At 39.9% G+C, this 72089-nt stretch overlaps 1 protein-coding gene across 6 annotated transcripts; it reads left to right on the forward strand.

Annotated features, from left to right (window-relative positions):
- The first annotated feature begins 21502 nt into the window (after window positions 1–21502).
- On the forward strand, window positions 21503–33503 carry PTHLH (parathyroid hormone like hormone). 6 transcript variants are annotated; one of them, XM_035255959.3, is made up of 6 exons: window positions 21503–21758; window positions 22063–22095; window positions 22245–22367; window positions 28083–28505; window positions 31813–31856; window positions 33023–33503. In XM_035255959.3, exons 3-5 carry the CDS (start codon window positions 22267–22269, stop codon window positions 31826–31828), a joined length of 540 nt encoding a protein of 179 aa, XP_035111850.1. In that variant the 5' UTR covers window positions 21503–21758; window positions 22063–22095; window positions 22245–22266; the 3' UTR covers window positions 31829–31856; window positions 33023–33503. The 6 variants fall into 6 exon arrangements, with proteins under 6 accessions (XP_035111850.1, XP_078194154.1, XP_078194156.1 ...); XM_078338028.1 differs by having other exon boundaries at window positions 22067–22095; XM_078338030.1 differs by lacking the exon at window positions 31813–31856 and having other exon boundaries at window positions 22067–22095.
- Window positions 33504–72089: the final 38586 nt, after the last annotated feature.

Consider the following 72089-nt stretch of genomic DNA (forward strand, 5'->3'; position numbering starts at 1 on the left):
TTTGAAGCTATTGCAAATGAGATTTTTAAAAATTTTCTTTTCAGTTGTTGTTAGTGTATAGAAACACAACTGATTTTTGTATGTTGGTTTTGTATCCTGCAGCTTTGCTAAATGTGTTTATTAGTTCTAAAAGGGTTGTTTTGTGGAGTCTTTTTCTACTTGTAAGATCATGTCCTCTGCAGACATATAATTTTACATCTTTTGTTCTGATTTGGATGCCTTTCATTTATTTTTCCTGCCTAGTTGCTCCGGCTAGGAGTCCCAGTTGCAGGTTGAATAGAAGTTGCAAAAGTGGGCATCCTTGCCTAGTTCCTGATCTTAGCAGAAAAGCTTTCAGTTTTTCATCCTTGAGTATAATGCTAGCTGTGAATTTTCACCTATGGCCTTTAATATCATAAAGGCCATAGGTGAAATAAATTATATTTATTTTTATAATTTATAAGAAAGAAATTTAACTCATAATATAAATTATGAGTTAAATTTCTTCTATACTTAGTTTGTTAAAAATAAATAATTTTTTTTGAGACAGCATCTGCCTCTGTCACCCAGGCTGGGGTGCAGTGGAATGATCTCTGCTCACTGTCTCCTGGGTTCAAGCAAATCTCTTGCCTCAGCCTCCTGAGTAGCTGGGATTACAGATGCCCACCACCACACTTGGGCAATTTTTCTGTATTTTTAATAGAAACGGGGTTTCACCATGTTGCCCAGGCTGGTCTAGAACTTCTGACCTCAAGTGATCTGCCCGCCTCTGCCTCCCAAAGTGCTGGGATTACAGGCGTGAACCACTGTGCCTAGCTGAAGATTTTTATCATGAAAAGATTTTGAATTAAAAGATTTTTTTTCCTCTCAGTTTTCAATCTATGAAATTTGAACTCTCTCAATGCTTCTTTATATGTCAAAATAAAACCAAAACTTTAGTGCTCTTTTAACTACCCAAACTAGCTGGGCCACTGAGCATTTAAAGAGAAAGAAAGAGAGCAAAATTTTCAATCTATAACCAGAGAGAATCTGCCATAAACAAGGTGAATTGAGGAGAAACAACTTTGCATAGCATAGATTTTTGCAACTGGGAAACTATAGAGAAAAGCATACCAGTCAGTCACTCTGCCTTGAGAGAAAGTGATTGTGATTGATTGAGAAAACAGCCGCAATACTTTGCAGCTCCTCCATCAAGAGGTGGAGTCTATTTCCTTCCCTCTTGAATGTGGGCTGGTCATATGACTTACAGAGACCAACAGCATGTAGAGAAGGTTACAGCATGAGAGTTCTGTACCTGGGCCTTCACGAGCCTGATAGCTTTCAAATTGTTGGATGGCAAGAGACATGTGGCCCAGTCACCTCCATCTTCCCGGTGAACAGTGAGACAACCCCCAGACTTATCCTCGTTCACACACAGTCCACAGCTAAGTCACCAGCTGATCACAGGCACATGAGTGAGCCTAGCTACTTGTGTGTCTGCCTTAGATCAGCAGAAGCACCGAACTACAAGTCAGTTTAATACTACAACCGTAAGTGGTTGTAGTATTAAACTCCTGTTTTTTGGATGCTTTGTCTACTGAGAAAGCTAACTGATGCAATAAGTGACTTTGGAAGCAAAAGAATCAGGTAGATCATAAAGCTAAGATGCAATTTACAAATAGCAACAGCCATTTTAAGTAGCAGCAACACTAAAGAACAAAAAGACACTGTACATGGCATAGAGACTGCTAATCACACCAGCTTTTTATGTCATAGGCTCAGAGTTGGTAATTGCTATCAACAGTATGCTTTAAAAAGAAGAAAATGCACATAATAAGTTTTATGTACAGTGGCTTGTGTTTTGAAAGTACTAACAGAAAAAAAAATCACAACGCTATAGCAACATGAACCACTTGATTTATTGATAACAAAACCTCATGCTTCACTCCCTCTCCCGGTGCAGCCTTTGTAGAAAGCTAAGCTGGGAAAGAGTAGATGAGGCAGCTCTTCTGCCTTATTGAAGTAACTGGATTTAGCTCTTTCAAGTTTAGATATAACCCTTTGCCTATATCCATTTCCCATAACAGTGGAACTTCACTTACAGATTTTACACTTATAAAATAAGAATTATGGTTTGAAGGCAAAGAGGAAAAAAGAACAAAAGGAAAAGGAAGAAATTGTTATGTCAGCACTCACTCAATTAGTGAAGACTGACATGTGTGAGCATGTGCCTTCCAACCTTTCTTCCAAACCTCAAACCACCTCAAATTCTCTTGCTAGAGGGTGGAAGAAAGGGAAGGGAAATGCATAAAGGATACAGCCCACATCCATACCAAATCCTACAATGACTGTTTTAGAAAAGAATCACACAGTGTGAGCATTTCATTAAAAAGGAGCTGAGGTATCTAATTAAGTATATAACTTTTAGTACCTTACAAAATATATTTGCAAAGAAAAACTCAGTTTAAAGGCAGATCCCTTCAAGTTCCCAAGAGTATCATCGAACCAATCCTGTCAATGGTATGCTGGAGTCCATGGATTATCTAAGACTAAAGCAACCACAAAATCTTCTACTCCCCGTGCCTAATGGTTCCATATGGCCCCTGGAATACACAGATTCCTAAGCCTGAAACCCTGCCATCATCATCTGGCTCCAGCAAACCTTTCCTACAGTTCCCATTAGCATGTCACACTCCTTTCTTATCCTCAAATGTAGGCAATATTTCCCTGACTTCATGCTATTCTTTCCTACTCGTCTCTACTATTAAAAATGGCACCTAATCTTTGAAACCCATGTCACATGTTATTTCTTTATTCAAGCATGCCTCATCTCCCCACCACAGAAATTACAAATCATATCTCCAGATTCCTTTATAGCTAGGAAGCAGTCACATGACTGAGTCTAGTTAATCAGGAGTAGCCACTTAAGATATTGATTCAAAAAAGAGGGAGAGAGAGTTGACTATGCTCAGAGGAAAGAATCTCCTGGCAAGGATGGCATAAGAAGCATCTGGTTGCCGGCCATGGTGGCTCATGCCTGTAATCCCAACACTTTGGGAGACAGACAGGTGGATCACTTGAGATCAGGAGTTCAAGACCAGCCTGGCCAACATGGTGAAACTCTGTCTCTACCAAAAATACAAAAAATTAGCCAGGCACGGTGGTAGGCACCTGTAATCCCAGCTACTCTCAGGCAGGAGAAGTGCTTGAACCTAGGAGGCAGAGTAAGTTACGGCGAGCCAAGATCATGCCATTGCACTACAACTGGTCAACAAGGGCAAAACTCACTCTCAAAAAAGAAAGAAGAATCTAGTTCTTGCTTGACAATGGGGTCTGAGCTTCTAGTCACCATCTTTCATTGAATCTAAGATGTTAGAAACTATAGATGCACCATTATTATTTATTTATTTATTTATTTATTTATTTTGAGATGGAGTCTTGCTCTGCTACCAGGCTGGAGTGCAGTGGCACAATCTCGGCTCACTGCAACCTCTACCTCCTGGATGCAAGCAATTCTCCTGCCTCAGCTTCCTGAGTATCTGGGACTACAGGCGCCCACCCCCATGCCCAGCTAATTTTTGTATTTTTAGTAGAGATGAGGTTTCACCATGATGGCTAGGATGATCTCAATCTCTTGACCTCATGACCTCCCTGTCTTGACCTCCCAAAATACTGGGATTACAGACATGAGCCATCGTGCCCGGCCGAGAAGCACGTGCCTCTAAAATAATTTTTTAATGATGCCAATAGAGCTATGATGCAATGTGTATTTTTTTCATTTGCTTGGTTTTTTTGTTTGTTTTGTTTGAGACAAAGTCTTGCTCTGCCACCTAGGCTAGAGTGCAGTGACATAATCATAGCTCATTGCAGCCTCGACCTCTTAGACTCAAGGGATCCTCTGGCCTCAGCCTTAAGCAGCTGAGACTACAGGCATGCACAATCACACTTGGCTAAGTTTAAAGTTTTTTGTAGATGTGGAGTTTTGCTGTGTTGCCCAGGATGGTCTCAAACTTTTGGGCTCAAGCAATCCTCCTGCCTCAGCCTCCCACAGTCCTGAGATTACAGGCGTGAGCAACCACACCTGGCCCAGTGTGTTCTTATAACTTAGAATTTTGATTTTTTTACTTATGGAAAAATGCTATTAAACATATAGACATAAGTTTTCATCTTAAAATGTATTGGTTAAGTCAGTCACATTCAGAGTCTGGCTTTTCTGAATGACTTTCAGATTTAGAATCAACCATGTCCGTGTTTCCACATGCAATATCATCCATTGGGCCATAGAGACAGTTAGTGATACAGCATTTCTTATGATTGCTCCAGTGTAATCTCCAGGAATTTCTTCCAAGCCGCTAGAGCCAATTTTATGAGTTTTGGTGCACGTGAATAGGCAATTATAGCTCCCTTGTGACTGCCACTTGGCCAACAGCAATTGTGAGACAAGGCCTAATTTTAGAGAGCTAAATATACTAGGGGGGAAAAGGTGTCCTAGAAAAAAATGAAATATGCTCTGTCTTTCCCGGTGACTCCAAGGTTGTGGGTCACTTTCATTGCTATAATATGGCATAGTCCATCCCATGAAAAAAATGGTTAATAGTGCCTACAAGACTATGAAACTGAGGAAAAACCTCGACTCCGAGCCCACTGTCCTACAATTTTTACCAGCTTAACACACAAGACTAGAACATATATTCAAAGTACTTTACTCAGGCATTATAACAAGCATTATCAGAGAGGAGGATTAAAAAACAAAATTTTGGCCAATTTGGGCTTTCACTGTATCACAGTAAGGAAGGCATTTTAAAATGTGAATTTCTGCATACATCAGCCTTCTCAAGCCTCCCAGACCAACCAACTCCAAGTCTTTCTCCAGGAAAATGTCACTACTTCCATGGGATAAAGTGTGATATTTGGATAAAGTATGATAGTTGAAGTTCTCCAACTCAAGACATATCCTAGATTTCAATTAGATCACCTTTGACATGTACCTCTGCCCAATCTCATGACCTCTGGGTGAAAGATGGGCTTCAGGTATGAGCAAGGATGAAGATGGGTTCTTCAACTAAACTCCAACTACAGAACACCAGTGACAGCTACGGATTCTCTAGTGCCCTCACTAGCAACTATCTGTTAGAAATTTTTTAGCCACAAATAACAAAACGCAACTCGAAGTGGCTTAATAGTCATAATATTTATTATCTCTCATGACAAAATTTCATAGGTAGGTCAATCACCAGGTGTCATGCAAGTTAAGTCAAAACTCTGCTTCTCTAAGACCTTCCAGGGTCATCCCTCCTCTGAGGGTGAGTTTCATACTCAGGCAGAGAGCAAGATGGCCACCCAGGTGTCATATCTGGTACAACAGTGACTACAGAAGGAAGAAAGGATGCTCCATCTCTCTCTGAGGAGCAAAGAAACTCTTCCCAGAATCTCCCAGCACGTCTCCTGGCAAGACTTTATTGAACAGAGTTAGATCACTTACCTATGCTTAACCAATCACTGGTAAGGGGATAGATCACCATAATTGCATTAGACAAGCCAGGACTTGGAAATTGCCAGGGCTGAAAGTTGGAGCTGGGGCCTGCCCAACCCAAAGAATATGGTCACTTGGAGAAGTGGGGAATGCCTGAGCAAAATCAGGGTCCTATTACAAAAGAAGAACGATATGTGAGAAAAGATGTGAGGTAACCAATGGTATCTGCTAAGTAAGTAATCCCTCTAAAATATGAACTTCTCTTAGGGATGGTACATTCTAATCATCATTGATAAAAGAATATTCATATTAACATAGCTATGCCCCTCTGTAGAAATAAGCATTACCGTGCTGTGGCACATTAGCTCTTTGCTTCTCTTTTGGAAGCCCAGTGCCATTAAAAGGAGCTAAAGGTTTTACATGTGTTCTCTTTTTTATTGGAGATACAACATTGAATATGATTACATTTTGTATTCAGTTTAGTCCTCCCATAAATATTTTATTTCACTCTGAGGAGTAAAAATGGAGGGCGTCATTATTTTCTATAAGCCTAATCTGTAAACCCCTCAAGGGAAAGAAGAGACTGTGTCTTTTTCATATTTATATAATCTATAGAATTCATTTCAATAAATAAATGATAAGCTTAATTATTAATCTCATTAATTCTTTCCAAGCCAAACATAAATCTTCACGACAGTGAGAATCAAGGCTCCAAGCTAAGTGCGGCTCACATCCAGCCTGCATGCATTAGCAAAGATCCTTAGACTTTAAGATACTCTCCTCTCCACAATTCTAATTCCAAATGTCACCCAGATGCAAGGACTTTCAGGATGGAATTTATGCTGTTTAGCCATGCAGTTGGCTAGAGTGGGAAAAAAATTACAGTCCCTAAGTCAGACAAGCATTATTTGGAAGATCAGACCTTGATCAGATCTTACCAATCCATGTCCTTTCAGCTTTTCCCATCTAGACGGGACCTCATTTCTAAGAATTAGTGGGCTGAAAAATCCCTTGGTAGGGTATATCAAAACTTCAATATGTTCAGACAGATGTACACAAATAGTAACCTTAAATGAAAATCTCTATATGATTTCATATTTCCCCTCTTTCTTTTTGCTATCCTGATACCTTAATCTCCCCAGTTAAGAGCTTTGAATTTTTCCCCCCTTTCCTATGGTATAGTGTATTTGCTGAATATCCTGACTCATGCCCTTTGGTTCTCCACTGCTAATTCTTGTCTCTCTATTATGATCCCACCCTCGAAGTTTGTTGTTATGTCTGAGAAGTCCTTAGATACCATGATTATCCAAAGGGTCAAACTGACTTGCCCCAAAACTGAATATTGCTGACTAATGGGATGCCACAGGGATTGTAATAGCCACAGCTAAAATTGCTTTTCAAACAAAGATGCTTAGATAATAGCAGCTATTTTCAAAGCCCTGTTAGCTACCCTTTATTAAAAGATATTCAATATGGTTCTCATACTGGGAATCAGGTGGGATGGTATTTCCTGAACTGATTTACACAATACCAACAGTTTTCAGGTAAAAGAAGGAAAACATTGAGAGAGTAAAAGCCAGACAAAAATCTTCAGTCTTATGGTCATTTTCATTGTCTAATTGTCCCAGTGTGTTATGAAGTGCTAATCTGAATGTCTAAAAAGTGAGTAATTTCTTAAATTTCCATAATGTGGGGGTATAGGTGGTTTTTTGTTACATCCATATGTTCTTTACCGGTGATTTCTCAGATTTGAGTGCACCTGTCACCCAAGCAGTATAAACTGTACCCAACATGTAGTCTTTTATCCCCCATCCCTCTCCCATCCTTTCCTCCCAAGTCCCCAAAGTCCATTATATCTTTCTTTGCCTTTATGTCCTCGTAGCTTAGCTCCCACTTATAAGTGAAAACCTACGATATTTGGTTTTGCATTCCTGAGTTACTTCACTTAGAATAATGGCCTCCAGCTCCATCCAAGTTGCTGCAAAAAACATGATTTCATCTTTTTTATGGCTGAGTAATATCCCATGTTTTATATATAACACATTTTCTTTATTCACCTGTTGGTCAATGGGCACTTAGGTTGATTTCATATCTTGGCAACTGAGAATAATGCTGCTACAAACATGTGTATGCATATGTCTTTTTCATATAGTGATTTCTTTATCCACTTGTTGGTCAATTGGCACTTAGGTTGACTTCATATCTTGGCATCTGAGAATAATGCTGCTACAAACATGTGCATGCCTATGTCTTTTTCTTTCTTTTTTGTCTTTTTTTTTTTTTTTTTTGAGATGGAGTCTTCACTCTGTAGCCCAGGCTGGAATGCAGTGGCACCATCTCGGCTCACTGCAACCTCCGCCTCCCTGGTGTCAAGCAATTCTCCTATCTCAGCCTCCCAAGTAGCTAGGATTACAGGCATGAGCCCCCATGCCCAGCTAATTTTTGTAATTTTTAGTAGAGACAGGGTTTCACCATGTTTGCCAGTCTGGTCTTGAAATCCTGACCTCGTGATCTGCCTGCCTTGGCCTCCCAAAGTGCTGGGATTACAGGCGTGAGCCATTGCGCCCAGCGGCATGTGTCTTTTTCATATAATGATATCTTTTCATTTGGGTAGATACCCAGTAGCAAGATTGCTGAATTGAATGATAGATCTACTTTGAGTTCTTTAAGGCATCTCCATACTATTTTTCATAGTGGTTGTACTAATTTACATTTCCAGCAGGATAAAAGTGTTTGAGAAAGGAGTAATTTAGATTAATATTTATGTATTTCTACATAGAATAATGGTTAAATATAATGTATGCATTGAACTAAATGTTTCAATAGGGTTTTCTAGCTTATAAAGCAACTTCACCTGTATTACTTCATTTGATTATTATGACAGCCCTATCGAGTATACAGTAATTTGTTCCCATTTTACAGGTGAATAAAGTCAGACTCTAAGAAGTTTTGTGCCTTTGCTAAGTTTATAAAACCAGCTGGTAAAAGAAAGAGCCAAGACTAAAATCTAACTTCTTGACTCACTCTTTCCACAGCCTACCTTGCCAATATATATTCAAGACAAAGGATAAATATAGTCCTCAGTTCCTAAACAAACAGCAAAAAATGGAAGCCAGCAGGTTGCAATTCAGGTGCTTCTTCCTTTATATAAAGCCTGCGGCTTTGCCTTACAATCTGTTTCTCTTTGGTTCAGTATAAGATAATGGTAACGTCTCTTTGAGGAACATCTGGAAGAACCTAATGAATGAGCAATATTCCCAAGGGGACTTGGAATGTAAAATGTGCTGATGGTTGGCTGAGTGACAACAAGAAATAGTCTCCCGTTGAAGTTGTTAAAACATTCAATTTCCCCAATTTACATTATTTATACATGCACTGAAGCCCTAATTATTTGAATCATCGTCTAAATCGAGAGGATGACACCTCATGGTCTGATGTCCCTTTTAAAAGCAACCCTTAAGGTCATTCTGCTCTATTATTTCCAGTTTATAAGATGAAAGTAGTTTCCACTACCCTTGGCATGCTGCCAAAATTGTTGACGACTTTTATTCTTCCAGCAGCTTCTATTAGAGATTGAGATAGGTTCCATTCAAACATTCTTCCTGCCAAGAACTCTGGGCCAAGATCTCTTATGACTAAACAAGGCAGCAAGTATGATTTCCAAGTCCTATCCAATGATGTGTTTCTAATAAGCAATGCAATGTTGCTTGCATTTGAGGTTTTTACCTATTGGGGTATGTACATAACCCTTCTTGATAAAATACGACAAAACTCAACCATAAGATCTCACATATTCACAGATATCTGAACCCCCAATGAAAATGTAATATGTAGAATTATGAAAGACGGTATTTGTAAATCTGATTTCTTTTAGCTATTTCACACAATTCTGCATTCTTCTGAACCAACATAGCAAATATATGAAGCTCATAACTTCATGGTGAAGTGGAAGGGAATTGTTCAGAGTGATTTTAAGGAAAATGTAGCACTTAATCACAGCTATCATAGGTCATTTGAGGGGAAAATGTGGTTTTAAAAAATTACTGAAAATGCATTCTTAGGCTTTATTATAGAGTTGAATGTGGCAGTCAGGAAAGGGAGTGGGGAACTGACTCAGGTAAGATACTATTCTGCCCAACTCATCTGCTGTGACAAGAAAATGTATTTCACTTAGTGTAGGAAAAAAATACAAATTCAACATACAAAAACTTTGGTTGATTAATGATTCAGCTATGATGATACCACCTACAGGACAATAACCAGTCTTTCCTATTAGCAGGAATCTTTACTTGGGTGTGGTAAAATAACATTCTTCCCTTTGGCTACATGATCTGATCTTAGAGACTATTTTAATTGTGTTATAGTTTGGGAGGTAAAATAAATGAACACAGGAATGAAAATAAGACTTGCCTTTATAGTAAAAATATTATTATGGTTAAAAACAATTTATTTCTGGGCAAGTCTAGCTTATCACATGGGATTTTTAAAAGGTAATCATGTTTGACCCGACATTAGTTTCATATACCAGTAATCCTTTAGTGTATTGATATAAAATAAGAATGTAGAATCATGAAGAAAATTGCCAATTGAGGGTATAAATCTGTCTTATCAAAGAAATATGTATATATGTTAATGCACCAAGATATGTATGTAGAGGAAAAGTATTTGTACTGTTTAACCTTCATTCATTCTTTTATTCTTTGAAATATTTCCTACCATGTGCCAAGCATTGTTCTAAATGCTGGAGATAAAAAAGACAAAAGTCTTAACCTGCATAAAATTAGCATTTATTCCAATGGGAAGAGACAGACAACAAAGTGAAATACTTAGTATGACAAAATTCCAAGATTTCTAATTTAAAAAATGGTCACGTATTTAGTAAATAATAATTTAAAAATTCACAGTTCTGAATAGACCGCAAATTTTGTATCAGTGTAACCCCAGAACCTCATACAGTGCTGGGCTCATATGCATTCAAATATTTCAAAGAAATAGTTATCAAATGACTGAATGAACTAATGAACACAATTTATGGTCTCTGTAAACAGTCCTGATAGTGTATCTAAATTCCATGCCACATTTTCTTTTTGTACTTGCTTACTTTCAAAACAGATTTGAAGTAATTTACAAATAAAAGGTAAAGAATGTGGCCCAAGCAATAAAAGAAGAAATATAGTCCTGGCCTATGGCTTTTCTTTTGTATTTTAATACAGGGCTTGAACATAGTAGGTAATCAATAGCTTAAGTGAAAGTTTATTTGATAACAGTTTATCAAAAGATGTGTACATACACATGACTTTTTAACAAGTATGCTATATCCCTTAACCATATCCCTCAGCTGTTGCTGAAGTGGGCAGTTCCAAATGAGATTTTAAAAGAAAAGCGAAAAAAAAACTGACCCAATAAAGTACTTCTATGAGCACTAGAGTAATAATAGTCCAATGCATGTGGCTTTCTTTAAAGTTCCAAGAATAGAACTTAGTATAAAGTAGACTTTAAATAAATTTGACATAATACCCTTAGATAAATTTGATTCTTAGACTATTTCTATAGCATGGTAGTAAGACCGTGTAATTAGCAAAAGAAAGGACATAATTTTTATTTTGCTCTGTAGAGTTAAAGCATTCCATGGTATGCTTTCCAGCAGAGGAATTCAACATCTCAATAGCCCTTGATGAAATAATGGCCCTTCTCAATCTCTTCAGCTGAGTGGATAGCTTTCAGGAATCCACATGGGTGGGTGAGAGAAGATAACCGTTGCCTAGCCAGTCACATCAGCCATCAGCCAAATCAAGGTTAACAAATCCATGGATGTGCATCATACTTAAAGAGGCAATGTAGTGTCAGGCAAAACTGAATCCCAGTCTCCAGTTCTAGTAATTATTTAATCTGGTTAGAAATGATCAAGGCAGCAGTGTGTTGTAAATGAAATAATACTATTTTTGAGTCATCACAGTGCCAGGTACATGAGCTCAATAATATTTGGAATTATTGCTACTGAATGTAGATTACATCTGGGATAACTTGGACACTTGGTTTCTGAGCTATCGGCAGGAAGGAAATACAGGTAAATCATATGATGAGGTGAAAAACAGGCTGCATGAGACTTGAAGTACCATCTAGGTAGACTAGTTATCTCAAAAGGGTACCCCCTTTTGTTACTTACACAGCAGGTAACTTACACAGAGGAGAACAATTGAGAAGTTCTAGATGGTGAAAAATGATGTTACATAGGATGGCTTATAAGCTAGCCACACTGGTCTATATAAGCCCAGATCAGCAGGGACTAAGTAAGGCTTGTATGACATTCTGCACCTTCAACCCTAAGTATCTGAAGAAGTTCAAGAGATTGTTTTCAACCAGCAGCCAATACAACTCGATTTCTTTTTTGAGAAAAGTGTTAACGTTATCATGGTAAGAAAGAACATTTGCCCATGTCTTATGGATAATGGGAAATATGATGGGGCAAATATAGGGGTTCTTGTTAGCAAGAAGCCCTTCCTTTAATTCATTCCTTCTTCCATTCTTTCCCTTCCCTCCCTTCCTTCCATCTTCCCTTCCTCTACTTCTTTCTATTTTCTCTTTTCTTTCCTACTTCATTTTATAAGGGTCTAATGTGGAGTGATTTCTTCATTGTTATTTGCCACTGGAGTCTAAATAAGCTAGGTGCTGGAATGTTGTTCAGGTTTTAGTTTGGTTGGATTAGACCTGATGTATTTTTCATTCTCCCTTTCCACATCTCCTAATGTAAAAACGTGCAGCATTCAGATGAAAAAATATATGGGTCATCAAGATAAGCTCTCCCATTGGAGAACAGGAAACTTGACCTGTGATGACTGTGAATGAACTCTCTGAGAACCAGATGAAACTCACAGAAATAGGAACCAGATGTAAGCAATCATGAATCCAGGGCACTACTCTGCCTCCAGTTTATTTTTAGCAGAAATGTTATTGAAGTCTTTTCAGTACATAATTAATTTTCAAGGATTGCCATTAACTTCATAATATGAGATGGGACAAGAAAGTGTTTGCATGTAAGGTTTGAGTGGGAAATAATGACTTTTAAGTAGTTTGCTGTGTTTGGTGGGGTAGGGTGTTTTATGGTTTTTAGTTTTCCCAGTTTGACCTAGGAGTAATGACTCTCCCAGCCGAACATAATCCATCTTTAGATAATGGTGGCTGTTTATATATTTAGGATGTGTCAGCCTCCTCAAGGCTGGGAAGTATCAAGGCCTAATATAATATTTGGCTTTCATGTTCTGGGTGTGCAACAAGAGGACCAACAGTCTTTTTAGCTAAAATCAACCCAAGGTATTAGAGTTTGGACATGAACTTGGCCTGCCCTTGCCAGAGGGAATACAAGTACCTTCTTTCAGGCTCCGAATGAAATCATTAATTATGTCAGCAGTTCCAGCGATAGACCTGGAGACACTTTGCACTACTTAGCAAACAAGCTACCTTCTCAACTGTTTAGAAGTCTGGGGAAGATCTTAAAAATTTGTACTCACTGTACTTACACAGCCCTTTCCCTGAAAATCCTCAAACTTTCCTTGATCCTGTGTCTCTTTGGTTTTACCACACCAGGGTTGGAATGAGATGAGGGAAATAATGCGGTTGTGACGGGCAGACTGTGTATTATAGACCTGAAAGTACACCCTGGTGCACCTCGACAATGAAACTCTTTTTAAGACGTGGGTTTTTTGGAACCATATCAACCACACTGGAGTTCCTGCTCCATTTAAGGCCATCATAGGTCTTTTTAAGAGTAATTTAACTGTTACAGACATGTACATTTTTGCCTATTAAGAACAGCTTTACAAAGAATGTGACCTGTGTTTACAGGACAAAAGCCTTTTTTTTTATCCTATCCACAAAAAGCGGATTCCTGTTTTTAACCATTAAAAGTACCTTGGCAATTCTCTGTGTAATTAACAGCTTAGCAGAATGGAAAGTAAAAGAGCAAAGTGCAACAGGATTGTGCTAAGGTCAGTTCAAATTTTTTAAAGCATAAGTACTCCCACAGAATAACTGATCTCAATATATCACGATGCAGCAAGAGTCCACATTCATTCCCGCCATCCCCTTATTTACCAGTCCCTGGGAAGAGAAGCACAAATGAAGTGAAGGGAGAAATGGCTTCAGGAGAGATTATAATACCATGCATTCAGCACAGGGAGACATTTTTGAGACTGAAAGGGACCCGGGATGCCCCCCAAATCTACCATGTTTTTTTTTCTTAAGTATGCTTTAGAAAAGTTTTCCAGCAACAGATCAAAAAGCTTTGTATATGGATTTTGGAAAAGACATCCAAAATAATTAAAAATATACTTTTGTCTTTCAAAAGTGAGGAGAACTGCAATTCAATTTGATTCTACAGATCTCTTCAGAGGACCTACTCTAGGCTCACAGCAGCGTTGGGCACATTGAGAAAGTGATCAAAACACAAGCAAGAGACTAATAAGGTGCCTATTTGTTTGTTTTTTAGCTCATGATCAATTCTACCAATTGAATGCTTTCCTCTTAAAAGCAAGGGTAAGAAAAGGTCTAGCAACTTTGACAGAGTTACTGGTAGAATACATTCTCCCTAACAATGTGATGAATTTAATGGATCACATAATGAGATCTTTAAAATCTAATAAGAAGCTGTGGGAGAAAACTTTCCTTAGAAAAATAAGAAAACTGAAGGAAATTAGATTGAACTATAAAGGGAAAACTCTCAATCAGTATCACTATGGGAGACAGGAAAATGTGAAGCTACAGAGAGGGTAAAACCAAAACAAAAAGCACCCTAAGTTGTATAAGCAGATAAAGTATAAGAGAATGAAATCTATTTATATTTTTTCTTTGATAGAAAGAAAATAAATATATCTATTTATTTTTTCTTTCATAGAAAGGAGGTCGAAGAGATGCAGAGGAGAAGGCTACCAAAGATTTACAGAACAAAACTGAACTTCCACGTTTCAAAATAATAATAAAAAATATGATGATGATGGTTTATTTCTCTTCAAAAGCTGGGTACACATTCAAGTCTAATTTCCTTAATTTTTGTAAATAGAGAGAAGAAAAGTAAAATACTTTATATCAATTTTATTGACTTGGGAAAATATTCAGAAGAATTTATTGAAATATTTCATTTTCCCCACTGGCTATTTTTATAGTTAGCCCCAAAAACTAAGAGAGAAAAAAAGCTATTAAAAATTATTGAATCATAATACTTTCTATTGAATATCAAATATTCTGAGTTGTTTATAAGTATGCCCCCACACACCCTTTTGTTAATTTGCCACACCACAATTAGAAAGAAGAGTAAAAGCAGCAATCTGATATCTCGTACAGAAATAAGTGATTCTCTTATGTATTGGATGTTAATTAAATATATTCCAATAAATAAAGGCATGTAATACAAATGAGTTATAAATGTGTATAATATTTTGCAGTCTTCTGTAGTATTTGAGGTAATTCGTTATTCAGATGAAGATGAGATCTCTAATCCAGTTAAGGAGAAAATTGCCAGGATAAATTAAAAGACAAAAAGGTAAAATACGGTGATAATTTAAAAGGCAAAGTATCCTTTGCCTTAAACATGTATAGAAGCCTACTTTTGCAAACGTTTTTTCATAAGAATATGTCACAAGAACTGGACAAAAGTGTACCTACAAGGAAACTCCTGTGGCACTTTGTTTTCTCCTTTGGTAAGAGTGGCAATCAGACACACTGCTCAGTACAACGGTGATTAATGAAGGAGTTGCCCCCTCTGAACAGTATGCTACTAAGGGCTTCACCACCTCTAGGGAAAGAACTGCCCAATTTTCCTGAGATACCGGACAATCTCCTGGCAGCAGTTTCCTCATTCAATAAAAGCAGGTGTTGGGGACGTACCACTTGGTGCAAATGCAGCCTTCAGCAGGTGGATGCTTTTAACAGGCAGGAGAAGCCTAACAAGATGATCAACTTGCTTTTCTCTCTCTAGAGAACAGAGCCTTAGAAAAGGAAAAGGAGAGAGGCTACTAAAATGGATGGGCGTTTCTTCAAGCATGTGAAACATTGTCTGTGTGGTGAAAGACACGTTCAGGAAGGAACTAAAAGGAAACCCACAATTTGGGCTCGGGAGGTTTTTCTGCCTATCTCTGGAATTCGGCCTCTGTGCAAGAGTGCGTCCCGGAGCTGTGTAAACGGACACGTCCAGCCTTGGGTCGGGCACACATCCGCGGGGTCGCTGGCAGGCTTGGCCTCCTGGGCGTTGCGGCTCCTGGGTTGGGGGGTCTGTGCCTCGCCCGGACAGTGCAAGCACGTCAACGAGCCTTAACCACCATGGACAGCTCACTGGCTTCCCCCAGCCGGCTCCGCGCAATTTACAAACTCCATTGGAGCCACCAGCTAGGTTGATGTTTACGCCCTGGAGGGATGCCATGTGTTCCACGGTCCACGGTCTACACCCCCGCCCCCCGCCCCGCGATCGCCAACTGTAATCACTGAGCAGTTATACATAGAGCAGGCTCCGGAGATTAATAACCTCCTCCTTGCCCTCAATTCCGTCCTTTAAAGGTGCCACCGGATTCCAAGAATCAGACGGAGAGAGCCGGCAGACAGAACTACGTTCCAGGTTCCTTCATGTCCTCTCCTCTCCCGCGCCGCCCCTAACCCGGCCTTGGCTTTACAGATCGTGTTAAATGAAATAAAACAGATGGGTCCCGGGGCTCCCGCAGCGTCGAGCTTTCCGGGCGCAGGGGAGGCGCGCTGGAAGAGGGCGAGTCCAGGCTCCCGGAGGAAGGGAGTCGCCCCTCCACACCCCAACGCGGCCCAGGACGTGGCCGGGCCAGGGAGGGGGTACGTCTGCCTTACCCTTCTCTCCCCGCATCCCCATCGGGAAATCAGCGTCACCGTCTGCCTAGGGCTTATCTCATGTTTAGTCATAAATTGACCTGGAGAAAGCAGGGGAAGGAGAGCCCCGCTCAGAGGAAGTTCACGCGCGCCCTCCGACCCTATCCTCGGGTGTCGCAGTCCCCGAAGCTTTCCCTCCCGCAGCCAGATGCGGGGCTCTCCCGGGAGTGGGAGGGGCTCGCAGGACCGGAGGCTCCGAGTATACTCGGGTTAGAAACCAAGCACCCAAGCCGGCGGGACGTGCGGGGCAGAACGCAAAGGGCACACTCCGCTCCGGGCAAGAAGGATTTTGTACGGCAGTCTGTAGTCCAGATTCTTAAGGACAGAAGCCCGAGGAGAACCTAGAGAAAGTGGTAGCTAGACTCGCCGACGGGCTCCGAGGCCCCCGAAGTTCCCATCGAGCCTAAGATCCCCGGGAGCCAAGCCCGCCCCGTCCCTGCGGATCAGCTTTGTAATGGGAGACCCAAGTCTATCGCAGGCGGTGGAGATGAGGACGCCGGGTGGGAGAGGGGAAGGGGAGGCTGAAAAAGATAATCCCGTTGCCCTAAGATCTCTTCCAAGACCCTGCCCTAAGAGACTCAGGCCTCCCCTTGCTGCAGTGGGAGCGCAAAGACGAGGCCAGGAGACTCCTGAGAAGGAGAGCATAACCCTCAACGTTTGCGCTCCTGAAGTCTTATTTCTGATTAAAAAAAAAAATACAGAAAAGGTAGGCCGGGTCCGGAGACACCGTAATGTCCAGCTCAAAGCCAAATAGGACATCCAATATGGGTGTCTGGGTAGGTATCCTTCCTGCCCGAGACTTTAGTCATCTCAGTCCGGGTGCCGTCCTGGAGAGGGACTTCGAACTGGCCAGCGTGGCACGGGCAGAGAATGGTGTTAGGGAGGTAAAATGCTCCTGGGGACAGCGCCTTTTAGGCAGCCCCGGCTCAAAATTTAAGAAAGGACCATTCGGCTCAAGTGGGGAGCTGGGTTGCCTCCAGGAGGGCTCTGTGGCACCACCGGAGATTGGGTTCAGGTTGCGAGGTGGTCGCCTGAGCCAGGTGGGGCTTGGAACTCTCTCTGTGGTCTCGCACAAGTCCAGAGCTGCCTATTTTCAGGAGGCAGAAACTTGGCCGGCCAAAGGCAGGCATCTGGCTGGCTGGCACTAGTCCAGGAGATCAGGACTCTGACACTGCACATTCATATTCTCTCTCTCTCTCTCTCTCTCTCTCTCTCTCTCTCTCTCTCTCCCTCCCTCCCTCCCTCTCTCCCCCTCTCCCCCTCCTTTTCTCTCTCCCATTCTCTCTCTCTCTCTCTCTCTCTCTCTCGCACGCGCACACGCGCGTGCACACACACACACACACCTCTGAAGAAGACTCTTTCGATATGTTTCGATGGTCATGAGTCTGTGAGGTGCTCAAGTACTTGACCTTAAAGAACCAGTCATCCGGGATGCCTATTTCCTAGAGACCTTCTCTTCTCACACTGGTTTGGGCTCTTCCCGGGAAACTGCCTCCCCTCTGGGACTTCTGCTTCAGTTTGGGGGGAAGTTGAACATTGCCCAAGAAGTAGGAAAGGGTGAGGAAGGGTGTGAGGCCCACTTTTCCCATGGGAGGATCCCATCAGCCTGATGTATATCTATACACTCCTTCCTGGGGCAGTTCCTCCAGATGGTCGTAGCCAGCCCAGTTCCTGGATCAGACAGCCCCTGTTTGAGTCTTATCCTCATCTAACGACAGGTTAAATCTAAAGATTTAATAAAGAAACACACCCTTTCCTATTGTTACTTGGAGTTTAAAGGCATTACATCTCTTTTTCTTTTTTGCTACCTTGAGGTCAGCTGGCAACAGCCTCCTCTCAAGTCCCGGTCCAGGCAAGCGATGGAATTCCACATTCTAATGGAATCAAATGACAACATTACTTGAGCTGATTATGCAACTTCTCTTTGTAAACATTGAAAAAGTTTGGAGATGAGAAGGGAAGAGTTTAGTTGTTTGGTTTCAGGGGATTTTAGAGATATGACTTGGAGCTACAGATTGGCAAATGTTAAATCTGGATGCTTAATGACAATAAGAGCCTTCCCAAGCTATAGTTTAAAGAGCTATAGATTCATATGTGGTTTATAATGTTTATCTGTTTGTTGTTTGGGCTAAGGTGGAAAGAAGAAAGAAAGATGAAAAGCTAAGCATAAATGCTAGTTTATTTTTTTCTAAGCTATTATAGGAAATATCCCTGGAGAGACACATTAACTGGGTATTCAAATGAATTTAAGAGTAACACATTTAAAATTTCTTAAACCTCTTTTAAAATTGGATATACTGTAATAAACTGCCACTGGGGATGGGAAGATGGAAGCCTGGAGCTCATGGGCTAGGCATTTGTGTAGGTGTAGATCTTACAATGCTAAACATGGAAATGCTTCAGATTAGAGGCAGGCCTTCCCATTTGCTAAGGTGCACTTACAGGACAGCAAGGCCCAAGCAAACATTTAGCTTCTATTGGCACTTTTTCTATTTCTAAGCCTTAGAAAAAAAGGTGTGTGTGGCAGGGGGAGGGGTTAGAGGGTGCTCCCACAGTGTCTCATTTGCCGTCATCCATCCTCTGCATTATTATGATGGAAATTACTCAGTTATGTTAAGAGCTAGATTATGATGTCAGAAAATATCCTTTCCAAAACAGGCAAAAAGTCAGGGTCCTGGGTATATATATACTGAGAAGAATTTCTACTGAAAATAATAAACGGGGCAGCTTGGAAGAGGTACCTGCTTGGAAGAGGTACCTGCTTTCTAATAATTGCCTTTAGTGGGAACAGAAGTCTCCTTACAAGAAGCTTTTAATTTATTTTAAGACTTAATTTTATGTTTTTTGAAGAACACCAAAAAAGTATTTCTGGAAGACTGCTGACAAGATTTCCGTCTTTCAGCCAGAAGAGCAGAAAGAAGATTGTAAATCAAGGAAAAGGTGAAGTAATAAATAAGGAGGGAACTTTGGTCTTTTGAGTATATAAAGACTATTTATTTTTCCTGTGTCTATATTTTCTCTTTTTGTGGAGGAGAGGAAATTCTAAAAATATTTGATAGATGTTTTGCCATTAACACCAGAAAAGCGTGTGGGGGAAAAAGAAAGGAGGGAAGGAGTGGGGGGTTAATTTTGTTTAATTAGTAGAAAAAGCAACATAAATCAAAGCAGTCTCTGTATGCCAGTCCTTAATTTATAATGTTCTGAGAGTATAATGAATTTATTTATAACGTAAGTGATTTGATATTTTCAATCTGGTTTTTGTTTTAACCTTCTATTGGGAGAAGGGTTGACTTTTTAAAGCCTGAGTAGTTTGAAACTTGGCTAGGTGCCTTGGACTTTTTATTGTGGAAGCAAATATTATCATTTCAATGTTAAACAACTTGCAAATATTAAATGGCTCATTTGTGATTTTTTTTTCTTTCTTTTCTTTTTTCTTTCCTTTCTTTCTTTCTTTCTTTCTTTTTTTTTTTTAACAGATTTCCCCCCTTCAGATCTAACGATTACTTTAGGGCTCCTGCATCTTTTTGGAAGGATTTTTTTTTTTTAATAAATCAGAAAGTGCTCGAGGTTCAAAGGTTGACATTTATGAGTGCTGATAATTTGTCCTTTCATACTATGCAAACAGGTCTAACATTTAGAAATCCTTACACATTCAAGGGAACTTGTGGAAATTCCCAGAGAATCTCTGTGTGTGTGCGTGCGCGTGTGTGTTTTCTTTTTTAGTGAGAGGCAGCCAAGTTTTTTAAGGTATGAGGCTTACAGTAATCAACTGAGGAAGACAGGAGAGTCTGAGAAAAGGTGCCCCCACCCAACCTCAACAGCAAACGTTAACTGCCAACTAGCTGCAGTGAACCAGTGAAGAGTCCCGATGAGCGAGGGTCTCGGTGAGAGGGCGCTATTTCTACCACCCTGGGTAAAACATGTAGAGCATCACCCGGAAAGCCAGGCTTTCTAAAGGTCATATTCCTTGAATCATCTTAAGTCTCTAAATCGCACTAGCCTTCTAGAAACTAATAAACCCTACCAGCAGGATTGTCTAGAAGACAAACATCCCTTGAGCGGTTCCCAGTCACTCGCGCTCATTTCAGAAAAATAGAGGAGCTCTGGGGCGGGTGTCCACTCCCGCTGCAATCCTTTCTTAGATGATACTACCCAGTAGTTCCAAGCGGTCTTTCTTCCCCGCCCAGTAGCTTTGGAAAGAACCTCTGCTTTCCCGTCGCTTCTCCGAGGCAGAGCAGCACACGACGATAGTTCCGCTCCATCTGTCAGCTGGCTACAGCGACTCGGATACAATCTTCCTAGAATCTGTAACCTAGGACTTTTGAGGGGGAGGGGACAACCAAGTAGGGTGTCAGAGAAAGGATGGGTTAGACTCCCGACTGTGGGTGAAAAGGGCAGTGCGCGCGCGCCCCAGGAATGTGGGTCCCCCTCTGCAATTCAAAAGGGGGATCTCTCCTGTGCGCGGGTTTTTTGGACCAACTCCAGATGTCCCCCAGCAGTTCTGAAACAGCAAAAAGTGTAATTTAGAGCTGAAGTCTGGAAAAGTTTTGGCTCTTCTAAGCAAAAGATCTCCCTCTCTCTAGCCGATGCTCCCCACTCAGTTCATCCAGGGAGGAGGGTTCTCTTGCAGCGCCCCGAGATGACAGGCGAGCTGCCAGGCGAGCTTCGGGCTCCTTAAATTCACAGGCCAACAGCCCGCGTCCTCTCCGCCCAGGCTCCCGGGCTCCCGCGGTCCCCGGCCCCGCTCCTTGGCCTCCTCCTCGTCCGTTCGCCCCTGGAGGTCCTGGCGCTCGCTCGTCCAGCCCGGCGCGCCGGGCACCGCCGGCTGCCCAGGGCCGTCCGCACGCCGTCAGGGACCTCGGCTCCCGGATCCGCCGCGCAGGCAGGAGCCGGAGGGGCCAGGAGGGAGCAAGCGGATCCACCCACGCCCCCGGCCCGGGGATGGCGCGGTGGGGCCCGGGCTCCTGGGTGGGGCTCGATAGAGCTCCGGACCGCTCCGGGGGCAGCAGCGCGGGAAGGGGGAGCTCCGCCGCTCGCCGCGCGTTCCCGGCTCGAGGCTCCCCTCCACTAGCTCAGGCTGCGCGGGACCCGCTCGGGCCGCCCGTCGCCGCCCCCGCCCCCCGCGCGCCCGCCCGCGCCCTCGCTCGCCCCGCGCGCGTTCCTAGGGCGCCACCTCTTTGCGACTAGCTCACTTCTCCGGCAGGTTTGCCTCGGAGCGTGTGAACATTCCTCTGCTCGGCTTTCAACTCGCCTCCAACCTGCGCCGCCCGGCCAGCATGTCTCCCCGCCCGTGAAGCGGGGCTGCCGCCGCCCTGCCTCTCCGGCTGCCGCTAACGACCCGCCCTCGCCGCCACCTGGCCCTCCTGATCGACGACACACGCACTTGAAACTTGTTCTCAGGGTGTGTGGAATCAACTTTCCGGAAGCAACCAGCCCACCAGAGGAGGTAGACAGCTATGTATATATATGTGGGTTTCTCTACAAGTGTCCCTGGAACACAAGGGCCTGGTTCGCAAAGAAGCTGACTTCAGGGGGGGAAACTTTATTCTTTTAGGAGGCGGTTAGCCCTCTTCCACGAACCCAGGAGTACTGCTGGCCAGATTAATTAGACATTGCTATGGGAGACGTGTAAACACACTACTTATCATTGATGCATATATAAAACCATTTCATTTTCGCTATCATTTAAGAGGAAGCGCCTCTGATTTATTTTTTTCCCTTTTTGCTCTTTCTGCCTGTGTGGTTTGGAGAAAGCACAATTGGAGTAGCCGGTTGCTAAATAAGTAAGTGCTGAGAGGCTTCAATTTTTTTTTCTTTGCAACTTGGGAGATGCCCTTGAAGAGGCTGAGAGCGGGCTAAAAAGGGGAGCGGAGTAGTGCGGGGAGATGGAGAGTCCGGACTGACACTCGGGTCGCTTTCCCTTCTTTTGCAGGTCCCGAGCGCGAGAGGAGACGATGCAGCGGAGACTGGTTCAGCAGTGGAGCGTCGCGGTGTTCCTGCTGAGCTACGCGGTGCCCTCCTGCGGGCGCTCGGTGGAGGGGCTCAGCCGCCGCCTGTAAGTGCCCCATCCTCCCCAAGGCGCCGGGTTGGGGAGGCCAGGGGGAGAGGCTGCCAAGCTGGGACGCTGCCCAGGGCTTGCAGCGGTCACCGATGCTCCTCGCGCGGGTTAAGGAGAGGGGCCATCCGGGATACCTGCCGGGGCCTGAGTCGGTTCCTCAAACCCGGCGGGAAAACTGGTTGAATCTTCAAGGGGAGACAGACAAGAGACAGATTTTTATGTGTGTTTCCATCAGAGGGAGCGTTTCACAGAATCTCCTCTAGGATCTAGGGAAAGATCCTCTGCCTCTAGTGGAAAAAAAAGTTGGGGGGAGGGGGGTGGGTGTTACTGTCAGGACCCAGGAAGCTTCTGAAACTCGGAGGAAGCTGAGCGGTCCTGGGGACCTGTGCACGCTTGTATACAGACTGAATGTGGGTGGCAGTTTGCGTGTGAAAAAGCAAAAGCCGTACACCTAATTTTATTATGAATGACATAATTTTAAGCATATAAAATAGGACCATATTACATAATGAAAGCATATTATATAATAAAGTAGTAACAACTTTGCAGTGGCAAGACTCCAATGTTAGTATTGATACAGTTCAGGAACGCTGGAGTGCTTGATTCCAAAATGAATTTTAGGTGTGGAAACTTTTTTTTCTTGGAATTATTGCTAACAGTTCTTTATTCTGGAGACAAATATTTGCATTGTAGACTGAAAACTTATATTTTGGCTTTCTCACTTGGTGATCGTTTTAATGATAACTTCGACTTCGAAATAATCATACATCCAAGCACACCAGAGAAATATCACTATGTCGTGTGACTGAAAACTTGGAAGAGTGATAGAGTAACATGATCTTAATAATCTGTTGGACCTAGCAGTTCACTAATATGTATAACACCATCTTTGGGCGATCTTTAAACTGCAGACACAGTGTTCGCAATGGGAAAACTATGAAGTTCGAGAACTGAGAAGAGTTTGACTATGGAGAAGGAATTAAAGAGAATTTTTACACTAACAATAAAAATAGCAGTATCTAATATTTACAGTCAGGTTTATGGTGCGTCCTTGTAAATTCCCGAGGGTGTACAAAAAAGCAACTGTTTTATACGTGCTCGTGGTCTATTATTATTAGAGGAGAAAATCCTTAAATGAAATTACTTTAGACATGTCTGAACCTTGGCACCAAAATGAAAATCTATTATGAATCTCCTAAGGCAAATTGTGTAGAACATTATACTGAAGATAAAGCTGCATTGTATTCTTCAGATCAACGTTTTACCAATTTATTTCTGAAATTGTCTTCAGACTTTTTGCTTACTTTGAGACTTGTGTTAAATTCAATAATTTACAATTCACATATAAATAGAAATGAAGACTGAATTTTTAAAAACACACTTAAATGCTGTATTTATTTGTCTAAGAAATACTACCTTGGAATGGAGCCAATTTTTTCTATGAAGTTGCTTAATACCTGATTTCTCTTTTGAGAAACAGCAAATGAGCCATGATTATATCCACAACTGTGGCATAAAAATACTGCTAAGTTGTCCTAAAGGCTATTTTTAACTCTTTCTTTGTTACACCTTACAAAACACACATCAGAAACCATTTAGCAGCCAGCGACTGTTATAGTTTTGTTTGTGGGTGAAATATAATATTGTAGTTAAGCACTCACATTCAGCAGATGGTTATAAAACTACCACAGAACATTCTCATAGTTAATGGGTAATAGATCATCACATTACAGGCATGGTTTTTCATGGAGGCTGAAATCATCACTAAATGAAGATGTTTCATCAAATTATTATAGGCAAATGGAGTTTTTAAAAACAAGTCATTATTTTTGCCTTGCTGCCAAGTAACAGTAAATTTTGTGTGCTAGACAAAACATAAGTATATCATTATGCTAAATCAAGCTAGTTTCTTGAAAGAAATTTTAACACATAATCAAACCATATTACTCTCCAATTTTCACACCAAGTGTTAGGGAAACTGCTTTAGAAGTACAGATTTGTTTTTAACTAGATGCTAACTTTTAAGGGGGAGGAAATTACTATAACAATAAGACTTCCTAAGCCACACAAAGGAGGCAGTTATTATTATTGTTATTGTTGTTATTATTACTGTTATTGTAATATGGCAGTTAATAAATCGTGAGTCCTTTGGACAGATTCATCTCAAGGATTTTAATTAATAGAGCTAGAGCATGATCAAGCTGGATATTAGAAGGTGAGGCCTATGGGTGTTCTTGTGCAGATGAACAAGGCTTTTGGTAGGTGGCTACCTCCATGTTTAAGTTAGAGAGGGAACTCCAGCAGATTCAGAAAACTAAAACATTATTGGCTGATTTGCTTGGGAGCCAGACTGGGTCTATTCCACTTAATGAAAAGCATAACTTTCTACTGAGTCATTTTGGTTGGAAGGACCTTCTGGTGAGTCATCTTAACTCTAACACCCTAACCCTGTCTCTTGCATGTACCACAGAACTTTTCTTCTCAAACACAGAGTCCTTACTTAGGAGCCTAGCATCAGTACAAGCATGCTATTTCTTCCTGCGCTGGAAAGGGAATTTCCATCACTGTTTTTATGCCCTTTGTTCCTTGATAGTTCCTTAGAAATTTAAGCTTCTTCTCTAAAAACTCCCTTGAGAGTGATTTTTCGTTTTTAAGGAGAAGGACTATATTTGGGCCGAATTTAGAATTATTTGTGATAAGCATCTCCCCCACATTTTTGCATTGTTTTTACAATAATCAAAGGAGATCATGATGCATAACATACTTGTTTTTCCATTTTGGAGCCTAGGTATGTAAGTGCCATGTGAACCATTGTGCTATGTAATGTTTACAGAGAAACTGAGTAAAAGACTATTATTGAGGCCATATTTACAACTTAATATTTCAGAGTTATCAAAATTGAAACTTCCTTAATTTGAATTTATTACTCACTACCCATATATATCTGGTTTGTACTGATGCTATTATATTCCTGATCCTCTAATGCAACTGCCTAGTGAGAGATTTATTCTTCACAATATTTTCATTGTAGAAGTGTTTGAAATACTAAGTAACATGTCTAACAGCCTTTCCAATTTAGCATTTAAGAAAATTTGTGGTTTCTAGAATACTAACAGTTTCCCCCAAAAGGCAGATGGAAAGCTTTGTCCCTCGTAAGCGATGTACTATTTTAAATTGGACAAAGTTGTGCCATGTTGTAGGCTTTTTATAAAATAGAAGGATAGAATGATCACTGCATTTCCCATGAGAACTATCCTGGGAAAATGCAGCTTGAGTTAGGAAGGCACTGTGACTCACAGTTGACAGGCTAGCCAAGATGACAAGCACATATGCCCATGAGAAGGGGCATGAGCAATGGTGGCTCAATTGGAATAGACCAACCATTAAAAGTTTTGGCCTCAAGTGAAACTAAAATGGGCCACACTTTATCCATTTGGAGAGCAATACAGGAGAGGAGTGCTTCTGCCAGGAACTGAGAAAGAAATAAAAGTCCCCAATACTATAAATTATCAGTGGTTAAGAACTTCTTTTTAATGTGACATTTTGCTAAAAGATACTTATTAAACTGAAATGCTTATGAAATATGCAATTATATCTGTCCTATTATTTTTAAAATGTTATTAAAGGATGTAAATACCTTGTTCCAAAGCCTCAAACTTGTAGATTCTTAAAAGTTTCCAGTATACTAACTACTGCCACAGAGTAAGTGAATTTTAATCTAGTCACATGTGGCACCTTCTCTCTTTCTAAAAGAAAGAGAGACTCCTTCATGCCTCATTTAAACCAGGCTCCTGTTAAATTCCTTTCCATTAAGTCATGTCTTTTTTGAATGAGCTACATGGCTTAAAGTCAGTCCACACACTAAAATACTGGAAGGAAGCTGGTGGTAGAAGGGCCAGAGAAATGATGACTATATTTTCATCTCTTACTCTCTTCTTTGACACATTCATCTAGTTGATAGTCCAAACTCTTGTAGTTCCTAATTTTGATGACGAAAATGAACTTTTGGGGCAGTAAGGCTTGGTCTTCAAGGAAACTGAAAAATTTCTGTCCAATCTGCCCATCATTGTGGTGGCTTGTTACTGTATGCCCGATGCATATACCCTGTACTCTCCTGACCTTGTTCCCTCAATACAGGGACAGGCAGGAACTTCAGCTTCTGCTTTGACAGGAGAAAGGGTTGTAGAAGTTGAAAAAAGCAATCTTGGCTTCAGAATCAGAAGACCTAGTTTTTGGAGCCCTGGCTCTGCCACTTATCATTGTGTAGACTAGGGCAAGTCATTTAACCTGTCTGCTCCCCACTTTCCTCATGAGGGCAGTAATAATGCTATTTCCTATTGCCATATTTCTCTGAGGGGTTAAAGACATTGCACCAACCAAGGCAACAAAGGACTCAGACACCATTGTGTCAGGGAAGTAAGAATACGTGGGATATAGTCCTGGGATATAGCATCGGAAAGAAATATACTTTCTGATGCTTTTGAGGATGGGCCAGATTGGAGGACTATTCCAATGGTGGGAATTGGAGCTAATGCAGAGTTGAAGTAGGCATGATATGACTGATTAATGGATGCAGTCCTTAAATATGGTTAATAATATACACAAAATAATAAAAGAAGACATGATGAACATTTAAGCAAGAGTTTAGGTATTATCTAAAAGCATTAATAGAGAATTCGTTTATTCTTTTTCACAGTACTTTCATTAGAGTGTCGTTTAAATAGAAAAATCCTTTATATTTTTTCCTAGAGAATTTTAAGACAAAGAGAACAAATAGAAAAGTGAGCTTCTCAATGAAGTAGTAAGGATCATACTCTCTGAAGTTCTAAATTTAAAAAAAAAAAACAACTTGAAGCACAGAAGAAATAGAATGATCTCATTTAAGCACACAAAGAAACCCATTTTAAAGAGACCACCCACGACTTTACAGAAAAATACACATACTTTCTCTCTCTCTCTCTCTCTCTCTCTCTCTCTCTCTCTCTCTCTCTTTCTCGCGCGCGCTCTCTCTGACAATTGGCCTTCGAATGTGTGTTCTTGGTAGCTGGTAGTCTAAAATGTTCAAGTTCAGTCTGTGAATCAGATGGTTTCCTAGACAAGCTTCACTGCTCACTTCATCCTTCAGCGTTTGTTTGCTTTTACTCTTATGGGTTGCTGTTCTTTGAGATTCAATATTACTGTTTTCTTAATGGGGCAAGTGTGTGTGGGTGGGGGGGGCGGGAAGAGAGAGAGACAGACTGAAAGAAAGAGAATGCTCAGGTAAAAGCTGCTGCCTTTTATTTTCCAGGGCTGGGACTTCTAGATTTATTTTCCCAGCAGAACTCTGAAAAATGTGAAGAGTTGCTCCATGGTTTCTATTTCTGATCGTAACTGAATCGTAGCATTTTAAATTGGGAAGGGAGTATAGAAATCACTGTCTCGGACCCCTTCCTTTTATGCAGTTGAGGCCCATGAGGCCCAAGAATGTTCATGTTCCCACCAAGGTCACAACCTAGTGAGTGGCAGAACTGGGACCAGGAGCTGGAGCCTCCTAAGTGCCAGCTCTTTCCTTCCCACTGGTTACCTTTCCCTGAGCAATAAGCTACCCATTGGCTTGTGTCTTGCGGTGGTCCAACCAGAAAACTAAAGAGACTTCCTTACTCATGTCTTCCTTGTCTCTATCAACAACTAAAATTTCACTGTTTTCTTCCCCTCCAATATTTTCTCTCAAAGCAAAAGAGCTGTGTCTGAACATCAGCTCCTCCATGACAAGGGGAAGTCCATCCAAGATTTACGGCGACGATTCTTCCTCCACCATCTGATCGCCGAAATCCACACAGCTGAAATCAGAGCTACCTCGGAGGTGTCCCCTAACTCCAAGCCCTCTCCCAGCACAAAGAACCACCCTGTCCGATTTGGGTCTGACGATGAGGGCAGATACCTAACTCAGGAAACCAACAAGGTGGAGACGTACAAAGAGCAGCCGCTCAAGACACCCGGGAAGAAAAAGAAAAGCAAGCCTGGCAAACGCAAGGAGCAGGAAAAGAAAAAACGGCGAACTCGCTCTGCCCGGTTAGACTCTGGAGTGGCTGGGAGTGGGCTAGAAGGGGACCAAGTGTCTGACACCTCCGCAGCGTCGCTGGAGCTCGATTCACGGTAACAGGCTTCTCTGGCCCGTAGCCTCAGCTGGGTTTTGGAGCCTCCCTTCTGCCTTGGCTTGGACAAGTCTAGATTTTTCTCCCTTTCTGTATCTCTATCAATTGTGTAGCAATTGATAGAGAATAAGCCAGAATATTGTCTGCCTTAAAGCAGTACCCCCTACAACACACACACTTCTGTCTCCTAGCACCATAGAGAAGCTTTAGAGCCCATTCCTCTTTCTCCACCATCACCCAACATCCATCCTTTACCGCTTCACCAAATAATATCATATTCAAGCTTCAGAAGCTAGTGACCATCTTCATCATTTGCTGGAGAAGTGTGTTTCTTCCCCTTACTCTCACACCTTGGCAAACTTTCTTCAGTGTTTTTCATTTCTTACTGTCTTTCACTTCAAGGGAGAACATAGAAGCCTTTGATATTATCTACAAACACTGCGGAACAGTATTTTGTCATAAACGATTCTGAGCCATTTACACTTATTTAATTAAATGTATTTAATTAAATCTCAAATTTATTTTAATGTAAAGAACTTAAATTATGTTTTAAACACATGCTTTAAATTTGTTTAATTAAATTTAACTCTGGTTTCTACCAGCTCATAAACAATTAAATGATTTCTGAAAATGTTTAAGTATAGCTTACAAGGATATAGGTTTTGCTCATGTATGTCTCTGTCCAGTGGCAAGATGAAATCGTTTTTCTAGGGTAATGCAATAGGAAAAATAAAACTTCACATTTATGTGGCTTGTTTATCCTTAGCTCACAGATCTAGGTAGTAATGACACTCCTAGACTTTGGGATCAAATAACTTAGGCTCAAGTCTTGGGTCTGAATTTATTTAAGTTCACAACCTAGAGTGAGTTACTCTGTCTAGTTTCTAAGATTCACTTACAACTTACGTGAAATGAAGATAATAATTGTACCAACCTCATAGAGTTTGGTGTCAACTAAATGAGATTATATATGGATTAATTGTCTGTCATATAGTAAACACTCAATAAATTGCAACATATTATTTTGGTGTTTTTAGACTTAGTTCTGATTGTACCATCTATCTATCTATCATCTATTTATATCTATCTATCTATCTAGGAGGATATATTTCTGTGAGGCAAAAAGTGAGGCAAATATTAATCTCATTGTATAAAACAGAAAGCCAAGGCATTCCACCACTAAAAAGTGTAATCCTTGGAATTGAAATAGGTAGGCCCAGAGCTGGATTGATGTCCCTATTTTCTGACACTTAGACCAATGCTGTGTTAGCCCTGCTTCTTTATCCATGCATTTCCATTGAAAGGATCTTTTTTTTTTCCTTTTTATTTCAGTACAGCACTTCTGTGGGGTTTGGGGGGAAAAAAGGAAAACAACAGAAGACACATCATATGCAACTAATGATCTCATCATCTACAGAATTCCCTGTTACTTCTTCAGTCATTTCCTTTAACTCTGCTGCAGATAGAATTATAGGATGATGTTTCAAAGGGGAGCTTGAACCTATTCACCATTATTTCTCTCTTTAAGTTGGCAAACCCGTCATTAAATAGCACATAAAATAGCAGTCATATGGGATAAGTAGTACAGCTTCAGTAATCAATGGGCAGTCGCACTAGAAAAATCTTCAGCACAGTGAATGACCTATCCTCAAACATCTAATTGTTCTATAAAGGGTAACACACCCTATAAATTCTGGCTTACTTCACATAGTTGTGTATTTTAAGATAGGATCCTAACTGTATATTATTTATATCTAATGCAAGGACCCTACTTTATTGCCAAATCCTATTTTTATCCATTGTCTTCTCATACACATAAGCTATAAAGACAGAGGTATAAATAACTTTCGATGGATTTTGTTCATTTCAAATTTGCAACGCTCTTTAAGTGTCTGGAGAATTGATGAAAATTAATACTCATCAATTCTTATGCTTGAACCTACCTCTAAGTTAAAGTAGGTCTAGTAAAAATTAGGCAGTGGCCTAATCAAATCCAGACTTCGGGCTGAAAGAAATAGGTTTCTGCTTTTCCTTTCTCTTCCCTGTTTGTGAGGGACATTCATGGAAAGAACTGTTCAGCAGCCAAATGTTGGCACTCCCCCAACATAATCCAACAGAGGTGCAGGGAAGAGTGAGGAAGTTTAGGAGTGCATTGATGAGGATGTCTGGGGACCGTGCAAATTTTATAATCCAAATGAAATAGTTTCAGAATACCTATTTTAAAGTTTTGTAAGTGACAAGTCTTTTATTAACATCCCCTCCTTAGATTTTTTGCATTATTACATGATGAACCAAGAGGTCTGATGAGTTGACAAGCATGAAGTTAATTATAATACATACAGTATTTTGGAAAAAAAAATAGAGTATTTCTTTCTTTTTTTTGAGACAGAGTCTCACTCTGTTGCCCAGGCTGGAGTGCAATGGTGCCATCTCAGCTCAGCGCAAACTGTGCCCCCCAGGTTCAAGAGATTCTGCAGCCTCCTCAGTACCTGGGATTGCAGGCACCCACCACCATGCCTGGCTAAGTTTTGTATTTTTAGTAGAGGTGGGGTTTCACCATGTTGTCCAGGCTGGTCTTGAACTCCTGACCTCAGGAGATCCACCCTCCCCAAAGTGCTGGCATTATAGACATGTGCCATCACACCAGGCCAATAATACAGTATCTTTTTAGAAAAAAACTACTGAGATAAAATTGTCTATTTTCCTCTCACATGAACCATTAGGTGGAAAATATATAGCTTGAAATTGGGGGATTTTATTTCAGAATTTTCACTGTTACAAACAAGATATCCCAACACAGTAGGACTCATTTGTTAGAAATCATATCATTTTGCCTTGGAAAATACTGATTTAGAAAAATATTGGAAGTCCATAGTCAAAAGAGCTAAGACTGTAGAATGTTGTCATATGTACACACATAGAGTAAACACACACATATATTTTCAGGTCATATTAGATGTTTTACTTGGCTATTCCAATACATGCCTTTGTTAAAGGAGAAATCTACAGGAAGGAAAAGTAGCAAACATCTGGGCTGGTGAGATGTATGTAGATTTTTCCTTGGTCCTTTAACTTATTTCTTTTTTCTTTCTTTCTGAGGAAATAATTGTTCCAAATCTTCTTCATTCCCTCTTTGTGTTATTCTTAAATTAACTCAGAAAATACCATTTAGCACAAACACATTTAAACATTAGCAGAGTATACCAATTATTGAGTTTTGAGGTCATCATTTTGGCTTTATGCATATCATCTATCCACATCCATCTACCAATTAGACTTTTAATCTTAAACCCTTCTTTTCTCTGCAGCTGGGAGCGATTCTAACATTCCCACCAAAACCATTGGTGAAGAGGTCAGTAACTTCAGACATTAAAACACTCCAAATAAATGCTCAATTTGCTTTTTTTGTAAGCTGCACAGAAAACTCCAAGATGGTTAAGACTATGCTGTTGTGTAGGTCTGCCATGTAAAACTCTACCACAACTCTGGCTGTTAATTCAATGACATAGCCAATCAAATTCCATTCTCTAGTTGTTTCCTTGGGAATGAATACAAAGTCACTTGAGCAGACCACACAAAGAGGATGGAAAGAGAGAGAAAAAAGTAGAGAAAACTCTGTTAACCCATCTTAAAATACTGTCATTACAGTATTTAGATAGATTAGAAAAGGTGTCAGACCCAGGTAGTAACTTCAGAATAATAAAAGACACATGGTGATATTAAATACTGCTATTTTATGCTTTTAAATTAATTTATTCTTAATTATTCTCTCATTTACAATAGACTTTCCCAACGCTAACAAAAAATCCATTCAAAAACCCAACAGAGTGAAAGACAGATGATTCTATTTCAGTTTTGGCTTTGAAAACTATTATAAAATCCAGAAATCATTTCATTCATTAATGTTTAAAGACAACGAAAGAAATGCCAGATGTCATCATCTTATCAACTGTGACGGGTATCATCACACCATCAACTCTATTTAACTACACATTCTTCTGATTGCTACCCATGTCCCACACTTCCACTACCCTCATCACAGTCCACTATGCTGTGAGACACTGACCAAGTGAGCACCTGAACAAAATAAACAAGCTTTGGATTGCCTAAGTCAGGTGTCACTGGGGAATAAACTTCCAAGTGAATTGTATTTGTTGGTCCAACCTAACCTTATTTCCAAGTTCTCAAATTTGTCCCTTCTCTTCCCAAACTTGCCATCTGGCAGCCTTGGAAAATTTTTCCAGGGTTCCCTTTTTCTGATAGCATGATTGGAAATGCAGGCCCTTTTACTTTTTGCACACACGGACTAAGTTGGTTGAAGACCCTGCCTGTAACAGAGGTTACAGGGATTCAGGTGGACCTTACAAGCATCTCCTGTAGGAAATATTTACAAGAAGTTCCCTGAATCTCTTTCCATTGTTATTCCGTGTTGCTTAGCTTATAACCTTTATATTTTATGTTTTCATTTGTAAAGAAAGTTAACCTTTCTCCTTTTCTTTCTCTTGCTTCTTTTTGCAGGAGGCATTGAAATTTTCAGCAGAGACCTTCCAAGGACATATTGCAGAATTCTGTAATAGTGAACATATGGAAAGTATTAGAAATATTTATTGTCTGTAAATACTGTAAATGCATTGGAATAAAACTGTCTCCCCTGTTGCTCTATGAAACTGCACATTGGTCATTGTGAATATTTTTTGTTGCCAAGGCTAATCCAATTATTATTATCACATTTACCATAATTTATTTTGTCAACTGATGTATTTATTTTGTAAATGTATCTTGGTGCTGCTGAATTTCTATATTTTTTGTAACATAATGCACTTTAGATATACATATCAAGTATGTTGATAAATGACACAATAAAGTGTCTCTATTTTGTGGTTGATTTTAATTAATGCCTAAATATAATTATCCAAATTGATTTTCCTCTGTGCATGTAAAAATCGTAGTATTTTAAATTTGTAAAGAATGTCTAATAAAATATAATCTAATTACATCATGACTCGGAGAGTGAATTATATCCTTTAAGATTTCTAGTAGAAGGAACAAGATAGTGTTTTTTTTTTAAAGCTATTGGAATACAGTCTTAACATAATATGTTTACATTCCACATTCCAATAATTCTACATTAGCTTTTAGTTAAAAACAACTTAAAATGTATTTTGTCCAATATTTCACTTCAAGTCAACAGCATAGCTGAACTACCTAGATGTCATTTTATAAAGTACATTCAATTTGAAGTTCAGACAGGAGTGAGCAGAAAAGAAGCGGGAAGGAATCAAGAGAAACGATTAAAGAAATTGAGTCCAGAGGTTGGCTAGAGCTAGAAAAAAGGGAAAGAAGCCAGTCAGGGACTATAAGGCCATGGGTAATTTTAACCAATGTAAAGGATAATTTAAGAGATTTTGCTCTTACTACTAACAATAATACTAAGCATAAAAGAGCTACATGAGAATACTGTCTATTAAGGTTCCTAACAGAAAGGAGAAAGACTCAAATCTGGGAGATAAGTAACTGCTCAAAAAGCTCTCTAAGGTGAGCATCGCTTTCCTGTGGTATCACAGGTGCTGGAATTCTAGTTGCAAACAGCTTGAGTGTGATGCCATATGGAGTCTCTTTTGTATATATTTTTTTAACTTTTAAGTTCAGGAGAACATGTTACAGAGGTAAACATGTCATGGCGGTTTGTTGTACCGATTATTTCATCACCCAGGTATTAAGCCTAGTATCCATTAGTTATACTCTCCACTCTCCAACAGGCTTCAGTGTATGTTGTTTCCCTTTATGGGTCCATGTGTTCTCATCATTTAGCTTCCACTTGTAAGTGAGAACATGTGATATTTGGTTCCTCTATTAGTTTGCTAAGGATAATGGCCTCCAGCCCCATCCATGTTCCTGCAAAGGACATGATCTCATTCCTTTTTATGGCTGCATAGTATTCCATGGTGTATATGTACCACATTTTCTTTATCCTGTCTATTGTTGGTGGGCATTTAGGCTGATTCTATGTCTTTGCTATTGTCAATAGTGCTTCAATGAACATATACCTGCATGTGTTTTTATAACAGAACAATTTATATTCCTTTGAGTATATACCCAGTAATGGGATTGCTGGGTTGAGTGGTATTTCAGTCTTTAGGTCTTTAAGGAATTGCCACATTGTCTTTTACAATGGCTGATTTAATTTACACCATTACCAACAGTGTATAAGCGATCCTTTTCCTCCACAACCTCACCAGCATCTATTATTTTTTGTTTACTTTTTTTTATTATTATACTTTAAGTTCTGGGATACATGGGCAGAATGTGCAGGTTTGTTACATGGGTTACACGTGCCATGGTGGTTTGCTGCACCCGTCAACCTATCATCTACATTACATATTTCTCCTAATGCTATCCCTCCCTGGTTCCCCTGCCCCTTGGGCCCCAGTGTGTGATGTTCCCCTCCCTGCGTTCATGTGTTCTCACTGTTCAACTCCCATTTATGAGTGAGAACATGCAGCATTTGGTTTTCTGTTTCTGTGTTAGTTTGCTAATAATGATGGTTTCTAGCTTCATCCATGTCCCTGCAAAGGACATGAATTCATCCTTTCATATCCTGTTCATATACTTCACTCACTTTTTGATGGGGTTCTTTTTTTTAAAATTCTTTGTAGATTCTAGATGTTAGTCCTTTGTCAGATGGATAGCTTGTAAAAATTTTCTCCCATTCTGTAGGTTGCCTGTTCACTCTGATGATAGTTTCTTTTGCTGTGCAGAAGCTCTTAAGTTTAATGAGATCCCATCTGTCAATTTTGGCTTTTTTTGTCATTCTTTTTGGTGTTTTAGTCATAAGTATTTGCCCATGCCTATGTCCTGAAGGGTATTGCCTAGGTTTTCTTCTAGGGTTTTTACGGTTTAGATCTTACGTTTAAGTCTTTAATCCATCTTGAGTTAATTTTTTGTATAAGATGTAAGGAAGGGGTCCAGTTTCAGTTTTCTCCTAGCCAGTTTTCCCAACACCACTTATTAAATAGGGAATCCTTTCTGCATTGCTTGTTTTTGTCAGGTTTATCAAAGATTGAAGGGTTGCAGATGTATGGCATTATTTCTGAGGCCTCTGTTCTGTTCCATTGGTCTCTATCTCTGTTTTGGTACCAGTATCATGCTGTTTTCATTACTGTAGCCTTATAGTATAGTTTCAAGTCAGGTAGCATGATGCCTCCAGCTTTATTCTTTTTGCTTAGGATTGTCTTGGCTATACAGGCTCTTAAGTTTTTGCTAATTCTGTGAAGAAAGTCAATGGTAGCTTGATAGGGAAGGCATTGAATCTATAAATTATTTTGGGTGATATGGCCATTTTCACAATATGGATTCTTCCTATCCATGAACATGGAATGTTTTACCATTTTTTTGTGTCCTCTTTTATTTCCTCGAGCAGTGTTTGTAGTTCTCTTTGAAGAGGTCCTTCACATCTCTTGTAAGTTGTATTCCTAGGTATTTTACGCTCTTTGTAGCAATTGTGAGCCAATCACTCATGATTTGGCTCTCTGTTTGTCTGTTATTGGTGTATATAGGAATGCTTGTGATTTCTGAACATTGATTTTATATCCTGAGACTTTGCTGAAGTTGTTTATCAGCTTCAGGAAATTTTGGGCTGAGACAATGAAGCTTTCTAAATATACATTTATGTCATCTGCAAACAGAGACAATTTGACTTCCTCTCTTCCTATTTGAATACCTTTTATTTCTTTCTTTTATCTGATTGCCCTGTCTAGAACTTCCAATACTATGTTGAATAGGAGTGGTGAGAGAGAGCATCCTTGTCTTGTGCTGGTTTTCAAAAGGAATGCTTCCAGCTTTTGCCCATTCAGTAAGATATTGGCTGTAAGTATTTGTCATAAATAGCTCTTATTATTTTGAAATATATTCCATCAATACCTAGTTTATTGAGAGTTTTTAGCCTGAAGGGGTGTTGAATTTTATCAAAGGTCCTTTCTGCATCTATTGAGATAATTATGTGGTTCTTGTCATTGGTTGTTTATGTGATGGATTATATTTATTGATTCGTATATGCTGAACCAGCTTTGCATCCCAGGGATGAAGCTGATTTGATTGTGGCGGAGAAGGTTTTTGATGTACTGCTGGATTCAGTTTGCCAGTATTATATTGAGGATTTTTGTATTGATGTTCATCAGGGATTTTGGCCTGAAATTTTCTTTTTCTGTTGTGTCTCTGTCAGATTTTGGTATCTGGATGATGCGGACCCCATAAAATGAGTTAGGGAGGAGTACCTCTTTTACTATTCTTTGGAATAGTTTCAGAAGGCATGGTACCAGCTCCTCTTTGTACCTCTGGCAGAATTTAGATGTAAATCCATCTGGTCCTGGGCTTTTTTTTGGTTGGTAGGCTATTAATTACTGCCTCAATTTCAGAACTTGATATTGGTCTAGTCAGGGATTTAACTTCTTCCTGGTTTAGTCTGGGGAGGTAGTGTATGTGTCCAGGAATTTATCAGTTTCTTCTAGATTTTCTAGTTTATTTGTGTATAGGTGTTTATGGTATTCTCTGATGGTGGTTTGTATTTCTGTGGGATCAGTGATGATATCCCCTTTATCATTTTTTATTGTGTCTATTTGACTCTTCTCTCTTTTCTTCTTTATTAGTCTGGCTAGAGGCCTATATATTTCGTTAATTTTTTTCAAAACACCATCTTTTGGATTCACTGATTTTTTTTGAAGAGTTATTTTGGTGTCTCTATCTCCTTCAGTTCTGCTCTGATCTTAATTATTTCTTGACTTTTGCTAGCTTTTGAATTTGTTTGCTCTTCTTCTCTAGTCCTTTCAATTGTGATGTTAGAGTGTGGATTTTAGATCTTTCATGCTTTCTCCTTTGAGCATTTAGTGCCATGAATTTCCCTGCTGTGTCCCAAAGATTCTGGTACATTGTGTCTTTGTTTTCATTGGTTTCAAAGAACTTATTTCTTTCTTTCGTAAATTTGTTATTTACCCAGTAGTCATTCAGGAGCAGGTTGTTCAGTTTCCATGTAGTAGTGTGGTTTTGAATGAGTTTCTTAATTCTGAGTTTCAATCAATTGTACTGTGGTCTGAGAGACTGTTATAATTTCTGTTCTTTTGCATTTGCTGAGCAGTGTTTTACTTCCAATTATGTGCTCAATTTTAGAATACGTGTGATGTGCTGATGGGAAGAATGTGTATTCTGTTGATTTGGGGCAGAGAGTTCTATAGATGTCAGTTAGGTCCACTTGGTCCAGAGCTGAGTTCAAGTCCTCAATATTCTTGTTAATTTTCTGTCTTGTTGATCTGTGTTATTTTACTTTTGAATATCCTCTTAGTGGTTTCTACCATTATGTTCAGATGAAAACATGAACACATTTCCTTCTACAGATCTGTTTTCTTTACTGTCTGGAGCTTAGTACACATCAGTGAAAAACAGAACAAAAAAACTATGAATCAACCAAGTGAATATTGAGGAAGTATTCTATTAATGCCCAACATCCTGATAGATGTCTTTAGGTGTTTGGGGGTGCACAAGAAGTAAAATGCCTTTAAGAGCCTTTTACTCCAGTGGGTAGATTGTACCATACATCTAAGTGAAACAACTAAATGCTGAAATGATCAAAAATCCTATGGATACCGAGAAAAGGGGAAAAAACACATAGGGAAAGATTAGGAGGAGCTGAGTGTAAGTAGAATTATGTTTCTGGGAGGACTGTTCTAATATTGAATTTACACTTTCACTTAGGTCCCATAGTCTTCAAAGTCGGTCTTATTTGGCTATTGAAAAAAAAGTAAGCCCACATTAGTAGGCAAATAAGGAAAACTTGTGCTTAGCTTCACTTAAAAATTCACTGGACGAGGGGACTCAAGATGGCGCTGTGAGAACAACCCAGGATTGGAGCCCGCGTTGAATTCGCAAACGGTGAGTCAGTGCTGCATTTCCAGACTGATCTTTGTTGCCCACAGAACGGGGAAACTCCCAAGTATAAAAAGACACGGGACGCCAGGCAGTAGGTCTGCCTGGCGAAGCCGGCAGCCGGGGCGGCTGGCCCTACCCAGCAATCCCCACAGGGCGCGCTTGTCCGGGTGCCTTGTTGAACCGGCAACCTGAGACTTGAGAGGGCTGGACTTGAGACTGAATGAGACTTGCACAGTAGCCCAGCCCAGGGGATTGCAGGGACAGATCGGTTGGGATACCCAGTGGGACGAACAAAACCGCGATTTCAAACTATCCCGGGCAGACGGTCCGAGACGCTCTGTGGGGGAGGGGAGTCCACCACTACGGAGGCAACCTGCCCCAACTGATATACACGCCCACTGCTGAGGCAGCCAGCCGTTGCCGAGGCAACCCGCCCAAACTGAGATACACGCCCACTGCTGACGCAGCCAGCCGTTGCCGAGGCAACCCGTCCCTACTGAGATACACGCCCACTGCTGACGCAGCCTGCCGTTGCTGAGGCAACACGCTACAACGAAGAGACTCCGCCGCAGGGTGTGGTGGAGACCACAGCAGAGCCGGCAGGAACAGCGCGAATCACACAACAGCAGGGCGGAGCCTCGGCAGCCAAACAGTGGCTAGTCTGCCTTTGAGCTGGGCAGGACACCTGATCGGACATCCAAAAATAAAGCCCAAACCCCTCAACACAGAGCATTTGAGAAAAAAAAAAGGGTTGTTTAATGAGCTGTGTTGCAGCAGAATCAAACATAGCAGCCTAACAGCCCTGAATGAACAACAGAGTGCACAGCTCAGCAATTAAACCCCTATAAAGTACAAACTGTCTCCTCAAGCAGCTCCCTGACCCCTCTATATCCAAAAGACTGTCATTAGGCAGGCATCATCCTGGGACAAAGAGAGCAGAAAAAGAAACTGGTAGCATCCCTCGCTGTGCCACGGCTACTAGAGGTGCACCCCAGACAAGCAGGGTCTGGAGTGGACCTCAACAGTCGTACAGCGAAGGGGCTAGACTGGTAGAAGGAAAACCAAGCAACAGAAATACTTCATCATCAACATTCTGGGTGTCCACTCAGAGACCCAAACGAAAAGTCAGCAACTACGCAGACGACCAGCGGACAAATCCACAAAGATGGGAAGAAACCAGCGCAAAAAGGAGGAAAACACCCGAAACCAGAACACATCGCCTCCTAGAAAGGACCAAAACTCCTCACCAGCAAGGGAACAAAGCTGGACGGAGAATGACTGTGACGAAATGACGGAATTAGACTTCAGAAGATGGATAATGAGAAACTTTTGTGAGCTAAAAGATCATGTATTAAATCAATGCAAAGAAACTAAGAACCTTGAAAAAAGATTTGAAAAAAGATTCGAGGAAATGATAACAAGAATGGATACCTTAGAGAGGAATATGAATGAATTAAAGGAGCTGAAAAACACAATACGAGAACTTCACGAAGCAAACGCAAGTTTCAATAGCCGAATTGACCAAGCAGAAGAAAGAATATCTGAAGTCGAAGACCAACTCAATGAAATAAAACGAGAAACCAAGATCAGAGAAAAAAGCGCAAAAAGGAATGAACAAAGTCTCCAAGAAATGTGGGACTATGTGAAAAGACCTAACCTACGTTTGATAGGTATACCAGAAGGGGACGAAGAGAATGAATCCCAGCTGGAAAATACTCTTCAGGACATCATCCAGGAAAATTTCCCCCACCTAGCAAGACAAGCCAACACTCAATTGCAGGAAATACAGAGAACACCACAAAGATATTCCGCAAGAAGAGCAACCCCAAGGCACATAATCGTCAGATTCAACAGGGTTGAAATAAAGGAGAGAATACTAAGGGCAGCCAGAGAGAAAGGTCAGGTCACCCACAAAGGGAAGCCCATCAGACTCACAGCAGATCTCTCGGCAGAAACACTACAAGCCAGAAGAGAGTGGGGGCCAATATTCAACATTCTTAAAGAAAAGAACTTTCAACCCAGAATTTCATATCAAGCCAAACTGAGCTTCAGAAGTGAAGGAAGAATAAAATCCTTTGCGAACAAGCAAGTACTCAGAGATTTTGTCACCACCAGGCCTGCTTTACAAGAGCTCCTAAAAGAGGCACTACACATAGAAAGGATCAATCAGTACCAGCCATTCCAAAATCACACTGAATGCTAAAGAGCTTCAACATAATGAAGAATCTACAACAACTAACAGGCAAAACAGCCACTTAGAATCAAAATGGCAGTATCAAATTCACACATAACAATATTAACCCTAAATGTAAATGGACTAAATGCACCAATCAAAAGACACAGACTGGCAAATTGGATAGAAATCCAAAACCCATCAGTGTGCTGTATCCAGGAAACCCATCTCACGTGCAAGGATACACAAAGGCTCAAAATAAAGGGATGGAGGAAGATTTACCAAGTAAATGGAGAGCAAACTAAAGCAGGAGTTGCAATTCTCATCTCTGATAAAATAGACTTTAAAGCAACAAAGATCAAAAGAGACAAAGAAGGCCATTACATAATGGTAAAAGGATCGATACAACAAGAAGAGCTAACGATCCTAAACATATATGGACCCAACACAGGAGCACCCAGATACATAAGGCAAGTTCTTAATGACTTACAGAAGGACTTAGACTCCCACACAATAATAGTGGGAGACTTTAACACTCCACTGTCAATACTAGACAGATCAACCAGACAGAAAATCAACAAGGATACCCAGGGCTTGAACTCAGACCTGGAGCAAGCAAACCTGGTGGACATTTACAGAACTCTCCACCCCAAATCCACAGAATACACATTCTTCTCAGCACCACATCACACCTACTCTAAAATTGACCACATAATTGGAAGTAAAGCACTGCTCAACAAATGCAAAACAACTGAAATCATAACAAACAGCCTCTCAGACCATAGTGCAATCAAGTTAGAACTCAGAATTCAGAAACCGACCCAGAACCGCACAGCTTCATGGAAACTGAACAACTGGCTCTTGAATGTTGACTGGGTAAACAACGAAATGAAGGCAGAAATAAAGAAGTTCTTCGAAACCAATGAGAATGAAGACACAACGTGCCAGAACCTCTGGGACACATTTAAAGCAGTCTCTAGAGGAAAGTATATAGCAATAAGTGCCCATATGAGGAGAATGGAGAGATCCAAAATTGACACCCTATCGTCAAAATTGAAAGAGCTAGAGGTGCAAGATCAAAAAAACTCAAAACCCAGCAGAAGACAAGAAATTACTAAGATCAGAGCTGAGCTGAAGGAGATTGAGACACGAAAAACCCTCCAAAAAATCAATAAATCCAAGAGCTGGTTTTTTGAAAAGATCAACAAAATAGACAGACCACTAGCCAGATTGATTAAAAATAAAAGAGAGAACAACCAAATAGATGCAATAAAAAATGATAAAGGGGAAATCACCACAGATTCCACAGAAATTCAAACCATCATCAGAGAATATTACAAACAACTCTATGCACATAAACTAGTAAACCTGGAAGAAATGGATAAATTCCTGGACTCCTGTGTCCTCCCAAGCCTAAACCAGGAGGAAGCTGAAACTATGAATAGACCAATAACAAGATCTGAAGTTGAGGCAGCAATTAAGAGCCTACCTCACAAAAAAAGCCCAGGTCCAGATGGGTTCACAGCCGAATTCTACCAGACACACAAGGAGGAGCTGGTACCATTCCTTCTAAAACTATTTCAAACAATCCAAAAAGAGGGAATCCTTCCCAAATCATTTTATGAGACCAACATCATCCTGATACCAAAACCCGGCAGAGACCCAACGAGAAAAGAAAACTTCAGGCCAATATCCATGATGAACATAGATGCAAAAATCTTCAATAAAATATTGGCAAGCCGATTGCAACAGCAAATCAAAAAACTTATTCATCATGATCAAGTAGGATTCATCCCAGGGATGCAAGGCTGGTTCAACATACGCAAGTCTATCAACATAATTCACCACATAAACAGAACCAAAAACAAAAACCACATGATTATCTCAATTGACGCAGAGAAGGCATTTGACAAAATTCAACAGCCCTTTATGCTAAAAACCCTCAATAAACTCGGTATCGATGGAACGTATCTCAAAGTAATAAAAGCTATTTATGACAAACCAACAGCCAATATCATACTGAATGGGCAAAAACTGGAAGCATTCCCTTTGAAATCTGGTACTAGACAAGGATGCCCTCTCTCACCACTCCTATTCAATATAGTACTGGAAGTTCTAGCCAGAGCAATCAGGCAAGAAAAAGAAATAAAGGGTATTCAAATAGGAAAGGTGGAAGCCAAATTGTCTCTATTTGCAGACGACATGATAGTATACCTAGAAGACCCCATCGCCTCAGCCCAAAAACTCCTGAAACTGATAAACAACTTCAGCAAAGTCTCAGGATATAAAATCAATGTGCAAAAATCACAAGCATTCGTCTACACCAATAACAGACTTAAAGAAAGCCAAATCAAGAGTGAACTGCCATTCGCAATTGCTACAAAAAGAATAAAATACCTTGGAATACAACTCACAAGGAACGTAAGGGACCTCTTCAAGGAGAACTACAAACCACGGCTCAACGAAATCAGAGAGGACACAAACAGATGGAGAAACATTCCATGTTCATGGTTAGGAAGAATTAATATCGTGAAAATGGCTATACTGCCCAAAGTAATTTACAGAATCAATGCTATCCCCATCAAGCTACCATTGACTTTCTTCACAGAACTGGAAAAAACCACCATGAACTTCATATGGAACCAAAAGAGAGCCCGCATAGCCAAGTCAATTCTAAGCAAAAAGAACACAGCGGGGGGCATCACACTACCGGATTTCAAACTATACTACAAGGCTACAGTAATCAAAACAGCATGGTACTGGTACCAAAACAGAGATATAGACCAATGGAACAAAACAGAGGCACCGGAGGCAACACAACGTACATACAACTATACAATCTTTGATAAACCTGACAAAAACAAGCAATGGGGCAAGGATTCCATGTTTAACAAATGGTGTTGGGAAAACTGGCTAGCCATGTGCAGAAAGCAGAAACTGGACCCCTTCCTGACACCTTACACTAAAATTAACTCCAGATGGATTAAAGACTTAAACATAAGACCTGGCACCATAAAAACCCTAGAAGGAAATCTAGGCAAAACTATCCAGGACATAGGAGTAGGCAAGGACTTCATGAACAAAACACCAAGAGCATTGGCAACAAAAGCCAAAATAGACAAATGGGACCTAATCAAACTCCACAGCTTCTGCACGGCAAAAGAAACAGTCACTAGAGTGGATCGGCAACCAACAGAATGGGAAAAAATTTTCGCAGTCTACCCATCTGACAAAGGGCTGATATCCAGAATTTACAAACAACTCAAGCAGATTTACAGGAAAAAAACAAACAAGCCCATTCAAAAGTGGGCAAAGGATATGAACAGATACTTTACGAAAGAAGACATATATGAGGCCAACAATCATATGAAAAAATGCTCATCGTCACTGGTCATCAGAGAGATGCAAATCAAAACCACATTGAGATACCATCTCACGCCAGTTAGAATGGCGATCATTAAAAAATCTGGAGACAACAGATGCTGGAGAGGATGTGGAGAAATAGGAACACTTTTACACTGTTGGTGGGAGTGTAAATTAGTTCAACCATTGTGGAAGACAGTGTGGCGATTCCTCAAGGCCTTAGAAATAGAAATTCCATTTGACCCAGCAATCCCATTACTGGGTATATATCCAAAAGACTATAAATCGTTCTACTATAAGGACACATGTACACGAATGTTCATTGCAGCACTGTTTACAATAGCAAAGACCTGGAATCAACCCAAATGCCCATTGATAATAGACTGGATTGGAAAAATGTGGCACATATACACCATGGAATATTATGCAGCAATCAGAAATGATGAGTTCGTGTCGTTTGTAGGGACATGGATGAATCTGGAAAACATCATCCTCAGCAAACTGACACAAGAACAGAAAATGAAACACCGCATATTCTCACTCATAGGTGGGTGATGAAAAATGAGAACACATGGACACAGAAAGGGGAGTACTAAACACTGGGGTCTATTGGGGGGAAAAGGGGAGGGCCAGTGGGAGGGGGAGGTGGGGAGGGATAGCCTGGGGAGAAATGCCAAATGTGGGTGAAGGGGAGAAGAAAAGCAAAGCACACTGCCATGTGTGTACCTACGCAACTGTCTTGCAGGCTCTGCTCATGTACCCCAAAACCTATAATCCAATAAAAAATTAAAAAAAAAAAAAAAAATTCACTGGAAATGGTTTAACAACTAAGGACGCTTTAGAGGTTTAAGGCCAATACACTAAGCCTGAATAAAGCAACCAGTTTGCAGTGCCTTAAAAACAGACATAACCACATTTTTCAAAACTCTATGAAGCAGTTTTGAAACTACATCTTAAGTGACGCTGTACATGAAAGATAAGTTTTTCAAATACTAGCTTGGTAAATACTTAGTTAATAAGGCAAGAAAGCATCAGATTTGCCTTTACGTGTTTGCCATCTTTAAGTTTTACTTCACATGTAGCCTGTTCCTGAAAAGGAAAGAAGAAAGAGAGAACTTGGGGATTTATAGTTATCAGCGATTACTGAAGGATTATTAATGTCATTATTGTCCTTAGTCATACCCTAGGTCCTCTGGCAGTAATAAAGAGTAAAATCATAGGATAAGGGATGGAGTCAGGAGATAAAGTAAGCAAAAATGTTTGGGGAAAAGAGTCATTTTATATGAAAGAAAAACTGAAATATGTAGTCTAAGATAATAAGCATTTTAATGTAAATAAACTCCTAGCAAATTACACTTTTGGTGAATACAGCTTATCTTTGACTTAGGTACTGCTTATAAAACAGTAACAATTTACACAACGGCAAAGTGGACTAAGTATTCTGGCATTAAGAAAACAAAACTTAATCTGCCAACATAGCATTACCTTCCTCATATTCTATTCAGATAAAAATTTGGTATTTATGAGTATTATGGAGGTCACCCCCAAAACATTGGCAGTGACACTTAAGCATGAAAGTCCTGTTTCTTCTGTCTGCATTTTCATAGCCATCATTGTCAAACAAGTGCATTGTAAAGCATGTGCTTATAATACAACATATTCAGAGCTACACTAAGTTGTGAAACAAAATCAGCGTTGACATTATTGGTCCTGAAAACACTGAAAGTCAATATTGATATCTCGCTTCCTTGTTACAAAAACTAGTTTGGAATGCAGGCAGTGTCAGTCTGAGAGAGAAGGAGAAACTGAAGATTACCTTGGGAGAAAGTATAACCATAACTGTAACCACGACGGCTGACAATTTAGTTTTAATTTTTCATCATCTATTGTTAGTGCAAGGACAAAATGGGTCAAATCAATCTTTTTAAAATTCAGAATGGTCTCTTTAATATACTGTGTAATGAACCCAAAAGAACAAAAAGGTATTCCTTCAATTTTATCGTATGATCAATTCGTCAAATAAATACTGAAATATGGCTTAATAGACAACCTCCATGTACGTAAAGAACTCAAGTTGTGGCCTTTCGTAAGAAATTCTGGAACGCTTACCCCATCACAGGGTATTAACTTAGATTAGGATAATCTAGAACTTAACATTACAGTATTTTACAGTTTAATGGCAATTTTCCCCCCTTTGGCCACAAAGCCCATGGCAAACAGAAGCAGTTGTAGACAGAAACAACATCCATAGAGTGTTCATCTTTCTCTAAAGCGTTCGCTTTTGTCGAGAGTTTCAGGTAGGAAATGTTCCTAGCAGAGCAGAGCCATCACACTTTCCTCAAATAAAGAGTAAAAGACATTCCAAGCACAAATGTTTGCCATTTCCTTTCATGTCACAACCCAGAAGGTGTTAGGTACGAGACTATTATGAAAGTTTCTATATATAGTTAGCAGAATGCTGCCATATGGTGAGTTACTCCTAAAGATTCAGTTAAACTTTTTAGGTAAAGTATTAAACACCAGCAGCTACTAACAGTACAAAGCCTAAAGGTATTGCTTCAATTATACTATCATGTGTCATGGGGTTAACTCTTAAAGAGAAGAGCTATTCTTTCCAAGTTGTCAATGTTATCGCCTAATGATCTTGTGAACTTTTAAGGGCAAGAGCCTTGTTTTATTCCACATATGGCATCCAACAAGAATTAACAACATCGATACATAGCAGGTGCTCAATAAATATTTTTTGAAAAAATTTAAAACTTCTTTTAGTTTCTGTATATTCAACGGAAAGGCAGACATATACCAAAAAAAAAAAAATCCTGGAAATAGAAGATGAATCCAAGTTTTGAGTATTTCAGATTCCCCCGGCACGCCCTTCACCCTTCTCTTATTCCAATAACAAGAAGCTTAGAGAATAACTGCTCTAAGTTACTCACTGTTCACCAGAGTGGCTTTGTTTTTCAGCCTCTGGTTGAGTGGGAACTTTTCCAGCTCTGTAACTACAAGAAGTAAGGGTTTGTGTTGAGTACACAGCAACTTCCCAGAGGAAGGGAGGAGAATTTAAAATATCAGGTTTTCTTCCTATGAATACACAGCACAGAAGTTACCCACAGGGCTCAGTTGTGCAAAAGAGGTACACTGCGATTTTGACAGAAGATTTATGTACACAGTTCCCAACCCAACATCAGGATGAGAACATTCGCATCTCTATGTAAGTCCCTAATATGCTCATATTTACAAGTGCAAAGCATAAGGGATACACTTTCAAATTGCATTTTAATTAAGCTTCAAGGCCTCTTTCAAAGAGTTTCTTTACATTTTCCTCCAAACTTGAAGACATTTACAAATTAGGACAAATACAAAATGTGTCACGTCTTAAAAAACGGATCGTTTTAATGGTGACTACTCCCTGCCAAATCTACATTGCTTTGGGGTCTGAAAGTTAAATAGTCCATCCATCCTTCATTTGAATAAGGTAATGGATGGTCACAGCTCCCTGGGTTGTCATTGAAAAGCTGCTGGGAAGTGGCTCTGATGTGTTCTCTGTTCTAAAAAATAAATGCTAAACAGTAACAAGCCACGCCACATTAAATTTGTAACACCATATTCACATTACCCTTTCTTCCATTCATCAGGGGTTTTAGTAGGACCCTTGAGTCAATGTAGAATTCAAAGAATATATTAAACCATGTATCATGGTTCTTCATAGGTGGAAGAAACTGAGAGCCAGCTGGTTTTCTTAGGGAGAATAGTGTTTTCTTCATATGACATAGTAAGAGACTCTTCATTGCCATCTTCCTCAAGAATTAAAATTGTGTTTTAGAATAACATCTTTTAACAACATGAGAATAACTATTATGTCAGAAAGAATAAGGCAGTATAATGCCTAGACAACAAATGCTAGAGCAAAGACTTACTGTTTTCGAATCTGATTTATGCTATACTCTATCTCATTTAATTCTTCCAAGCATCCTGTGAGAAAGATTGTCTACGTTTTACAGGTAATGCAACTTTGCCAGAGACAGATTAGACAGCTTGCCCAACACCATGCAGTTTGTAAGTGGCTGAGATGGGATTCACAGTAAGTTCCACCTGACTTCAGAGTTTGTGCTTGTGCACCATAGCTTGCAAATATTGCAGGAAAACTTGCTTTAGAATAAATATCTTCTAGATGAAACTATTTTTGTCCTGCTGTCGGCAAGTGAAGGCAATCACAGGTCTGAGACAATCCTGTTTTGCTTCAGTCCTCTGTTTCCCAGCGGGGCATCATTTTACCAGCTTCTGTCCTTCCAGCCTCTTGTAAGGCTGACTGCCACCTTAGATTCCACAAAGCTCTAAAATGCTGTCTTGCGTTCTCTCTCTCTCTCTGTCTTTCTCTCTCTCTCTCACACACACACACACACACACACACACACACACACACACTCACACACAGGCAAGAAGCCCAGGTGTTTGCCCAGGCCCATGAATGGGCAGCTGTTACTTTAAAAGGAGTGTAGCAGAGGAAGGCGAGGAAGCGCTGGCTGGCAGGCGGGTGCTAAGATATACAGAGAGCCACTTTCTGTTAGAAGCCTAAAGCAGATTTAAAATGGGACCACCTCAGAGATGAAATCTTTCCCCTCCTGTTACCTCTCAACCTGCTCCAAAACTCCAATATTCAGTTTTTCTGCGTCTCCCACTCCCTCCTCCCTTCCCTGGGGTATGCTGATTCTCTATGTGAACACTTGGCACATCGCAGAGCAGCTTTCCTCCCTCATTTAGCAGTCAGAAATAATTTCAGCAGTTCATGCTTTCTCCAGCTAACAGAAGTGTGTGCCCACTCTGTGTGCACTGCCCACACAGGAGCCAGCAACAAGCGTGTCGTCATTTCTCTTCAATGGGTTTTCATCTCTAGATTGGCTTTTGGTGACTTACTTATTTTTAAATTGCACGGAAAAGAGGAAAGAAAAGGTTTCCATTGGAATCGACTTGATTAGGGAAGAAGAACGCCTTTCATCATAGGAGGGCACTCTGGGGAGAAAATGCCGGGCCTCATTTGAGCTTCAGCTTCTTTCCATTTAGAAATCAGCTGGGCATAGGGGGTAAAGATCAGATACCACCTCATAGAGGTGTTGGCTTGACTTGTTTCAAAAGCATTGTCGGCTCAAGCTGCTTGAGTTCTCCCCAGATTTCCCTCTGAGAGACTTCCTACCTTTAAAAACTTGTGATCTATTCTTCCATTTTCATAGCTCTCAATCAATTGTCAATTGTTTCAAGGCCAGGCACGATGGCTCATGCCTGTAATCCCAGCACTTTGGGAGGCTGAGGCAGCAGATCAAGAGGGTCAGGAGTTTGAGACCAGCCTGGCCAATATGGTGAAACTCTTGTCTCTACAAAAAAAAAAAAAATAGCCGGGTATGGTAGTGCGTGCTTGTAGTCTCAGCTACTCAGGAAGCTGAGGAAAGAGAACTGCTTGAACCCAGGAGACAGAGGTTGCAGTGAGCCAAGATCTCACCACTGCACTCCAACCTGGGCAACAGTGAGACTCTGCCTTAAAATAAAACAAACAACAAAAACGCGCACGCGCGCACACACACACACACACACACACACACAACACACCATTGCTTATTTTCTCTTTTCTTATTCCTTATACATTTTTTGCTGTTGTTTCCTATTGAACTCGTTTTTCCTTGAGGGTTGGCCTAGCAGCTGCTTATGGTCTAATAAATATGTATCTAATTGCTTGGAAGTAACTAGATGACCTGGAAAATCTTATTCAGTGTAGTTGTAAGTTCCATTTGCTCAAATTCAACAAAGACTGAAGTTTAATGCAAATCCCAGTTCCTATCATGTTTTACTGTTATTGGGGTTTTTTTTTTTAACTATCATTACAATGTAGTTTACTGTAGTTACAATAGCAACAATTCCTCATGCTTGTGTAGTGTTACTATAGCCAACCACTACAGAAATAATATCTCTGTAGAACCAAAATTAACCTTGAGTGATCTATAATACAAATCCCCAAATCCAAGTTTCTAATGTTTTACATACATGCAATATAATCTGTAGCAAAAAATGACAGGGCTTTTCTGCTCACTGAGAACTAAGAGCTGCAGAAATGGTTCAAGGGCATGTATGAGCAACATAAAGGTGGGGACACTTTTCTATTGTTCCAGAGGAAGTCCACATGGCAGGTGCACTATTCAACATTCGTCTCATACACATCATAAATGTCTCTCATGTGTTAGGTCCAGATGACACAGAGACAACTGGGGCAGAGACCCTATTTCCAGGAAGCAATGCGTTACCTATGGTAACTGAATTTAGGTAAGCTTTCTGCTGATACCACCTGGAATTACAAGGGGAAATATTTCTCTCTCAAATACTACGTCCCTTGTTTAGTGAACACATGTTGTTTGTCTGCCTGGTGTAGGCAAAATATTTGTGCTTCCAGTTGAAAACTATGCAACTACACTCTAGAGGAAACCCCTCTAGGTTATCAGATTCTGACACTGTGGGAGCTATTTACAACTCTGTGAATTTTAGGTAATTGATAGGAACGCAAAATAATTTTTATCTGCAAATTTTTTCCTATTTGATAAAGGTTTGATTGATTTATTTCCTACCTACTCTGGAAAAAATCGTTTTGCCTCCATTTGCACATTTATTTCAATATCCCTAAATCAGTTTCTTTTTTGAAGCAGTTGAAACATTGGTTTTCTCATTGATTAGTGAATATAATAAATCTTTTATATATTCTCATTTATGTAACTGTATCAGAGTCATGATTTTACTTTTTTTTTCCCTGAGACGAAGTCTCGCTCTGTCACCCAGGCTGGAGTGCAGTGGCACAATCTCAACTCACTGCAACTTCCGCCTCCTGGGTTCAAATGATTCTCCTGTCTCAGCCTCCCAAGTAGCTGAGATTACAAGTGCCAGCCACCACGCCTGGCTAATTTTTGTATTTTTAGTGGAAACAGGGTTTCTCCATGTTGGCCAGACTGATCTCGAACTCCTGACCTCCAGTGATCCTCCTGCCTCAGCCTCCCAAAGTGCTAGGTTCACAGGCATACACCTCCATATCTGACCCATGATTTTACTTTTTTTTTTTAAGACTCAGTTTTACTCTGTCACCCAGGCTGGAGTACAGCGGCGCGATCTCAGCTCACTGCAACCTCTGTCTCCTGGGTTCAAGCAATTCTCATGCCTCAGCCTCCTGAGTAGCTGGGATTACAGGCATGTGCCACCATGCCCAGCTAATGTTTGTATTATTAGTAGAGACTGGGTTTCACCATGCTGACCAGCCTGTTTTCAAACTCCTAACCTCAGGTGATCTACCCTCCTCAGCCTCCTAAAGTGCTAGGATTACAGGCGTGACCCACCATGCCCCCTTCTTTATGATTTTACTTTCTAAAAAATTATCTTTTATTAGCAGTATTTTCCCCTTGACGGAGCCACTCATTTTCTTTAAATCATGTGTTTTTCAGGGATAGGAGAGTTAATGTAACCTTCCAGTCCACAAAGTAGGAAGTGACCCAGACTTGGTCGGGAAACTCCATTATCCTTAACCATAATGATGGTTCAGGGAGGAGCACATAATCAAATTGGCCAACCAGAGTTTTCCCTTGACTTTCCTGCTGAGCGTAATGAGAATGATGATCCTGCTTCCTTTGCAATCTTGAATTGCATGAAAAATGTTTGCATTTTTCTTGTTCATCATCTCCCCAGCTGCTTGAAAGAAGTTGTCCAGGAAAAGAGGAAAAGAAGCTGAGTGTCAAAGAAAAGCAGAGACAAGAAAGAGAAAAAGATAACCCTGACCCCATGGCTTATGCACCTCCCCCTGCCTTGTTTTAGTCAGTTCCGGCTCCTCTAACAAATTACCATATATTGAGTGGCAGAAACAATGAATATTTATTTCTTACAGTCTTGGAGGCTGGGAAGTCTGAGGTCAGAGTGCCAGCTTTGCCTTGTATCCTCACATGGCAGAAAGAGGGCCAGCTCACCTTCCCACCTCTTCTTACAAGAGCATTTATCCCTTTTACACGGGTTTCATCCTCAAGACCTAATTGTCTTCCAAAGGCCCCACTTCCTAATACCATCACACTGGAGATTAGGGTTTCAACATATGAAAAAAACAACAAAACATTCAGTCCATTGCACACCCATTCCTAAGACTTTTAGTTATATGGGTCGGGAGGAGGGGATGGAGGAGCCACCTCCTTGTTCACAACCTAGTTTAGTTAGGCTCTGTTACTTGGATCCAAGGGCTCTGAACAACAAGCCTGAGTTCTGACTTTTTCTTTCACTTCTTCACCAATAGCACCTAGCTTCTTCAGAGAATGCCTGTGAGTGGCCAAGCTGCACTAACAGATCATTTGAAAGCACAGAGATAAGCAGGATAAAGAGGGAAAAACACGCTATCACATATATTAAGACAGGTTTAATTTCAGTAGTTTCTCCAGGGTTTCTTGTTGCCACACTCCTTCCAAGGCTTCTCTGGCAGCTGCCCCCTGCGATCATAGTTCTTTTATTTAATCATTCTGAACTATGACATCATCAAGCACTATCCACCCTTCTCCCCAGCCCAACGCAATGGATAAGCACCCCAATTTCATGCCCCCATAGCACACTGCAGAATGGAATCAAGATCAAGAACTGCAAGCCAACCATGAGTGCCTCTTCAAATCAATTATATTTGTATAGAGGAGAAGCCATATGCTACATGGGGAAAGAGAGAGGGAGCTCCTAGGGCAGCCAGCAATCAGCTTCTCTTCTGTGGCCTGTGAAACGTTTCCCTCTAGCATCAGATTTGAGTCTCCAGTTCAGTAAAAGAAAAGCCCGGAAGACTATCGGCCTCAGCCTCTTTAGAAAGGAATTTAATGATCCATTATTGCTATTCGGGCATGCTTCTTGGAGATCTCCCCTGCTCTCCACCCTCCTCTGAAATGTTTATCAAAATAGTACAGTCCCCCTAGTTTTAGAAACACAACTCACTCCTCTGTGCATGGTTAGTCCACCCCTTCAGTCTAGCTCTGGCTCTCTGTATTTTTCCTAGAGACTCTCTTTACACTGATGTTAATTACCTGCCTACCTGTTTATATCCTGATGGACTGTAGGCTTCATAAGAACTGTATCTTTTATTCCACCACCAGCACATGGCATACCCTGGCCAGTAATACGTGTTCAGTAAGAACTGAATGGGTATGAATTATTGCCTCTAGATTTTAAGCTTCCTAAAGGCAAGGGCCTTATCTACCTCACCTGTTTCATTACAGTTGCATCAGAGTGTTACCTAGTGCCAGATATTATCTATGTATGTATGTACATAATCATCATAGTTGTTATTCCTCTTGACATTCACACAGAGAGTCTCTGACAAGCCACCCTCCTGATTATGGGCACTTACTGCCTGGGTTCTGGAAGCCACCTCCCTCAGCATACCCATGTATTCACTCACCATTGCATTCAACTCACTCCACCCATTCAACAAATATGGTTTACTTGTTTTCCAATTGATTGTATAATATTTCCCAGTACGTAAATCGTGTCTGTAGGACTACAATTTCCAAAGTCACTCCTTTTCTCTTTGTTTTCCTTGTTCATCATTTTGACCATATCCTCTCATGAACTTACATTGATTTCCTATTACGCTTTGAATCAAACACAATTTTCCAAGTATTTCTTTCAAAGGCCTCTCCCAGCTTGACCCACCCTCTTTGTTTTCATCTCCTACTCTAACCTAGCCTTCACCTTCCACACCAACTAAATTTATTGTCATGTGGTTCCTTCCACTGGCTCTTCCTCTCCTGGCTGTGAGCCTTTGCTCAATTTTTTCCATATCTATGGAACAACAACCAAACCACAAGTTTCTCCTCTTTAAATCACAGCTCAGGGACCAGCTGCTCCAAGAAGTTTTTCCCCACCCGTCTTCCAATCCATCAGATCATCACTGCCCCGGACTTCTACCACACATAACCTTGAAGTGACTACATTTATAAGTATGGTGTGGCTAGAGTCCAATTTCTGGCTTACGTCAATACCAAAGGCCTAGTATCAGTATTAATCAATGTTAAATTTGGAAATAACCAAAAGTAATGTCCAATATAGTTATTAAGTCAGCATTGTAATATTTAGCATTTTTGCCTGAAGACAATGAGGTATATTTCACTTGAGTTTAACAAATGTATTCCTTGCCTTGTTCTACAAGGGATTTGAGAGAGATTACAATAACAATGAAAAAATGTTACAGTGACAATTAAAAATACATAAAGATCAAGATCAAGGAAAATATGGATGGAATGAAATAGCAAGAGTATGGAGAAAATTGGAATGTAACTATTAGGCCATAACTGCATGGTTATTAAAGCTGAACCACCCATTTGCTTCTGATCTTCTTGGCACTAAGGGTATTAATTATTAACCCCTATTTTTAACTCAGTTTTTAAAATTAATTTGTCCTCTTTGAGTGATGTGAAAACTATCAGGTGGTTGGTACTTTCTGGAGTTGATGCAGTAATACAACACAGATGGGTGTTTACAAAACTGTTTGTGCATAAAACATAGTCACAAAAGGCATGGCATAAAAAGAGGTTCCTGTGTTCAGTTGGAAAGCCTTTGAGCTATCTTGAGGAAAATAACCCCATTTTACTTTATTAAAATCAGTGTTTCTCAAACTAACTTGAACCCAGTCCCCCTAACTTTTCCCCACCTACTACCTGTGAAACTCCCAGAGGCTCACTTAGAAAAAAATTTTTAATGTTGGACAATAATAAAAAAATCAGAAACAAAACACCTTAAGATGGTTTCATTTGTAACATTGTATTTGTTATTTCTTTTTTTTTTTTTTTTGAGACAGAGTCTCACTCTATTGCCCAGGGTGGAGTGTAGCAGCATGATCTCGGCTCACTGCAACCTCCACCTCCCAGGTTCAAGTGATTCTCCTGCCTCAGCCTCCAAGTAGCTGGGATTACAGATGTCCACCACCATGCCCACCACCACTGTATTTTTAGTGGAGATGGCATTTTGCCATGTTGACCAGGCTGGTCTCGAACTCCTGACGGCCATGATCTGCCCACGTCAGCCTCCCAAAGTGCTAGGATTATAGGCGTGAGCCATTGTTCCCAGCCTGTAACATTTCATTTCTTAAGCTGAGTGATGGACATAAAGATATTCATTATATACTTCTAAACATCTTTTGATGTGCTTAATACGTTTTCTAATTATAGTAACAAAAGCAAAATTACATCAACGACAAAATCATCCCCCTCGTAGAACTCTAGGTCCCAGCAGTTTGCGCAGAGAACTGAGCAAACTGAACAGGGTGTTAGCTTTAACTGTGTAATAGCCTTGATTGCATGCTCTATTTACTATTTGAAATAATATTATTCCAGTGACAATAACAGCAACAGATACTGAGTACTTATTATGTGCCAAGTAATCTTCTCGATTCAATGCTATTAATTCATTTCATCCTTATAGCACCTCTCTGCATCAGTACCAATATGATGCTCACTTTACATATGAGGAAGCTGAAGTGTAACAAGGTGAAGTAATTTGCTGCAGGAAAGGGCAGCATTGGGATGTGAGTCCCAGCAGCCGGGCTCCTGAATCTGCCTATTTCACTACCACCCTATGCAGCTTAAATCCTATTTTATGCAGGGTGGTCAAGGAAGACTTCCCTGATATGAAAACATCTGAGCAAAGGCCTGAAGGAAGCAAGGGAAAGAGGCATGTGGGGAACAGCATCCCAGGCAGAAGGAATGTCAAGCTGATGTCCATAAGGTAGGTGTGTGCTGGGTGAGTCTCGAGAACTCTCTGACATATGCAACCTTGCAGAATCAAAGTCCTTCCTCTCTCTCCAGAATTCGTGTTATGTTCATTTCTCTGTTCTTTTTAGTTCCTTCAACATGCCTTTCATTCTCCCACCTCTAGAACTCTTCCCCCTGAACACTCCTCCCCAGCCTTCCACGTGTGCTTCCCTTTGTCAGGAGAACTCCTCAGTGCTTTGTCTTACTCACATCTTCCATTGTGCCTACTCTGAACTCACTATTTCTCATGTAGTGAGCCCCATAGCGCTGTGCTTTTCCTCACAATAGCTAACATTTATTAGGTTCCCCACCTCCAGGACCCCCACCACCATGAGTCAGGATTATGTTAAGAACTTGGCTGGCATCATAGCACGTAAATCCCATAAGAACCCAAATATAATTGTTTTTGTTAGTGCCTCCATTTTCTGAATAAGAAATCTGAGGCTTAGAAGGTCAAGCAACTCTCCAAGGTTACATTGCAAGAGGCTGAGTCCAGATAATGCCAAAGTCCCTGTTCTAAGCATTCCGCTGTATTACCTCTCCGGCATTTATCACACTGTTCTGTGATTGTATGTCCACATAGCTGTCACCCACTAGCTCCTTGAGGCAAGAACTGTGTCATATTCCCTAATGTCTCAAATGGTTTCTGCCACATAAGCTGAATAAATATGGCCGAATCAATGAAAGGAACATAGCAACTTTGTGCATGCACAGAACATCCCTGATCTCAGCATCACCAAATCTGGGTGAGAACATTTGGATCTGAGGTTTAATTCTGATGTTTAGCAGCGGTGCCTGCACCATTCACACCCTCTTTCTTCAGCCAGACCAAACCATGTATTTCAGATTCTGCATTTCTGCTCACTCCATATTCTCCATCCATCAAGATTCTTCCGACCAACCTCAATCTTTGATAAGAGGCTGATATACTGCCCAGATGCAGTGGTTCATACCTGTAATCCCATCACTTTAGGATGTTAAGGCGGATGACCAGCCTGGGCAACATGGTGAGACTTCACGTCTACAAAAAATACAAAAATTAGTTAGGTGTAATTGTGCATGCTTTTGATCCTAGCTACTCAGGAGGCTGAGGTGCGAGGATCACTTGAGCCTGGAAGCTGAGATTGTACCACCCAACTCTAGCTTGGGTGACAAAGTGAGAACCCTGTCTCAAAAAAAAAAAGAAAGAAAGAGGCTAATATACTGACTCAGAGGTACACTGATTGTCCATGACAGTGAATCCAACAATCCAGAGCTTTGCCAACATCGCCTTCAAGAACACTCCATAGATAATTCCTCATTCTCTGCTGTTGACTCTGAGCTGTTCTCTGCATCTTTCTGGTTTTTGTATCTAATTTGTATCATTTTTTTTTTACTTCTGGTACATAATATAAAAGATTCCTCAGTTGTTCTATTTCTCCAATCAAACAACAACATGATAGACAATAATCAATTCTTTAAAGAACCTTAAATGGCATTTAAAGGCCTGTTTATCAAAATAATTTTTTAAATTTTAATTAAAAATGCTAAGTCAAGAGTTATTAAAGCTTTACCTAGCACTGATGTAGGAGAAGTGGTTTTAAATATTATAGAGTATGAATAGTCTTTTAGATACATAATATTTTGATTTGAATTTTTTGTCTTTCTAATTAAAACTTTACAACAATATAACAGGTCATGTTCTGAGTCAAACTCATTTTGTTTCTATTCTGAACACTATAGTATCCATATCTAAAGAAGAACAGGCTGTGAGATGCATATGTGATAGTAATTTCTTCAAAATAATAACTAAATAACAAAATGACAACTCCTAAGTAAGCATTTCTAGAAATAGATCATTACACACACAACGTTTTAAAGAAATCACATCGCTGATCTTAGTACCATGATGCTGTGATAATTACATACTTTTTTAAATTAGCACAGATTCTCCTGATTTGTAATATTGCCTAAAAGTGAGCATTTCTTATGTACTGAGCACTGTCAAGTGCATTGTATACATTGTTTCATCTAATTCTTCAAAACCCGTGAAAACCATTCAATTCATTGGTTCAAAGAACATGTGCCCAGAAAGGTCGTGTCAGAATTGGAAGCAGGTAATCTGAGTCAAGAGCCTCTCCCTTTCCTAAAATATACATTAACTCATAAATTCAGATATCATTAGGGAATTTAAAAAGTTGAAAAGTTTGCTACATAATCTTTACAATTGATGAATAAATAGGAAAAAGAAAGAAGAAAAAAATAGATGCATAAGGGAAGATTTTGTGATTTCTTACACTAATTTAATATGTATGGTCAATTTCTCTTCTGGAAAAAATTAGCATTTCCCATTAGTTATAAAATAGTTCTAAATATGAAATAAAATACTTGCTTCATGCCATATTATTTACAACTTACTAATTAGCAAGCACCACAGATTTTTTTATATCAAAAAGGTCAACATATACCACTTTTGAATCTAAGGACTATGTGATCATTCACTTTGAGAAGTTTCTTGTTGCAAAATAACAGGTTGCCAAAGAAAATACTGAATTTGCCAACTTAAAAATATTAGTCATGATATCTATGTTTAAAGCTCATCGTTCGTTTTGTAAAACCTCTACTGTCTTTTCATTATTATTAAATATTAAATTTTTCTAAAAACACAGACCAACAGAAATTTTAGTATGAATTATGCCATGTTAATATGACATTTCCAGAGTTTCAAAAGTTTTTTTCTTTAATTTAAACCACACAAAACAGAGCTGGAAGAGATTTTAGAAGGTCATAAGACTCATCCTCAACCACTTGCAATCAAGACTAGTATCTAAGAGACCCATTTTAAGATTATTTTCTAGAATAATTTCAATCATATTCATAAATTGTGCTCCAATTATTTGACATGAAAAATGTTACTGGCATACTCTTAAATTCAGCTGACAGCCTGGGAGTGACCACAAGGTGGCAGCACAGGAGACACTCAGCCTTGAATCCAACTTGTACTCGCTTGACTGGAGGAGCAAGTCAGAGAAAGGTAGGTATAAAAGGCGCAACACCCTCCTTTCTCTTAGAACTTTCAGATTGTGTGGCTTTGCTAGCTACTCCTTTTGTGGGTTAGAGGAGACAAAAACAAGAATGACATTTTTTAATGGAGACGAATATCACCCATGAGCTCATTCCTTTTCATATTTTCCTTCATCAGCATGTTTTTACATAGTTGTACTACATATAATTTTCTGTTCTTCTAATCTATGTTACACTGTTTCTGTTTTCCTGCTTTAAAATTTCAATGGCTGGCTGTGCACAGTGTTTCAGGCGTGTGATCCCAACACTTTGGGAAGCCAAGGCAGAAGATCTCTTGAGGACAGGAGTTCAAGACTGGCCTGGGCAACATGACAAGACTTCATCTCTACAAAAATTTTAAAAGTTAGCCTGGGGGAGTGGCATGTGCCCATAGTCCTAGCTACTCAGGATATGGAGGTAGGAGAATCACTTGCGCCCAGGAGTTCCAGGATGCAGTGAGCTACGATTACACCACTGCACCCCAGCCTAGGCAACAGAGCAAGACCCTGTCTTAAAGAAACTTTTCAAAATATGTCAATGGCTTCTTCCTGCTCTTTCCAAATGGCCTTTGATGGTACCACCCTACCACAGGACATGGCACAGGGAAACATGCTCAATTCATATTTATTGAAGCTTTATTTTTTTTAATTATTGTGTGGCCAAAAAAAAAATAAAGTTTTCTATCTTAGCCATTGTAAGAGTGCAGTTTAGTAGTGTTAAGTATATTCACATTGTCCTACAACAGATCTGCAGAACTCTTTCGCCATGCAAATCTGAAAGTCTATACCTATTAAACAATTCCCCTTTTCCTTCACTACACCACCCTTCAGTCCCTGGTAACCACTATTCCAGTTTCTGTTTCTGCGATTTTGACTGCTTTAAATACCTCATATAAGTGGAATAATATAGTACTTGCATTTTTGTTACTGGCTTTTTTCATATGTTATCAGGGATTATCTATGTTGTTGTATGTGACAGAGCTTTATTCCATTTTAAGGCTAATAATCTATTGTATGGATATACTACATTTTCTTTATGCATTCATCCACTCATGGACAATTGTGTTGCTTCTATCTCTTGGCTGCTATGAATAATGCTACTGTAAACATGGATGGGCAAATATCTCTTTTACATCCCCCATTTAGCTTTTTTGGATATATACTCAGAAGTGGGATTGCTAGACCATATTGTAATTCTATTTGTAATTTTTTTAGGACGGTCCATACTGTTTTCCTTAGAGCTACATCACTTTACATTTTCTCACCAACAGTGCATAAGGGTTCTAATTTCTCTTCATCCTCACCAATCTTGTTACTTTTGGGATTTTGTTTCTTTGTCTGTTGAAACAGGATCTCACTACATTGCCCAGGCTGGTCTCAAACTAGCCTCAAGCTATCTTCTTCCTATCTTTGCCTCCTCAAGTGTTGAGATTACAGGCATAAGCAGCAGCACCTGGCCTACTTTTTTTTTTTTTTTTTTATCATAGCCATCCTAACAAGTATGAGGTAATACCTTATTTGATTTGCCTTTCTCTGATTAGTAATATTGAGCATATTCCTATATGTTTGTATGTCTTCTTTAGAGAAATGTCTCTTCAAGTCCTTCATCCTTTTTTAAATCAGCTTGTTTTTTTGTTGTTAAGTTGTACAAGTTCTTTATATTTTCTAAATATTAACACCTTACATAACACCGATATATGATGTGCAAATATTTCCTCCCATTCCGGGAGGAATCGATACCTTTTGACTCTGTTGATTGTGCCCTTTGATGCACAGAAGTACCTTTTTTTTTTTAAAGAAATGACATGGCGCTCACTATTATCATTCTTTGCAGCAGCCACGCCATCCTTCCATTCAGTAAATAGTTACATCATCATTTACTTAACCACTCCTGTGTTGTAAAACACTTCCTACTCTGAATAACACCACTAAAATAGTTTTGTGCATATAATTTTTATTCCTTGTCTTAATGGTTATTTTGTTAGAATATATTTCCAGAAGCAAAAATCACTGGATCAGTTTTATCAAAAACTGGTCTCAGTTTGATACTTGCTAAATTTCTTTCTTATTAATTTCCATGACCAACTATAATATCTGAACAGTCACTGTTTATTGAACTCTTAGAATAACTGGGTGCTTAGAATGTGTCAAGGACTCAAGCTAGATTCTTTGCACATAGTATCCTTTGTTCTCACATCAATGTTGCAAAGTAGGAAACATCACCATATCATGGTTAATAATATAGATTTAGAGAGATTGTATTAGTTACCAACATCACAAAGCTTGTAAGTGGCAGAATTATCATTTGATTTTAATTCTGTCTAATTCCAAACAGTATGAATCTTTTTATGATACTACATTTCTTGTCTGCATTTCGGAATATATCACTTTATCTTTTCTTCACACCAGTTTTGAGAATTGTAATGTTTACTGATTCAATCAAAGAAAAAGAGACAATTACTGTTTTAAAGTGCATGCCTGTGATTACATGCATGGATTAATTAACTTTTTTCCACATTTTGTTTGCTGTACCCCTATTGTCTCCCTCCCCCACACCAAAGGGGTATTTCCTGTCTCTGCACAACTGTATATCACACAGCCTTTTCACAACAAGGGTTCTTACACAACTTTTATCCCACCTTGAATTGTGCAACTTTCTCTTTGTTTTTGTATCTTCTGCTTTATTTTCATTTTTATATCTTATCAAATAATTTAACTTTTTCTAGAGTAAAGATATTCATCCTTTGTCCAACGTATTTGTCGCAATATGTTCTTTGCCAATTTGTTACTTTCCTTTGTATTATTGTTTTCCTATTTATATCAAATAGTTCTTATTTTTTACACATCCAGTTTGATGTTGGTCATTTACTTCATTGTTTCTTCTATTGCTGCTTTGCACAGAAGTTTATTCTATCTCCAATAATAAATGTCTGATTAATAGTTCTACTTTCTTGTTAGTTTTTCTATTTAAAACCAATTCTACTATTTAAATATTTAATCCTTCTAGAATTTATTTAGAATCATAATATAAATGTAAAGGTAATACTTTTTAAAAATTGTAAAGTAGATAGACCCAATGTCATTAATAATCTTCCCTTTCCTCACTGTTCTGTAATGCCTTCATTATATATTAAAGCTATTTATATGAACTAAGTAATTTTTAAAATAACTGTGATATAATTGGAATTAAAGTGTACAATTCAATAGCTTTAGTATATTCAGAGTTGTCACCACTACCTACTTCCAGAATATTTTTATTACCCCAAAAAAAAACCACACATCTCTTAGCAGTCACTTTCCATTATCCCCTTCTACCAGCCTCTGGTAACCACTAATCTACTTTCTGTCTTTATAAATTTGCCTATTCTAGACATTTCATACAAATAGAATCATCCAACATCTGGCCCTTTAAGACTTTTTTTTTGGTCACTTATTTTCTTTCTTTCACTTCAGGTCCATTCATGTTGCAGCACATATTAATACCTAATTGCATTTTATGGCCAAATAATATTCCATTGTATAGATATACCACTTCTTGTGTATTACAAATGTGTGGGTTGTTTCCACTTTTTAAGCTACTATGCATAATGTGGCTATCAACATTAGTATGAAAGGTTTTGTGTGGTATATACCTAGGAGTTTTGTTCTCTTGGTTATATACCTAGGAGCAGAACATCTGGTTATGTAGTAACTGTTTAACTATTCAAAGAACTTCCAAACTATTCCAAAGCTGCATCATTTTACATTTCCACCAACAAAGTACAAGGATTGCAATTTCTCTACATCCTCATCTACACTTGTCTTACTGTCTGTCCTTTATTACAGCCCTGCAAGTGAGCACAAAGTGGTATCTCATTGTGGTTTTGTTTGGTCTTGTTTTTTATAGCAAATGATGTTTAACATCTTTCATGTTCTTAATGGCAGTTTCTTGGAGAAACGTCTATGCAACTCCTTTGCTCATTATTTAATTTGATTGTCTTTTTATATTTGGGTTGTGAGAGTTAGTTACATATTCTAGTTATAAGTCCCATATCAGAGCTATGATTTGCCAATATTTTCTCTCTTGATGTGTCCTTTGGAGCACATATGTTTGCATTTTGATTTGTTTTTTGTGGGATTTTTCAGCTCCTCTCCTCTGAAAATTTATCTGAATTAGCTAGACAAGTTCAGCTCAGCTACTTTCTTCCTTCATCTTTTGCGATCTGCCTGTTTGTCAGGGAGGTGTTCTAGGCTACAATTTGCCCTGTAATATAAGGGTCCTGCCTCCAGGAGGCAGAAGAGGGAAAAGACTCAAGTTTTTCCAACTGTGCCAGGGACTGAGTATGTTTAATTCTGGAGTGAAGAATTGGCATTTAGCTCCAAATCTAAAGTGATGTTCTTTAAGACATTGTATCAGTAAAAAAGATACAATTTTTTATTTAAAAAAGAAAAAAGCTTCAGTTAAAAGTTTCAAAATATTATCTAGCCAGAAACTTTTTACTTCAAATATATTATGCCATATATATATATATATCACATTAGCACAAAAGAATGGAGCATGATAAAGTTGTAACAGGTCAATTTCTGGTCAGAATCTAAATCATTCTTCACCATGTTTTATATGTAGATGTTTCATGAAACTGTAAAATTATAATGTATGAATCTATATCAATAGAAAATTATGCTAACTTTTAAAAAAATGAAAATTATCTTCTCTTTTATGCTCAGCTTTAGTTGCAGAGAATTCACAAAGTAAACATATATGAACCTTTTATTCATTGGTTCAAAAACATGTATTGACTGTCTAGTATGTAGGGGCACACAGCCATGAGAAGGGACCCTAATGGAGCTTATGGTCTAGTCAGAAAGACAATCATTAATCAAATAATTGTGTAAATATATACAGTGGCATAGCATGATAAATAACAGGAAGACAATGTCCAAGGTGCAGTGAGAGCTTTTAGAAAGGGAGTCTAACCTAATCTTGCAGGGTGGGTGGGGTGTCAAAAAAGGCTTTCCTAAAGAATTAGAGTTTGAGTCAAGATCTGTGGAATAAAGGAGGAATTCACAGAAGAAAGAGGAGAAAGGGGACTCTAAAGGGCCTTCTTTCTCATGGGAAGTGGGTGGTCCCCTTTCTGGTGGTGTCATCCTGGGTCTTCTCTGGTGTCTCGCTGTGTCTGGGAGCCTCAGCTACTGTGTCTTGACTCTAGGAGGAAGGTCTGGGGAAGGGGGATCCTCGGGACTCAGTAGAGGGGCTTAGTAAATGTCACTCTCCTTCTCCACAAAATGGAAATCTCATAGCTCTCCCTCTTCTTTCCTGGCTCTGAAACAAGTTCTCTGTGACTTTCTGAGGCCATTATTGCCAGTAATGATGGAAACACAGACAGTTGCCACACAACCCATCTCAAGCCTCATGTTGCAGGTCTCCTTCTACATGTCCCATGGAGAAAGACAAGGGGGAGGTCTAGTATACAAGTGGCAGGTTGGTGAACACGGATGGCTGATTCCCTCAGTGTGCACACCACCCCAGGGACTGGCCTCATCCAGACATGGTGTCTATTTCACATGTGGTCAAATACTTTAGAGGCAGACATATGACTGGATTTGGACCTATTAGAGGTGAGGAAAGGCCTGCTGAGAGATACTGGGCAAGTATTTCTTGCTTTTACAAAGAAGACACTGGAAGATTTGATTCTGCTTCTGCCTCTGATGTGGTGATGTCTGGATGTACTGTCTGAAACTGTTAGAACCATCTTGCAACCATGAGCAGCTTCAGCCTCTAGATAAGGCCAATGCTGTCTATATGAGAGAATGAGTTAGGACCAAGGGTGGATCTCTGTGTTTATACTATTGAGAGTTCAATTTTACTTCTTTCTTTATTTTATTTTTATGTTTTTGGTTGTTTCCTTTTTAATTCTCACTTGAATCTAATTTTGGGTACCTTTTGATCTCTGATATAATTTTATCTTTTTTTCTATTTCTTGAATTCAATTAACTTTCATTTCTTCTTTCTCATTCCCCTCTATGTTCTTGATTTTTGTGTTTGTAATTCAAGATTTTTTTCATGTTTACAAATATTTGTGTAACAATGTTTAATTTATTTTGGAGTATTGTATTATAATTTCTTCATCTTTGTGGTTGATTTTGGGGGAGGTGTTTTATTAAAATGCCTCAACTCACATTTTCTGAATTTTTCTCCAGTTTTTGTATGGATGTGGTCTGCTATTTGTATTCCTATTCATTTTTTGGTCCAAAAAGAAAGAAAATTAAAAAAAAAAGGACCAAGGGTGGAAGGTCAGTGGAGGTGAACGTTGTGCCCCAACTTCATTCTTCTTCTACTTTGTCTCTAATAAACTGATGCTTTTATACAGAACCAAGTGTTATATGCCCTTGTGGTCAGACAGGCTTGGGAGAAACTGTTTCTCATACTTTTTTTCTCCTTCCAAACACCGAGACATCATCTTGGCACAATACCAGGCGTCCCCTCAGAGGATTTCTAGGCTGATAACGTTTGCAAGGGGATGTGGATGAAAAGGGAAAATGAAGGAGGAAGAGGAAAAGAGAACCCTACCTGTGTTTAGGGAGTAAGGGAATTCTTGCCCATTCTGAATTTGTCGGTAAGGAACAGATATAAATTGGGCATATGTAAGTACATTGGACTTTCATACAGACTGTTTATTTTAAGTCTGCATGATCATGGAGCTTCTTCCTCTATTCAAGTAGGGCGAGAGGCCAGGTCTGCCCTAGGTTTAGATCTAAGGAACTTTGTCTGATCTTGGGAGCTGGCTGGATTGACCTTGGATGCAAAGCACAAAGAAAATGATAACTGAATTTTTTTCTATAGTTGACAATGGTCCAGAGAGCAAGAGAAACTCCAAAGCATCAACACCAAGATGGAGAGCAAGATAAGAATCTAAAACAGAGGGTGGCAAAAGCAAGGAGACAGCAGAAGGGCAGAGCCCGGGAGCCACAGTGTGTGACGGGAGAGACCTGTGGCTGAGCCTGTGGGGAAAGGACTAAGAAAGGGTCTAACACCAGGTCTCAACCCTAGTTTAATGGATGACATGTGAAATGCTGGCAAAAAAGATTAAGTATTAGTATTTTATTAATAGATTTTACATATTCACCAAAAAACTTAGTAATAGTCCCAACACATCTGCCAGTCATATACTTTAAATGCCTCACATGGATGGATGGCAGTGAACTGAGCAGACCAAAATTTTCCGTCCTAATTTAACTCAGGCCTGGCATCTGGTAGGTTCTATATGGAGGATTAGCGCATTATAAACCCATGTTGTTTTTGCCTGTTTCCTCAACTGGAGCCATGCTCTTTACATCCCATCCAACTTTGAAACATGGAGGCCCTTTCCTTTCTCAGACCACCCCAGTCCCAGTGGAACAAGCTAAAGCACTCCAACTCAATGGAACCACTGCTTTAAAAACACTCTCAGTGTTTAAAAACACTGTTCATCATAAGCCTGGAGAGTTTTCTTTGGGGTACTTTATTCCTTTCTTTCAGAGATGTTTATATGTGCTCTTTTTACTTTTGCAAACTTCTCTGTAAACATCGCTTACCTCTTTGTTTTTTACTTCATTTAATCGTTTGAAAATTCATGTTCATATATCTCTGTGGATATTCTCTTTCCCTTTGGGGGACCAGGAGAAGCCCTGTCACCAGTTACCATAGATCACCAATGAGCTGTAATTGTACAGTGCTGTTCTGGGCAAGGGCCAACCCATTAGAAACCAGATGTCTCTTAAAAGGCAAGCTCTCTGCCATCCCTGGAATCTTCTTGGAGGATGTCTAAGAAATATTATTATCATTTAAGCCTGTAGCAGGTTTGGTGTAGCTACCAAAGGGAAAGGACCAGCTCTGCTCTCAAGCCATCAGCCATCGTAAAACCAATGCATATGTTTCCAAACATAAAAGACTGAGAAAAAATCAATGTTATGTGTATAACATTCTTAGCTTTCCTTTTGGGTGGCAGTTTTTAATTGAGTGTTACCATTTGGTTTCTATAATGGGTGAAGGACTGAAGGTAGGGAGTGAAGAGGAAAGAAGAAAAGAAAGAAGAGTGATGTGGCAACAGAACAAGGAAAATATTAAAGGCAAGGCAGAGTAGCTGAGGGATGAAGGAGGTGGGATGAAGATAGGTCAGGGTTTTACCTCTTTGCTTTGACACTCACTAGCTGGGCAACTCAGTTACTCAACTCTTTAAGTTTGTTTCCTCAACTGTAAATGGGAATGATACTCAAACCTAACTCGAGGGGTTGGGGAGACGAATTAAAATCATGCAGGTAAAGCAATTAACTAAATAATTCCTAACACGTAGTGAGTGATAAGTAAGTGATCCAGATTATTAGCACTATTAATAGTAGTGATGCAGGGATTAAATAGAACAAAATAGAGTCAGTGTATGCTCATCCTATTCATTTCATTCCTGCAATATTACATGTTGATTTTTTCTCTTTGGTGTTCATGGAGAGATATGGTAGTAGAGATTGGATGGGTAGAAAAGTGTATGCAGGGAGCATTATGTTTCAACCATGTTCTCAAAAAATGTGTATGCTGAAATCCTTACTCCCTGTGTGATGGTGTTAGGAGGTGGGACTTTTAGAAGGTGATTAGGTCATGAGAGTAGAGCCCTCATCAATTTGAGTGTCTAAATAAAAGAGACCCAGAGATCTCCCTCATCCCTTCCACCATGTGAGGACACAGTGAGAAGACAGCCAACTATGGATCAGTAAGCAAGCCCCCAACAGACACCAAATTTATCAGCACTTCGATCTTGGACTTTCCAGCTTCCAGAACTGTGAGAAATATGTGTCTGTTGTTTACAAGCCACTTGATCTATGGTAGTTTTTTTATAGCAGCCTGAACAGACTAAGACAAAGAACAAACTTATAAGGTCATGCAGCTAGTACCATGGAGCCACACCCCAGTTTCCAGGAATAGACCATGGCAAAGGATTGTTGTAAGAACGTATCTCTTGGCAATCACTTTTCTAGGATATTTAATTCAAGCTTTCATCTTCCTTCCCACAAAACAGAAGTAAAAGTAATTTACAGACTTGTTTTCCATTTGACAGATCTCCATCTCTAACAGCATCATGTCTTCCAGCCTCCATCTCATCCCTCTCAACAGCTGGGACCAATTGGGGTCCCGGGTCACTATTCTGGAGGCAGGGTTCTTTGGTATGTTTGCAGTTCCTAAGTTGCTGCTCAGCTGCAATGTATCCTCCCTTCAGGAGATGGGATTGCAGCACACACACCCCATCCCGATGAACTTCCATTGCCCCTGACCTTGGCTACCCCCTGTCTTGTGGGAAACTGTCTGAACAAAACTGGAATAGGAAAGGATGGGGAGGGGCAAGAAAGCTAAAAGAGAATCTTGATCCTTCTCCAGGAACCCTGCAATATTCAACCAAGGGCAAATTCTGAGTACATTTTATTCAGATGTCAACAATTGCAGCAGTGACTTTCTTGCCTCTGAGAATGAGCTCTCATTCTTTTTTCTATAAAATAAAAGTAAAAGCAATTTACAGACTTGTTTTCCATTTGAGAATATTGTATTGTCTCCGCGAAAGAAAAGCTGTTTACAGCACCTCACTCACAAGCCTCAGAACCATGAGTATATCTGAGTGTGAACATCCATTTAAGCCAGCCAAAGCAATTGATATCTTCTGAGTTATCTGCAGACGTTCCTACTCTTCTTCTTTTCAAGGTGTTCTTTTCCTAGTAGCACCAGTTATCTATTGAGAAACCTAGAGATAAGCTAGATGCAGCCGAGTGTTGGGGAGGTGGCATGCCAACAGTCCACAAATGCTGCTCAGTTAGACTTCGGTTCACACATCCTCACCCAAATATGTGTAGCGTGGGATCCACACATAGAGGCTTGTGTTAAATTCTACCATGAGAGAGTAGCATAGTCATTATCTTTGCAGAATAAAGTACAATATGTTTCTGTGTATTATAAAAATAGATATTGTATAGCATATATATACACACATATGTGGCTTGAGGGTTTCAAGTGGCTTGGCCAAGGTCACCTCTCTGGTGAGCAGCAGAGTCAGATTGATTTCCAGGTTACATGACTTCCCATTCCATGTTTTATTGTAAATAGATCTAGCATGTGAGGGGAAAAAAAGCTTCTTGTTTTCTTCTTTACCAAATTATGTCACTGAGCTGACTTCATTTTACCATCTGTACCTTATCTTCTTGAGCCAGGTTTATTCAGAGCCTGGGGTTGAAAGAATCCCTCTCCAGTCCTTCAGTCCGTTTTCATTCTTCTCTGCTTCTGAGCCAATTCAGAGTCTTTAGGGTCCCTTACCACCTTCCCCTTCATCCTTCCACTTTCTTCTTCCTCTTCTTTGTTCTTGTTTGTCTGTCTTCCATTCTCCTCCACCAACTGAAGCAAATGCTAAATAAGAGACAATAAACACACTCTGCTTAGTGGGAAAGTACCCTTTGGAATCCTTTCTCCTGCTTCAAGCCCTTTATATATTTTCCTAGCAAGCAACAGCGAAGAGATGAAAGGCAAAAGCTCCATTTACGGAAAAGGAGGTAAATACACCTCCTTTTTTAAAAGGAGGTATTAGCTAATACACCAGCTGCTACAAACACAACAGACGTGCACGCACCTGCGCATGTGCAGACACACACACACACACACACACACACACACATCCTCCTTAATCCTTTAAGCACCTTGATCTTGGGAGAGACGTGTGGATTTTGAGCGAATCATTAGCCTTCCATTTCTTTCTTCTTTCCATGAACATGAGGAACCTTGGATAATGTGTCTAGTCAGTGGCTTTTTAACTAACCACTGGTTATTAAAAAAGAAGAAGAAGAAGCCCATGTGATATATCCACATACCCACTCAGGAGTTTATCTCCTCTTTATGAGCCGATGGGCAAGAGTGAGGATTTTCTTGAAAATAATTTTTTTATTTTAAGGGAACAGCATCACTGTCTCTAAAAATCATGGTGTTGGTGGCTATGAATGCCCACTTAGTATTTAGCTTGTTCAGTTTCTTCCTTTCAGACCCTCCTGGCCAAATTTATTGCCCATGGCTGAAGAAAGGATTTTTTTTTCCCCATGAAACTTGTTTTGGCTTGAAGTAAAGTTCAAATAATATTTACCAAGATTATTAAAAAACTCTAAAACTTTTTTCTTCTTCAGCATTCGGAGATGGAATGTCAGAGAGTGTTGACATTAATTTTTAAATTAATATTTTTGGAAGAATTTTCTTTAATAAAAGATCAAATGCTTCCCACAATGCTGGAAACAGGCCGCTGATTAGTATCAATGCTTGTCAACGACAAAGTTCAGAACTTCGTGCAAGCTCGCTGGAGGGTTTGCACTCAATGGAAATACAAATTATCTTCTTAAGGAGAACTTTGGATTTTCATTCTAGCTCATCTTCAGTTCTAGGGCTGAAGCACTGACCTCAAAAACATCTTTGCTGCTAGCAGACGAAAGATCGTTTCTTTACCGAAACATAAAGTTCACATAAATTCTCTACTGCCAAATGCCAAAGTATTCTGTAACTGCCTCCAGACAATTAGAAAGGGCTACAAAATTGGAGATTGCCTTGACCTTTCCAATCTTTCCTTGTTTCAACATCTAGCTAAGGCAGAGGGCAGAAAAGAAGAAGGAGCTTCATTCTAAAAGACGTGGTTTGTAGTTGAAGCTCTACCACTCAACCATGTGTCCTGATTAATAAATAAGAATACCTCCCTCTCAGAGTGATTATACTGGTATTTCTCCATGAAAGTCACCCTCTTCTAAAATACTCTATTATTTATATATTTAGTTTGGTTAATTGTCTGTACACCTTCTCCTCTATTCTTAACAATGTAAGCCCCATGCCAAGTACAGTGGCTGGTGCCTGCAGTCCCAGCTACTCAGGAGGCTAGGAGTTCAAGACCAGCCTGGGCAACATAGTAAGATCCTGTTTCTTTAAAAAAAAAGAAAGAAAGGAAGGAAGAAAGGAAGAAAGAGAGAGAAAGAAAGAAAGAAAAGAAAGAAAGAAAGAAAGAAAGAAAGAAAGAAAGAAAGAAAGAAAGAAAGAAAGAAAGAAAATAACATAAAAGAATTCCATATGGGAATTACTCACTCTTTTATCCTACCCTACAAATATTAAGTCCATGGCCACAATTTACTGAATGTTGACTAGATGAAAATGAAGCCTTTGGCACAGGCTGGTGCGTGACACCTCCTCCTCTGAGCATAACAGTGACCAGTGACCCCACTCCTGTCATTGAGAGGTACATAAATTAGATGGAGACTTGCTAAAGCACTTGTTTGTTCTCGTCCTTGCTGTCCTGATTTTTGTCACAGTACAATTGATGGAGGACACTTTGCTTTCTCTTCCTGCTCTCCTTAATAGTCATGTCTCCCACAGCTAGTGACTCTGCCAAACGTTCTGAATCAAGATCGAGCCATCCTGGGAAAAGGGTGAGCTACACGGATAGCGTGCCAGACCAAGTGGCCTGCACTGACTTGAGATCCCCTCTCTTTACTTTTTATTTAGGTATTTTTTTTTCCTAAAAAGCAACATTCTCATTTTCTCACCATTCAATAAGGCGTTTCCTTTGTCATTCCTAAAGCTTGGTCCTGTGTCTAGGTACAGAGAGCATCTGCCCTGACTGGTTTGAAACATTAGCTTCAACCACACAGCAAGCATCCAGGGACGCTGATTCTCCAAGTGACCAGGCCCCACAAGTGTCCATAATGTTTAATACCCCAGGTACAAGACCAGATAGCTCCTGTGTTTACCAGAGTAGACCTGGGGTAACTAAGAAGGGAAACAAAGCAAACCATCAGATAAGATATGGTTCTCAAATATTCACAAGTCCCAAAAGTTAAAATCTTTTCTTCATTCCTTAAATCAGCTTTCTTTTAAAAAATTTCTTTGTTGTTGTTGTTTTGAGACCGAGTGTCACTCTGTCACCCAGGCTGGAGTACAATGGCGCCATCTTGGCTCACTGCAACCTTCACCTCCTGGGTTCAAGCAATTCTGCCTCAATTTCCTGAGTAGCTGGGATTACAGACATGAGCCACTGCACCTAGCCCCCACTTTTTTTTATTTCTAAAGACACAAATTTTATCTCATAGTGGGAAATACCAGAGGCCTATCTTGCCTCTCTCTTTCCAAGATGATCGTAAGCTTTGGAGATAGCCAGCTCTAGGCTGGAATCCAACTCTCTACTGCTAGACTTCAAGAAAATTCATTTCCTCATATACAATGAGATAGTATTGCCCACCTCCTAGAGTTATGATGATTTCATGAGTTCATGCTTGTAATGCACTTTGTA

This window comes from Callithrix jacchus, chromosome 9 (genome assembly GCF_049354715.1).
Source record: "Callithrix jacchus isolate 240 chromosome 9, calJac240_pri, whole genome shotgun sequence".
NCBI classification, from domain to species: Eukaryota; Metazoa; Chordata; class Mammalia; order Primates; family Cebidae; genus Callithrix; species Callithrix jacchus.

Coding starts and splice junctions, on each gene's coding strand:
- PTHLH (XM_035255959.3), top strand. CDS start 22,267: ATGCAGCGGAGACTGGTTCAGCAGTGGAGCGTCGCGGTGTTCCTGCTG. Junction 22,368..28,082: donor GAGGGGCTCAGCCGCCGCCT/GTAAGTGCCCCA, acceptor TTTCTCTCAAAG/CAAAAGAGCTGTGTCTGAAC.